Genomic DNA, 62236 nt, shown 5'->3' on the forward strand with positions numbered 1-62236 from the left:
TTTTTTAAAAGAGTATATGTCAAAAGACCCTTAAATATAATGTCTCCTTTATACACATTAACAGTATATTTAGAAGACTACCTGTTAACAACTTGATTCTGGTATATTTTAAGAAATAGAGTCACTTCTTCTCTTCCCTCTCTCTCCTTTACATTCTCAAAATCCATACTAAAGACTCAGCTTTATACAGTCAGCCCTTTGTTTCCCTCTGTGTGGGAAGCTCTTAGTTCTCGAAAGACATGCAGCTGCTTCCTGGAGAATAAAATCTTCAACATAAAATGAAGATTTCTACCAAGTGCTGTCTTCTTAACTCCAAGATTTACAGCACCATCTGACATTAATCAGAAATCTTACCATTTTGTGGTGCCTGGGTGGCTCAGTCAGTTAAGCATCTGTCTTCGGCTCAGGTCATGATCCCAGAGTGCTGGGATTGAGCCCCACCTCTGGCTTCCGGCTCCATGGGAAGCCTGCTTCTCCCTCTGCCTGCCATTCCCCCTGCTTGTGCTCTCTCTCTCTCTGTCAAATAAATAAATAAAATCTTTTTTAAAAGAAAGAAAGAAAGAAAAAGAAAGAAAGAAAGAAAGAAAGAAAGAAAGAAAGAAAGAAAGAAAGAAAGAAAGAAAGATCTGACCATTTTTCTATCATGCTCTTATCTTGGGAGGATGACATAAGAAAATGGCAAAGTCTGCATTTTTGTGTACAACATAGTGGTCTTCTCCATATTAGCAGCATGGTTCTGATTTTTACTGGAGGACTCCTCCTTAAGGGTCAACTATTAGGTAGGATTTTGCATTATGAATATATAGATATTGTAAAAATAATCGAAACACTTTTTCATACGTTTACCTTTCCAGTCATGACTTATAAAACAACTATTTCCAAGAAATTAATTGCTTTATTGCCCTCTTATCATATTTTCCCTCTTTCATGTCTATACTTTATGCCAGCAAAAGACTCAGATCTAAACAAAGAGCATTTGTCTTCATTCTCTATTTAACTTTTTATCATGAAAAATTTCAAACATAAACAAAGGCAGAGAGGAAGATACAATAAGTCCCATCACCTACTTTCAGCAGTTACCAATGTATGACCACTATACCCTTACCCATCCCACTCCCTGTGGATTATTTTGATATTATTTTGATATGATAGCTCCACATGCCTCAAGCTACACACTATGCTATTACAATAATTTCCAGCAGTAGTACCTGGCTGATATGAAAGGATTATAACAGCTTCAATGAATTCTAGACTACTTGATTTCTGCAGTTACATCAGTAGCAAAAATACTCTCAAATACAGTTTATTGCAAAAGATTATCAAAACATGAATTAAATGGCTAAATCTGTATTCCTCCAGAAACCAGGTGGTTATCTAGAGGAATTAAATAGTTTTAGGTAAAAGCACATTAATATGACATTAATATCCCTGAATGACAGTTTATATCACAGATCCATATTGGCCTCTGACATTTGTGAATGACTCAGTGTTAGTAATAGGGATTTTCAGTTTGTCTTGGAATATTTTTTTCTACTTAGCTTTTTCTCTCTGCCATATTTTATTATACCCACCTGTTCAATTTTGATTACCTGTGTTTAATTTTTAACATCTCTCTTCTCTAGGTCTGTGTGAGTGGAATGTGACTTACACAAACATACACAGATGTTCTAACAGCTCAGAGAGGTGACAGTTCCTCTTGATAGATGATGATAGATGATAGAGAGATGATAGATAGATAGATGATAGCTTGATAGATGATAGATAGATAGATAGATAGATAGATAGATAGATAGATAGATAGAAAGAAAGATAGATAGACAGATGATAGATTTTTTTTTTTTTTTTTGGGTCCAGTTACTAGCTTAGAGGTCTGTTCAGGTCTAGGAAGAATTTAAATGATACTCAGTGAGAGACTGCATATATGAAAGGAAGAATCCAATGAAACAAGGAAGATTACACAGACTTCTTGTTGAGTTCTCTGATAGGCCTATCGATATAGCTGAAAGTGCCTTTCCTTTCAAACCAGGCTTTAAGTGCCAAAGAATCCCCAAGATTTTCCTCATTTGGCTGTTTCCAAAAATCACAACATATGCATGACCTGAAGGGTGGGGAATTCTTATCATACAACCAAATATCCAAACCAAGTCAGCTTGTTCTGTAGCAAAAAATGTCCCCAAAATGTCATTAAAAAGGCAAATTGATACAGCACAAAGAAAACAAGAAAGAAAAAGTTAGTTTTTGCCACTGTGAAATGGGTTTTCACGCTGGGTCTCTGGAATCCCTGACGAGCTCAATGTGCTTCATGTGTTTCCACAAAAAAAATAAAAATAAAAAAAAATAAAGGAGCAACAGAAAAAAGAAAATCAAGGAAAGAGAGACAGGAGAGAGGAAACTGGAGGGGCCAAAGCCAGGCCACCCCCCAGTGTGCCACTTTGGCATAATGATTATTTTAAATAAAAGTTACTTAAGAAACAAGCAGTGCAGTAACACTCAGACCTTCCTCCATTTCCTTGAAAGCAGAAAATGAATCTCCCAAATAAAAAATATTCCCCCTGCGCTAAAGTAAAAACACATCCTTATCACCAGAGATAGGGACTTTAAAGCTGAGAAAGCTGTAGAAACAAACTTTTTTTTTACTCATTTACGACTTCAGCCCAAATCCTGTTTAGAATTACTTATTAATTAAAACTCCCAACACCTGTTCTTGTCCTGTGAAGTTCTTCACAAATTTATTGTTTCTTTGTCTAAATTGTATAAAAAACTGCCTGCTTTGGTCATTTCTTTAGGTCCCAATTTCATTATTGGGCTTCTATGAGCATGTAAACTTTATTGTTGTTGGGTTTTTTTTTTTTTTCTGTTAATCTGTCTCACATAAATCTAATTCTTAGTCCAGCTGGGAGAACTTGAGGGTAAAGGAAGAATTCTCCCTCCCAAGAGGCCCAATAGTAAAGATAATCCTATAATTTAAATTTTTGTTTTTATTCGCATTGAACATACCAGTTATATTTCTCTTCCTCCCTCCCTTTTTCTCTCACTTTCTCTTTGTTATTGTTTTTGGAGATGATATCAGAAGACATCAAAACTATATGGCAAGGGAAAGCTTATGAACAGGAAGGTCACAGATACCAACAGAAGGATGAAAACTACCTCAGTAATTCTCCATTTTAGCCAAAGGGAAAGTGAATAGGAGAAATTGGTGATCTTTAGGGGGAAAAAAGACAGTGAGGCAAGTAGCTAACCAAGTGCTCAAGTGGTTAGCCAGCATTCAGACACTAGTTAGGGTATGGTTTCTTTCCATAGTAACAAGGATCTTCTGATACAATAGCATTGAAAATAAATTGACAATTGTTAGCCGCAATTGACTAATTCTTTCAAAGGCCAAACTAAGAATAAAGCCAATCAAGCATAACTTTTTATTTCTAATCCAATCAATGCAATTTGGGAGTCCAATGAATCCATTCCTTAAAATATCTATTACAAATTTCCCCTGTGTTACAACCATGAGAATTTTCTCCAATGTATTTGACATGGCCATAAAGAGAAAAGTCTGATCTACAGTTTGTTGACTAATCTCCAGATGATTTACTAGCTTAGGATATAGGTTTTGTTTAATTATACAATAGTATTCTACTTTTCTTCTCTATTATGGCTCTTCTTAGCTATGAAGCCCATTAATCTGCAATATAACTGTGGAATCATTCTCTACAACAGCCATTGAACATTTCCCACCAGCTCTGCTAAGGATATCCAGTCTTGGTCCAGATGTCAGCTAGAAACGGTAACATCCTATGTAAAGAGATGGTTGAAAGACCAGATTCTCCTTTGCTAATATGTAAATAAAGGCATAGATTAATTTTCACTCTTTTGAATAAAAAATTCCTCTCTTCTCTCAAGGGACTGCTTCATTTGATTTACAAATCTAAATTGTGAAATAGGAACCTCTGTTAAATAACAAAAAGTCAACTGAGTAAATGTGAAGATCTGTTGGCTTTATGAATCAATTCATGAATCAAACAAATAGAGGGGAGCTCCAAAGGACTACAGAAAAGGAAAAGTTTTTAAAGGTAGAGAGGGAGCAGAAAAAAAGATATTATTAACAAAGAATCCATTGTTTTAGGCAAGGTCACCCTCCTAAGGGGAATGGAAATTTACTATTAGTAAATTTCCTAGTGCTGACCAGGAAATTCCCGTATCGATTGGTTCAAGGCTACATTTCTGGGGGGGTTGAAACTTCAGTTAGGTTGGGTATTAAGTCTTGGTTTATTGACTTGTGGCCTTAACCTAAGTGATACCGTTTTGGACTTGTGGTTTTCTTTTTCACATCTCAAACACGGATTTTCACCACATAAAATATTTCCACATGTAGGTAAAACTAGCAACCTCGGCATTACTGATTACTACCCACTCACAGTGCCGGTCACTGTGTTACAGAGTAAGGTACAGGGTTTGAAATCTTCGGAAAACTTGCAATCTAACCTCACTATCATAATTCCCAAAGAAATGTTTTTGTTTTTTTGCTTTTTGGTAAAGATGTAGGCCTTTCAGGTCATCTGTCAGTAGCATTACAAATACTTTTTTTAAATGCTAAGTCTTTGCATGAAACATTAGTACCCAAACTATACATGCTAAAACTGAACTTCTCTTGTTTCTTCAAAAGCTTTCTTGGGAGTAGAGAAGAATCTTCAATTTTTTTTTTATTCTTGAGAGAATAAGGGGACAAGGGAAAAAAGAGAAATGTTACCTAAAGTATGGAAATTTTTCCACAGAATATTAAGATTACTGTATGTTGGCAAACATGCTTAAAAACATGTAGCTAGGGGTACCTGGGTGGCACAGTCGGTTGATGGTCCATTTCTTGATTTTGGCTCAGGTCTTGATCTCAGGGTCGTAAGATCGAGCCACTAGTTGGGCTCCACACTCAATGTGGAGTCTGCTTAAGACTCTTTCTCCCTCTTACTCTGCTCCACCCCACCGTGCTCTCTCTCTCTCTCAAATAAATAAATAAAATCTTTTTTTAAAATGTGTAACTATATTTAGAATTTTCTATTGGGTATATTTCTGCTTAAAATACAAAATGCATGAGGGATATCTGTTCTGACCATTTGAAATTAACTAGAAAAATATTTTGATTTTTTGATGTCTTCAATGCAGTTGAACCAATAGCAATTACATGCCATTCCTATCCCTACCTTTCTGACTTAATTAGAAAATTAATAGTAAGAAGATTCAAATAATGACATAACTAACCCAAGGAGATCCTGTGAGATCCTGTTCTGGAGGCAGGAACATGTAAAGGTAGTCCTGCAAAGAAGCAGCTAGTTAGTTAGCTAGTTTGCTAGTTAGATGATCGTTGGGACTAATTGAACCTTGGCGCTTCGACCTCTAAGAACAAACAAATCTACTGTAAAGCAGAGCCCAGCAACAATCCATAGACATGATCCAAGGAGAGTTTTATCATCATGCCTGTTGCTAGCAAAACACATTCAGAGGAGAGATGCACAGACCTTAATCATTACATGCCTTAAGGACTAGAGATAAAATAAGAGAATAATAGGGTATGGATGACACCCCCTTTTTCCCTGCACTGTCCAGTGTACCCAAAATAAATCTTTTTCTTTTATATTGTCCAGTGTTAAATTAGTCATTCCATAGATTAGGGAGAATTCACAAAGGCTAGTTCTTAATTTCTCAAACAAATCCAGTATCAATTCTGCAATTATAGCCCTAAATCTTTTGTAGGTCATCTAATCACATGATTAGAAAGTTCTAAAAGTATATAAAAATAGAAAAAAATTTGGGGCTCCTGGGTGGCTCAGTCAGTTTAAGCATCTGCCTTTGGCTCAGGGCATGATCCCAGGGTCATGGGATTGAGTCCCACATCAGGCTCCCTGCTCAGCGCAGAACCCGCTTCTCAGCTCCCTCTGCCTGCTGCTCTGCCTCCTTGTGCTCTCTCTCTCTTTCTCTGTCAAATAAATAAATAAAATCTTTTTTAAAAAATTAATAAAAATTAAAATACCAATAATGTATTAATGTTTACACTGATTTTCTTCCAGTATTTTAATATTGAACTCATATAATCATACCATCTTTGCAATGCTGAGGTCTAATTTTTAATTACTAGTTTTAGAAGTTAGGCCTTTTGTAAATTTTGTAAACTCTTCAAAACAATGATTCTAAGAGCTTCATAACATTACATCAAAGGCAATGTAATATTTTTACTTCAAGTAATCCCTTATTATGGGGATACTTTTATCACTTTCTTTTTCTACTTTATTTTTTCTATTATATACAATACAGCAATAATTATCTAAGAACATGTAAATATTTCTCCACTTAGATGAAACTTCAACACGTGTGATTATGAGTTTAAATGTGTAAGCATTTTTAGGTTTTCTGATCCATATTTTTCAATCCAAATTGTTATCAGCCTATCCAAAGTATTACCATTAGTTAATAAAAAATATTTAATTTGAAAAGTGGAACATGGCATTTTCCATCATGATGTGTCTGTTCATATTCACAACTTGCTTATTGGAGGAGGCTTAGTGGTTTTCTCAGGTATTTTCATCAGTTTCTCCTATATTGGAGTTATAGGCACATTTCCTGTATTCTGTATCAATCAGGCAATCAATCTCAGTTGTTATTCGTTTTTTAACTCTAGAAGCTAAAAGAGAAGTCATTAGTTTATATTTTAAAATATGTCACCAAATGGAATATTGATCAACAACTATACTCTTCCCCTTCCAGACAAAAAGTCTTTAATGTATCTTTACTCACAAACTCTTTACCCCAGGATTTCTACTGTTGCAATAAATTGACACTTAGTTCCAGGTTATGACTATTTTAACTTTCTGTACAAGTTCATCAAACTGCACAGGCCTTTTAACAACTCCTCTCTAAACAAAACGTTTGTTTTTCTCATCTCAAATATAAGACAAAAAAATCATACTTAAAATTAGTGGGGAAACTAAAATGGATTTAGGAATAGAGTCAGTAGAAAAAAGCATAATACCTAAAAGGAAAGAAGAAGTATGAAATGTTATTGAATAACCCTGGAGAAGGCGTAAGTAAACGAATCTGTAAGTTATATGCTTTGGAGGAAATACATTATGTTTTAGAGAAATCTATAAGTTCACTACGAGTCCAGTCAAAATCCCAACAGTGTATTTTATGGGATTTGAGAAGTTGATTCTGAAAATCCCCTAGAAGAGTAAATGTGGCACAGTAACTAAGAAACTGAAAAAGAAAATAAGAGGCCACAAACTGGCGGGCTGATCTGACAGTGACTATTTAAAACATAAATTTGAACATAATTATGAGGAACAGATACACAAGCTCATCACAATTAGTTCTACTACCAATGCCTTCATGTATTTATAGACATTCCTGGTCCCTGTGGACACTGGAGTTTGCTACCATTACATAAAGGTACACTGCTTAAAGCAGTTGAATGGCCACCCATTCAAATTAGTCAGATTCCCTACCTCACAAAATATATGCAATTAAATATGAGTTTGATTAAATATATAATTATACAAAAACATGCATATAAGCCCCCCCAAAAAAACTAACAAAAAACAAAACCAAAAAAAAAATGGGGAAATCTTTCTTAAAAATGGAATATGAAAGTCTTCCTAAGAGTTCAGTTCAAAACTCCAGAAACGGGGAGATGGGTAAAGTTGATAAAGGGAATTAAGAGTATACTTACTATGATGAACACTGAGTAATGTACAGAAATACTGAATCATTATATTGTACACCTGAAACTAATATAACATTGTATATTAATTATACTTCAATTTAAAAAGAGAGGGAAAAAAAACAAAATCCCAGAACCATAAAAGAGGCAAAAAAATTTGCACATTTAATAGTAAAATAATTCTACGAAAAATAATCCCATATGTAAAACTTTTAAAAATAAATAATTTATTGGAATATATTTGCAACATTTGAAATACAAGGAGAGATAATATTCATAATTCACAAAGGGATCTGATGAGTTAATAAGAAAAAGTCAAATAAGTCCTGTAAAAAATGAGATAAAGTTCATGACAAGATAAAAAACTAAATTAAGAAAAAATAGTGCAGTACCTCAGGTTCTTTCAAGGTGTAAAGGATGCCATTTTGCCAAAAACAAGCAGTCCATTTACTTAAGGAAATTCTGCACTCATTTCTGCACTTCTTTGTCTAACATAATTTACCAGACCAAGGTTTTCCTAACCATGATGCTCTAGTTTTTAGGCAATTGGTGAATTTCACTTGGACCGAGAAAATTGACTTTAGTTCCCTCTACCTATTAAGGCGTATCCTTGACTAAGGTCATAAAATCAAATCCCTACAAGTGCTGGACGGAAACATGAAGGTGTATTGTTGCTGAGGGGTCCTGGGATCAAGTCCCACATCGGGCTCCCTGCTCCTTGAGAGTCTGCCTCTCCCTCTACCTTCCCCCTCCACTGCTTGTGCTCTCTCACTTTCTCTCAAATAAATAAATAAAATCTTTTAAAAATAAAATAAAATTATAAAACAGTATGTTGGTCAAAATAAAAAAAAGAAGAAAAAAAAGACACAACAACAATAAAAACCACATACATGAGCTAAATCTTGCCCACTGATTTCACCTGCACATTTAGATATTAAAAATTAAGATTGAGGAAAATCAAAACAATGAAAGAGAAATACTAGATTGAACAAACAAAAGAACTAACCTTCAAGAGAATGCAGGAAATGCAGAGGACACAGAATATTAAATCAATATTAAATAAAACACACTTCAGAGGGGAGGGGGGTGGGGGAATGGGATAGGCTGGTGATGGGTAGTAAGGAGGGCACATATTGCATGGTGCACTGGGTGTTATACACAACCAATGAATCATCGAGCCTTACATCGGAAACCGGGGATGTACTGTATGGTGACTAACATAATATAATAAAAAATCATTAAAATAAAAAAAAAAAAAAGAAAAGAAAAGGCTATCTAAAATAGATGGAATCTTGGAATGGGTGGTTAGGAAACTACAAATTTCTCACTCTCAGTTTCTCAATTGTTGGGGAAGAACAACAGAAACCCCAGTAAATGTTCTAGAACTCAAGCTGGCAACAAACTTCCATAAGGAAATTATGCAGCAATGATCCTTACTTGTAGGAATAAATAAATATATTACCTCCATTTCTGCTGATAAAAAAAATTAAAAATAAATAAATAAATAAAACACAGTTGGGGTATCCATAGGAATTTGATAGGCTTTCATAAGTATACATCAATAATATTATCCTCTAATAATATGGCAAACAGAATACTTGGGAATTAAAGTCACACCCGTTTTTTAATTATCAGCAGAGTTGTACTGAATTAGAGAATAGACTCTTCCAAATACCAAGTTAGTGAACTGGAATTTCCAGCCTAATAATTTATGTAAAATATTTCAGAAGAAATAAGAAATAAAAATTCTGACAGAATAATGAAGAGACTTATAAAATAATAATATAAGTGTCTACATATTGTTATTTAAAAATAGAAAAGATAAATGAGAAGAAATAATCAAATAATGGGAAAAAATTCCTAGCCAGTTAAAACTCTGGATTGAGAGGGTATTCCAAGTGCTAAACTGAGCACATGAGGTTTTAACAGAAAGAGAATACCCATCACTATAGTAATAACAAAAATGTAGAAAGCAAGTAAGCAAACTCCACACCTAGGTATATCTTGGAAAAAAATTATAAATGGCAACAATAAAGATCAATGCTTCCAACTTTCAGAAAGAAGGGCATCAGCCCACTAAAATGCTGCTTAATCCATGTAACACAGGAAAAATTTCAATTCTTGTGATCAAAATCCGAACTTAGGTTACTACAAAAGAGAGCCATAGTCTCTCACCCAGTTTGCTGCTGTTTCAGACATCGTATCTGTATTGGAGGAAATGAACACAGCACAAGCAATTGCTGATCTGTTAATGCTTTTTTTTTTCCTCTAGCACTGTAATAAAATATAACTGTGACTATAACAGCTTTTCTGAGTTCCTTGAATATTTCTCTGAGTCATCAAACATGAGGGTGGCCTTGGGGACCCCTGACATAGATGCCTACAGAAGAATGAGTCTGCATTAAAATCTCTGGTATGATTGACAGCTTTCCTTAACCAAAAGAGAGCTACAGGGGGACACTAGCTATCCAAGTCTTTCGTAATCATAGAGAAACCAAACAGCGTGAATACTGGGGAGAAGAGCAGGAATCAGCAATGAAACAACCTTTCCTATATCAGGTTTTGGAGCTTGAATAGGATCTGAAAAAGGTGAGTGAGAGAAGGTTGATATTGAAGGACAGATGTAAGCTTTGGTTTTTAGTCTGGATTGGACTTAATGTGTGAGTGACTATACGGGCTGTGGGCTCTGCCTCAGGCTTTATCCTGGAAAAAGATATCTCAACAAAATGGGGTCATAGAAGCCAGGGTGAGAAAGAATAAATTTGCTTTCTGCTTTCATGCTACCAAGTCCAGCTTCCTAAAAATAAGTTGCATTTATATCTCACCTAGACAAAGCCTTTTTTATGTGCTGCCCTCTTAAAATGTCGGTATCCCGTATGTAAATTAAACTGCCCGAGGAAGGAACCAAAAGCAAGTGACCACTCATTACGCTAAGTGATAAGTCAGACAGAGAAAGTCAAATACTGTATATCACTTATATGAAAAATCTAAAACAGCTGAGCTTGTAAAGGCAGTGTAGAATGGTGGTTGCCAGAGGCTGGGTTGAGGAGATTGGGGATATGCTGTTTAAGGGTATACACTGGCAACTAGTAGATAAATAAGTGCTTGAGGTCTCATGCACAACACAGTGATTACAGTCAACAACATAACTTCTAAACTTCAAAGCTGCTAAGAGACCAGATCTTATTTGCTCTCAACACAGAAAAAAAATGATATTTATGCAACATGGTAGAGGCATTAGCTAATGAATCACAGTGGTAATCATATTGCAATATATAAATGTATCCACCCAACACACTGTATACCTCAAACGTCAGTTACATCTCAACAACAACAACAAAATTAGTTCCACCCTATTTGTTTTTCTTTTCTTTTTTTTTTAAAGATTTTATTTATTTATTTAACACAGATAGAGACAGCCAGCGAGAGAGGGAGCACAAGCAGGGGGAGTGGGAGAGGAAGAAGCAGGCTCCTAGCAGAGGAGCCCAATGCGGGGCTCGATCCCCGGCTGGGATCACGCCCTGAGCCGAAGGCAGACGCTTAACCACTGTGCCACCCAGGCGCCCCCACCCTATTTGTTTTTCTACAACGTATTCTATAGGCCTTTAAAAACAACGTATTTCTGAAAAATAAATACACTTTTTTTCTCAGATCCCAATGGAAAGTTGAACAGTAAACTCAAATCCTCTTGCTTAAAAATGAAAACACCTATGAGAGAGAAAGGTGAAATAAATAAAACAAAGTTTTATTTACTGGGAGGAGGGGGAGCAAGTGATCTCTGTCAATACATGAGATTCCTGATGACCCAGTATTAATGAGTAATACTTACCACAAGACTGGCACCATGCCTGAGGAATGAGAACCATGTAAAACTACTCTGCATTGTATTGTCTGTATTTTTTTACCCACGAATAGGGTACCCTACTGTACCCTATACTTTGAGCCTTGTATTTTGGGGTGGGGTACCAAATTACTTTATTTGAAGGAATGTTACAAATGAAAAAAGTTAAAAACATATGGGATGCTTCACGAATTTGTGTGTCATCCTTGCACAGGGCCATGCTAATCCCTGTATCATCCCAATTTTTAGTAAATGCGCTGCGGAAGTGATCATGCCTTGTATTTTCTAAGTCAAGTGTTTTTCTCTCTTATTTACTTATTTGAGCCTACCTTTGGTACATGTTTAAGAAATAGTAGGGTTCTCATGGGCTCTGCAGCTGGACTTCTAGGCACATATTCTGGATAGTAGCTGAAAATTTGTCATACGTACCAGTTCATTCCATGCTCATTCTTTTCCAAATACAACCTTAAGTCATGAGTAGCCATCAGCCAGGTACAAGTAATAAGATGTCAGAATTTTCAAATATTCATTTCATGAATTCTGGGGTTTTTCTGTCTCTGACACTTGCTGCACTGAATTTTTTACATTTGTAATCTAGCCACAAGTAAATTTCTGTCTTCCCAAGTCTATTTTTGTTTCTCATCAAATTCCCATTGTCTTGGGGACATATTCTAATTTTACTATTAATTATATCATCATTCTTCTAATGGAAACACAGCAAAATCTTCTTCTTTTAACTTATTCTAGGCAGATATTTCCAGTAAGGTTCAGCGGCCTACCACAGGACAGAATAAAAGAATAAAAGAATAAAAGAAGTTGAGAGAAAGAAAGAAATGTACATGGAGTTCTATTCATGATCTTCATTCTTGAGAAAATCGCAGTCATTTCAGGCACGTTTTATGGGTTTGCGGGCTTCCTTAGGTTCCTGCACTGCCTCCACTTCCCCAGGACACAGAGAGAAGCCTGCTTCAATTTGCTGTTCCATAAAATCAGAAGAAATGGATGGCCAGATGGATAGGAAAATGCTAACATATTAGCAAATATTTTTGCCACCAAACTGTCTAGAATGACATAGGCCAAATATATGATAATGTTGCTCAAATAGTACATAAAGAAGAAGAGTAGGAATGAAATCATCGACTTTATGGCTCTCACATGGGCCTTTGTGACAAGATCCCCAGAACCTGCGCCCTTCATCTGTCTGGTGTGTTTCCATAAGGAATGGATCGAAAGGACAAAGGAAGCCAGAGACACTCCAAAGGGGATGACGAACATTATGTTCAGGAGTATATTAGAAGTTAATAAATCATATTTTCTCCCTGTGAAATTCGATGTCCGATTGCTTTCAATGTTTACCCTGGTTTTGGTCAGGTTCTTAAATACTATATCCTTAAAAAGCAGGGACAAGCAGAAAGAGAAGACCGCCCCCAGGACAATAACGAGAAGCAGTCCGTGAATTCTCTGTTTTATCCAGAAGAAAATGGGATTGGAAAAGTTGGCTATCTTAAGGAAGTAGAAGACACTGAGGCAGGCCGTACAGGTTGTGCAGAAATAATTGCATCCTGTCCAGACGATTTCAAAAGCCATCAGCTGATTATCATTGTACCGTATTTCCTCACAAATTATATCCACACCTATGCCTAGAATTATCATGCACAGCAGAAATATTCTGGAAATAGCTAAGCAGGTAAGAATAAAGTCAATCAGGAAGAACTTCCAGCTCCTGATCCAATCAATATAATTAACCAATACAATGAATCCATTTCCCAAAAGCCCCATTATGAATTCTCCAGCAAAAATCATCAGAAGTACATTCTTCAATGTGCTCGCCATGACTGCGGATGGGAAATCTCTGTCTTCAGTACTCCACTAATTTGTAAATTAAGTAATTTGTAAATTACAGATTTGTGGATCCATAACTTTAATGTTCAATACATTTCTTTTTCCTGTACTTTGATATCCACTGGCAAAGAAAAGAATGCCTCCAGTACTCTCCCAAAGTCTTAGTTATCTTTGGGAAAACCTCCCTCAAGATCCAGGCTAGTGATTTTCAAGGCCGGTATCGTATTACCTGCTGTCATGACACTGCTTATAATTTGCATGTAAAGCTATTCATTAGGATTTGAATCCTGGTTTGTTAAAACACAAACCAGAGATAGATTTTTACATATTTTTTTACAATGTTGTTTTTTCTTTAAGATTAGACATTTTTTGATTCATTCACCTTAGTTACAAGCCAGAAGTGGAAAGAAATCTTACCCTCTTATATAGTGCAGCAGATACAATCCATATGCTCTCAAGGTAAACAATAACTAGTCTTCAAGTAAGACGACTTGGCAGCACTGTTGAATACAGGCAGTTTATCCTCAGTTTACCTGGTAATTGGGTTTCTACAAAGGAAAAATAAATTTATATATTTATATAATATATATATAATATATATTATATATAATATTTACATAATATATATATATTATATATTTATGACAGGAGGTAGTTTTGACACTTTGGTGTCAGATACTTGCTGAAGTGAGGCTCCTGTCCTCCCATAGAAACTGGGAGATACGGGTGCTTATTTTTAACAGGGAGAATTATGTGGAGTAATTCTTAGAAAATACATTGTAAGCCCTAAGAAGTGATTGCGGAAACAGCCGAAAGGTCAGCAGCGTTCCTGTTCTCGGGCTGTTGAACGCAATGGCCCAGTAGGTGCAGGATCCCGTGATTCCCAGGCGCAGGGCATAAAGTTAGGAGCTATGAAAGAATGTGACCTCCAGTGCCCCCTCTCCGCACCTGGCAATTGCCAGCCCACACATCCCGCTCCCCCCTTATCCCATGACTGCCTCCCTGCGTGCCTCCACGGAGGGGAGAATGCAAGCCTGCCTCGAGATACTTGCCATCCCTTCGCACTGCTTTCCCATGCTTGGAGGCATCTGTCCTTGCTTTTCTGATAAAAAATATAAAATAAAAATAAAAATAAAATAAAATAAAATAAAATAAAATAAAATAAAATAAAATAAAAATAAAATAAAATAAAAGCTCTGTGCAGGATTCAGCTACTGCTGCTTTCCCTTGCAGAGGCTGCCTTGCTCGGTGGCTCGGACTGGTATCTGAGAATTTTATTTCAGTGCTTGATGACAGAATTAAACCTCTCATTTTAATTGGTATTTGCCCTTACATAGCCAATTAGTTTCCTTTAAGTCAGAGATTTTAGAGGCACGTTTTCCTAATCACCACATGCAGCAAGCACCTTATAGTCAGAGTTTATCTTTACAACTCACCTTACCAATACATATTATGTATAAAATACTCAAAGTTTATGTCAATACAGAAAATCTGCTGTCTAAAGCTACACCAGGATCTCTTGGAGTCTAGGGCAGTTTTGCAACATGGCTACAAACTCTTTAATCCTCTTCTCATTGAGAGCTGGGGTCTGCAACCCCTCCTCTGAAAGCTGACTGAGCTTGTGACTGCTTCAGCCAATGTATTATAGTGGAAAGATGTTACAGGACTTCTAAGGCTGTCCTAAAAAAGCCAGGCAGTTTTTACCTCAATCACTAGAGCATTTTCTCTTCGAGTCCTGAGTGTCCTATGAGAAGTGTGACAAATTTGAAATCAGTATGCTGTGAGGAAATCCAAGCCACATGACGAGGCCACAGGTAGGCAATCTGGTCAGCCATTCGAACTGAGCCCAGACTTTTCATCCCCCCACTCCAGTGACAGATCTGTGAGTAAAGAATCTGTTTGGTGGGGGCGCCTGGGTGGCTCAGTCAGTTAAGCATCTGGCTTCAGCTGCGGTGGTGATCCCAGGGTCCTGCTCAACAAGGAGTCTGCTTCTCCCCCTGCTTGTGCTCTCTCTCTCTCTCTCTCTCTCTCTCTCTTTCTCTCTCTCTGAAATAAATAAGTAAAATATTTTTTAAAAAAAAGAATCTGTTTGGTGATTCCAGGCCCTTCCATTTGAGTCATATTCAGCCGTCTGAGTACTCTGAGGTCGAAGCTCCAGACATTTTGGAGCAGAGACAAGCTGTCCTGCTATGCCTTGTCTGAATTCCTGACTCACAGAATCTGGGAACCTAATATAATAATTGTTGTTTTGTGCCACTGAATTTTGGATATTTTAAAGAGCAATAGATATCCAGAACGGAATTAATCAGCATATAGACAGAAAAAGTCTTTTAGGATTCCAATTGTCCATCTATCTCTCTCTCTTTTTTTTTTTCAGATTTTATTCATTTGTCAGAGAGAGAGAGAGAGAGAGAGAGAGAGCACAAGCAGGGGGAGCGGCAGGGAGAGGGAGAGATAGGCTCCCCACTGAGCAGGGAGCCTGATATGGGACTCAATCCCAGGACCCTGAGATCATGACCTGAGCTAAAGGCAGACGCTTAGCTGACTGAGCCACCCAGGCGTCCCTGTCCATCTCTCTCTTTCCCCCAATACAAATAGCATAATTTTTATGTTATGCAAAATTACATACAATTTTTTAAAAATAGGCAAAGGATGTGAATAGACATTTCTACAAGGAATATATACAAATGACCAATAAGCACATGAATAGATTCTCAATAGTATTTGTCATCAGGGAAAAGCAAGTTCAGACCATAATGAGCTACCCCTTCGCATCTACTAGGATGACTAGAATTCAAGAGTCAAATAATAACAAGTGTTGGCAGAATGTGGAGAAATGAGAATCTCATAAATTACTTTTAAGAATATACAATGGTGCTGCTGTTTTGGAAAACAGTGCAGCATTTCCTCAAGAAATGAAACATAGAGTCACCACGACCCAGCTATTGCATACCTAGGTATAAACCCAAGAGAAATACATGTTCACACAAAAACTGGCACGTGAATTTTTATAGCAGCATTATCTGTAATCGCCAAATGATGAAAACAACTCAAAACGTTCATCAAAGGATGATTGCATCAACAAAATGTGTTATATCCATACAACAGAATATTGTGCTCCATAAAAAGGAATGAATTACTGAGCCGTGCTACAACATGGATGGAAACCTCGAAAACACGATGCTACGTGACGGAAGCTGGTCATAACAGTATGATTCTAATATGAACATTTAGAATAGGGAAAATTATAGATACAAGTAATAGACTAGTGGTTGCTTAGAGCTGGGGTTGGGGTGGGTGTGGGATGATGAGGACATAGGAAGGTGATAGCTAAATGTATAGGTTTCTTTGCGAGGTGATAAAAATGGTCTAAAATTGGTGAGGGGTTGCAATATTTATGGGTGTACTAAAAACCACCAAATGTACACTTAAGAGGTCCCTGGGTGGCTCAGTTGGTTAAGCGTCTGACTTTGGCTCAGGTCATGATCTCAGGGTCCTAGGATTGAGCCCTGCATCAGGGTCCCCATTCAGCAAGGAGCCTGCTTCTCCCTCTGCCTGCTGCTCCCCCTGCTTGTGCTCCCTGTCTCTCTCTCAAAAAATAAAATCTTTTTAAAAAAATGTACACTTAAATGGATGAGTTGTATGGCATGTAAATTATATTTCAATAAAAGTGTTTAAGAAAAAAGCAGATATATAAAATGTTTTCTTCATAAACCATGAGTATAATATCTGTGTATATTTTTCATAACGTTCTTATACATTGGAGTGATCCTATTTGCTTAGTTATCTTTAATTCTGACAATATAAATAAAAATTCTTTATTTCTGAGTTATGAATAAAAATATCAACAACCATATTCATTTCGCTTCTGTTAACTATTATTAATCATGAGGAAGCTTTTAACTTCTCCTGTGCAACATGATAGGATAGGCTAGGCTGTAGCATCCAAAATGTCAGTTTCGTACAAGTTTCATTTCTGGGTTCACTTATATAACCAATATAGCTCAAAATTGCAGGGTGCAGTAGGGACAGTTCTCTGTGTAATCTCTCAGAGATGCAGGCTAATGGGATATGTAACACCCAAAATGTGGCCTTCAAAGTTCCTCACTGGGAAAGAAAGGAACCAGGAAGCTTGTGCTCAACTTTTTAAATAAATCAGTCCCAAAGTGGCACATCGTTTTGCTTCCAGCCCCTTGGCCAGAACAAATCACAAACCCCATTCTCACTGCAAGAGCCTGGGAAATCTGAGATAACACAAAAAGCTTCAGCAAGGAGCACATGTCTCTGCCACGGCCCACACTTGTAGCCATAAAATATAATCTTTCTCCCCCTTCATTGGTATAGAACACATTTGACTCATCTCCCCAAGGAATAGAACCCAAGGACCGAAGTTCGAATATGTACAGTTCAAATTCTAGGAACTCTGGTCTGGAGATTTGATCTAGAGATTTATAAAGTAAAGTGAGGGATTTCCTGTTTGCATCCACTCTCCCCCACACACATCCAGTGTGCAATGGTGAAGTTGGGACAGACCAACTGCAAATAAACACACATGTTCATTGACAGAGCCTTCATAGTTCTCAGATTATGTTCACTTCTTTGTTTTGTTTTCCTTACACATTCTTCTAATAGAGACTATCTTAATGGTGCCATGGGAATCTGATCTTTGCAATGAATCATTTTTACCCAATTTAGAGACTTCACTGGAAGACACACTTTTAGTTTTATTTTTACCCTGAAGCACCATAATTACTGAAGAAATTTAAACAGTAAGTATAGAGCCCACATACTTCAACTGATTTCTGCCAATTGAAAGATTTTACTTGGTGTCAGAACAATTAGTTTTATCTTTGTCCTGAACTACTTTAATAAACCGAGAGATCGAACAATATAAAGTCTACATGCTTTATTTGAGATTTTGTTAATGAGATATTTTAAAAAGCTTTATTGACTTATGATTCACATATAATAAGTTGCATACTTTAAATGCACAATTTGCCGGGTTTTGACGTGTGTATACTCCTATGAAAACATCACCGAAATCAAGGTAATAAACATATCCATCATTTCCCAAAGTTTTCTCCTGGCCTTTGTAATTGCTCCTTGCTGACTCTTGCTGTTTCCACCAACCCCAGGCAAAAACTGATATGGTCTCTGTCACTGTAGATTAGTTTGCTTTTCCTAGATTTACAATGTATACTCTTTTTTTTTTTTTTTTGTCTGGCTTCTTTCACTAAGCATAATTATTTTGATATCCATCCAGGTTCTTTCTTGCATCAGTAGTTCATTCTTTTTTATTGCTGAGTAGCATCTATTGCATATATACCAGAGTTGATCTATTCGTCTATTGATGGACATTTGGGGTTTTTCCAGTGTTTAATTACAAATAAAACTTCCATGAACACTCATTTCTAAGTCTGTGTATGGATGTACGCTTTTATTCTGGGGGCACTGTTCATGCCCCCAGGTATTCTGGATAAATACCTGGAAATAGAAAGACTAGGTTGTATGGTAGATGTATGCTGAACCTTTTAAAATCTGCCAAATTGTCTTTTTAAAGTGGTTGATCCATTTTATATCCCCCCTAGAAATGTATGAGAGTACCATTTGCTTCGTATCCATGCCAACACTTGGAATGGTATTTCTGAACGTCGTTTCACATGCTTATTTGCCATTCTGTTTTGATAAAGTGTCTATACAAATCTTTTACCCATTTTTAACTGGGATTTTACTTTTAAGAATTCTTTATATATTTTAGATACCAGTGAGTTGTGAATATGGATTCCTATTTTTGGCTTGCCTTTTTATTCTCTTAACAGTGTCATTTGTTTTTTATTTTTTAATTTTTGAATTTCAACTTTATTGAGGTATAAATGACAAATAATATTGTAGAATATTTTAGTTGTGCATCATGGTGATTTTACATACATATATATTGAAAGAGGATTTCTCCCATCTAATTAATTTAACATATCCATCATCTAACATACTTAACGTGCGTGTGTGTGTGTGTGTGTGTGTGTTTTCTTTTGGTGAGAATATTTAAGTTCCAGTAGCTTAGCACATTTCACTTATACAATGTAGGGTTTTCAACTATAGTCACCATGTTTTACATTAGATCCTTGAAACATATTAATCTTATAGCAGGAAGTTCTTACTCTTTTACCAACCTCTCCCTATTTCTCCAACCCTCTGGCTCCTAGCAACCACTTTCCTTTTTTTTTTTTTTTTCCTTTCTTTCTTTATTTTTGTGGGGAGGGATGGAGAGAGAAGGAGAGAGAGAATCTCAAGCAGACTCCCCGCTGAATGCAGAGCCCGACACGGGGCTTGATCCCTCAGATCATGACCTGATCCAAAATCAAGTGTCAGATGCTTAACTGACTGAGCTACCCAGGTGCCCCACAACCACTTTTCTACTCTCTATTTCTATGATTTTGACCTTTTTTTTCTTTCATTGTTTTTGTTTAGATTCCACATGTGAGTGATAACAGGCAGTATCTGTCTTTCTCTGCCTGGCTTATTTCACTTATTTCACAATGCCCTCAAGTTCCATCCAAGCTGTTGCAATTGACCAAATTGCCTTCTTTCTAATGGCTAAATAATATTCCATTGTATGCATATACTACATCTTTTTTATCCATTTATCTGTTGATAAACACTGAGATTGTTTCCATATCTTGGCCATTGTGAATAACGCTGCAATAAACAAAGGGGTACAAGTATATCTTTGATATTCTTAACAATGTCTTCTAAAGATAAGAAAGTTAAATTATCACTTATTTAATATATCTAGGGGCGCCTGGGTGGTTCAGTGAGTTAAGCAACTGCCTTCAGCTCAGGTCATGATCCTGGGGTCATAGGATCAAGCCCCACATCAGGTTCCCTACTTGGCAGGGAGTCGGCTTCTCCCTCTCCCTCTGCCTCTCCCCACCCTCCATGCCCCCACTGTTCATGCTCTCTCTGGCTCTCTCTATCGAATAAATATAATCCAATTACAGTACACTTTTGTATCTGGTGCAAAATACAATTTTTTTTCTTTTGCGTATGGGTGTTTAATTATTCTGACATCATTCATTGAAAAGATGATCTTTCTCCACTGAATTGTCTTTTCATGCTTGTTGAAATGAATTGTTAGTATATGTAACTCTTTCTTAATTCTCTATTCTGTTCTATTGTTCTGTTTGTGTATTTTTACACCAATACCACATTATCTCAATCTATGTAGCTTTGTAAGTCTTAATATCAGATAGAGTAAATCCTCTATATTTGTTTTTCTTCTTCAAAGGTTTTGTTTGTGTTTGTTTGTTATTCTGTTTCTTTGCATTCCCATATTTTTTTTTTAGAATTAGCATGTTAATTGCTACAAGAAAAGTCTGCTGGAACTTGATTGAGATTGCACTGAATCAATGTGAGAAATGACATCTTAAAAAATACTGAGTTTTCCAATGATAGTCAGACAATGTAGTTTGTATAATTTCAATTATTGTAATTGTTTTTTAAAGCTTGTCTTATAAGCCAGAATATGTCTATCACAGTGAAGTTCCATGTGCACTTGGAATGTGCATTCTGCTATATTTGGGTGGAAATATTCAATTAATGGCCCTAGGTCAAGTTAATAGTGTTGTTTCAGTCTCCTACGTCCTTACTGATTTTCTGTCTACCTGCTCTATTGCTTACTTAATGAAGACTTGCAGTTCCCAAGTGGGCTGTGGATTTGTTTTTGTCTCCTTTCAGTTCTATCAATTCATATTTCATATATCATGGAATTCTCTAGCTAGATGTATACATATTTAAGACTTTTATGTCTTCCTAGGAATTAACCTTTTTGTCATTTTTAAATGTTCCACTCCCAGTAATTTTTCTTCTTCTGATGTCTGCATTATGTGATATTAGTATAGCTTCTTCACTTTACCTTTATCAACGCTTTAATGATATAACTTTTTCCATGCTTTTATTTTCAACCTATTTATGTCATTATATTAAAGTGAGGTTTTGTAGACTGCATATAGTTGGGTCTTATTTTTTATCTAATCAGCCTGACAATCTCTGTTTTCTTCCTTGGTTTGTTTAGGCCATTTATGTTAAATGTGTTATTAATACATTGGGATTTTTTTTTTAAAGATTTTATTTATTTATTCGACAGAGATAGAGACAGCCAGCGAGAGAGGGAACACAAGCAGGGGGAGTGGGAAAGGAAGAAGCAGGCTCATAGCGGAAGAGCCTGATGTGGGGCTTGATCCCATAACGCCGGGACCACGCCCTGAGCCGAAGGCAGACGCCCAACCGCTGTGCCACCCAGGCGCCCCAATACATTGGGATTTAAATCTATCAATATATTATTTTTTTAGGTTCATTCCTTCTGGGTTTTGTTCCACTGTTCATCATTTCTCATCCTTAAAAAAAAATTTAATTGTTTTTAGCGGAAGGAACTGAGATGCCCTTCAACAGATGACTGGATTAAGAAGTTGTGGTCCACATATACAATGGAATATTACTCAGCTATCAAAAAGAACGAATTCTCAACATTTGCTGCAACATGGACGGCACTGGAGGAGATAATGCTAAGTGAAATAAGTCAAGCAGAGAAAGACAATTATCATATGATTTCTCTCATCTATGGAACATAAGAACTAGGATGATTGGTAGGGGAAGAAAAGGATAAAGAAAGGGGGGGTAATCAGAAGGGGGAATGAAGCATGAGATACTATGGATTATGAGAAACAAACTGAGGGCCTCAGAGGGAAGGGGCTGGGGGAATGGGATAGACCGGTGATGGGTAGTAAGGAAGGCACGTATTGCATGGTGCACTGGGTGTTATACGCAACTAATGAATCATCAAACTTTACATCGGAAACCAGGGATGTACTGTATGGTGACTAACATAATATAATAAAAAAACATTATAAAAAATCATCATAAAGGTTAAAAATATATATATTTAATTGTTTTTAACACTCAATTTTCTCTATTTACTTTTTGGTTTTAGTCTTCATACAATTACTTCAGTGGTTGACATAGAGATAGAATATTCTTAACCTGTCACAGCCTACTGAGAGTTAATGTTTTATCACTTCAGGTAAAATTTAGAACCCTTACCACTACATAGGACCCTGTGCTTTCCCATTTTACATTATAGTTGCCATATGTATTATATTTATATTAATTGAAAGCTCTGACAACAGAATTTTTTATTGCTTTCTATACATACATATTTAAAGAATTTAATAGAACTAAAATAGTCTATTCTCTATGACTATTATTTACCAGTCCTATTGCATTTTCCTTCATTGCTAAAGTTACAAGTTTCCTTCTGCTATCATTACTTTTCAGCCTTAAGATGTTCTTTTAGCATTTCTTTCAGAGCAGTCCTACTGGCTGCTAATTCTCTTAATATCCCTCCATTTGAAAATATGGCTACATCACCTTCATTCCTGAAGAATATTTTTCTGGGTAAGGAATCCTGGGTTGATAGTTCTTTACAAAATTATAGTTCTTTATTTTCAGCACTTTAAAGACATCACATTGTCTTTTGATGTCTATGGTTTCTGATAAGAAAATTGTCACTTGAATCATTGTCTTTTGTATATAATGTTTCATTTTCTCTGGATCCACTTGTTTTTTCTTAGAATTGGTTTTCAGCACTATAATTATGATTTGTCGAGGCATAGTGTTCTCTGAGTTTTTTCCATTTGGAATTTGCCGAGCCTCTTGGATCTGTAAACTTATGGCTATTACCACATTTTGGAAATTTCAGACCTTTTTTTTCCCCAAATATCTTTTCTACAGTACACCTTTTTCCTCCTTCTTTGAGACTTCTGTGATACCAACATTTGTCCATATCTAATCTGTGAGGTCCCAAGGCTAGTGCACAATATTTTTATCTCACTCTGGGCTTTCAGTCCCCCAAGGGATAAACTAGTGTCTTAGTCTCTGGAGATTGCTCCCTAAGTGTGTGTGTGTTGGAGAGAGGAGGGGAGTGGATCATTTGGGAGTTTGGAATGAAAGAATCACCTTGCCCTGGGTCAAATGCCTGGTTCCATGTTCCCAGGTACTTCAGAGCTCATGTTTGTTGGGGAGGGGAGTTAGAAAAGGACTGGGACACATCTGTAGGATATCACTACCAGCTCAAGTCACTTGCCAGAAACTGGTCTTATTCTGGAGGAGGTAGATGCAGAGGTTTTGGGGCGTCTTTAATGCTGTCAGGAAAGTTTCCATACTTTCTACCAAGCCTACTTTTTAGTGTTACTATATGAATCAATTAGTCACCAGGCAGCTGTACTTTAACTGCTTCTGATAGAAACTAGGCGAGTAAATATGGTGCCATGACGCATCCTGAAGGAGGTAGGTTACTCCTCCTGTTCAACACCATCATAACCCTTAATCAAGCTTTCTTCGGGGTGTGCAGATTCAATGTAACACATTGAGAAGTCGATTCTTACCTCCTCTGGGATAGGAAATAATCTCACATTATGGCTCATGCAGATAAAATAATCTCTTCTATGATTTATTGGATTATTGTCTCATTTGACTCCTATGTTTGCTGGTGTTATTTGGCTCCAAGCTCTTCATGAGCTTCTTGCTTCCTAAACTCCTGACTTCTACGCTTGGATTATACTTCATTGCACAGGAATTGTCAAGGAAATTTAATTTCCAAAAAAGAAAATGTTCTCCAGTGTGTGTGTGTTTTCTCCACCTTTAAAGTGGAGGCCTGTGCAGTGCTATACTTCACAGAACAAAACCGGCCATGAAGAGGTCAGGGCCGTAACTGGGTGGAGGCTGGGGGACGAACAGCGTGGTTGAGAGCATCGGCTCCAGCACCAGACTGCCCACAAGTTTGCTTCCTGATTCTAAAACACTACCTGTGACCTTTTGTAGGTTCCCTAACCTCTTTGAGCCCTGGTTTCTTTATCTAGAAAAGGAGAATAATAAGATTACCCTAGGTTTGGAAATTGGATAAAATATAATATATGCCTGTGGCACACAGTTAAGCACTTAATAAGTGTGAGCTGTTACTATTACTACTACTGAGAGTTTTCTCTCAATGGTATTGTCAACCCCCTGCTTTCTGAGGAACAGGACTCAACTGTGACCTTTTAAGTAAAGAAAAATGAGACCTAAAGGCCTCATGGGAGTTTGACCCCGGGATGGGAGTCTTGCATCTGCGATAAAGCCCCCCTCCAGGTAAGGGTTGTGATGAGTAACTAATCAGCCCAGGCTGATTCACGTGAGCCAACCCCACCGTCCTGTCTGCATCTCCTGGGAGGGGTCCTCCAGTCAGGGCTGCAGCCAAGAGCACATGGCGACTTACTACTGCCCCCTAGAGGACTGAGGACGTCACTAGCAGGAGCCAGGTCCGCCTGGCCAGGAAATACTTGATGTTAATGACTCCCCGACAGAGCCCTGATTTTTTCCCGTGCCTCTCTGAAAGGCAGATAAATGGTGCTCGTGGTAATGAATCAATGAAACCTAATTTTGCAAAGGACCTTGGCAGTGTTTCCTTGCTCCTTCTTTTTCAGTTCCTTCTCCTGGCATTCTCTCCAGGGGCGTTCCAGGCCTTTCTTATTATTACCATTTGGGAATGCCACCTTCAGAGACATGGAACTGAGGGTCCTATAAAAGCCCAGGGAGGGGCACCTGGGTGGCTCAGTCTTTAGGCGTCTGCCTTCGGCTCAGGGCGTGATCCTGGCCTTCTGGAATCCAGCCCTGCACCAGGCTCCTCTAGTGGGAGCCTGCTTCTTCCTCTCCCACTCCCCCTGCTTGTGTTCCCTCTCTCGCTGGCTGTCTCTCTCTCTGTCAAATGAATAAAATCTTAAAAAAAAAAAAAAAAAGCCCAGGGAGCTCTTGGTCCAACACACCCAGGGCCTGCCACCTGCCTCTTTAACCATGGAGAGGCTCTTGTGCTCCCTGCCACCAGACCCATGCTCAGGAAGACCTTTGTCCTCTCTTGCTGGTTCAGCCTGGCTGTGACTTTCCCCTGACATACCAGCATAAGTGGATCATTTGGAAGTCTTTTGGAGAACAGGCCTAATATCCTTCCTTTCTTGGTGTGGGCATGTGTAATGATGAGTACAAAGAGAAAGAGACACAGAGAGAGATCTGCAGTGAGTCTTGCAAAGTGAAAAAAGTGAAATTATATCGACTTCATGTAAAGATGGGGATGGGTGGGTGGCTGAGCTCTGAAGCCTTGGACACATTGAGTGGCTAAGCTAGGATGTGAATTAGGTGCTTGAATTGACCTCATAATGGTAATAAGGCTGGGCCAGATGGGCTTAGGGTGGGTGACAGGAGAACTCCTGAGGGTTTACTGGGGTCCTGTTCACTCTTGGGCCCTAAGGAGGCTTTACTCTATTGAGTGCAGGTTGAAAAGTCCTAGGCTGTATTCTCATTTTACAGTAGAGTACAATTCAAAGTGCTTCAGCAGCTAATTCAGTCCCATGCAATGGAAATCAGTGGGTTTGGAAACCTGTGAATCACACTGAGAAAGGCAAGAGACTCGTGAAACATAGGTCGTCATTCCCAGCCCAGCAGAAACCTTCCACTACACAAGACAGCACTGAATAATCATAGAAACCAGTGAAACATAGGTTGGTGTTCCCAGCCCAGGAGAAACAGCAAGGCGGTGATCCAGGGCTGGGTGGAGGGAATTTGACACTGTTGGGGGAAGGAGCATTTTTAACCATTTCTTACTTTATGAGAGTTCAGTAGATATTCATTTGAGTTCAATTTTGAGAGTGCATTTTATTTCAAAAGGGAACAGTTTACTTAGTTGTCTTGGATTAACACCAATAATAATTTTATTTCCTTCAGGTAGACATTTTATACCCAGGCTCCAAATTTTGACAGGGCCACAGGAAAGCATCAAGAGAACTAGTAGGCAATATATTTCTATATTACTGCTATAGTTAGTCAGTACAAATTTATTAGCTTAAAACAAAATAAATGTGTCATCTTGCAGTTCTGTAGTTCAGAAGTTGAAAATAGGTCTCACTGGGCTAAAATTAAGGAATCAGCAAGACTCTCTATTCCTCCAAAATGGAGGTTTGTCTTGTTCTGTTTTACCTCTTCCAGTGTCTAGAGGTTGCCCACACTTTTGGGCTCATGGTCCCCTTCCATCCTCACAGCAATGGCTGGTGGAATTTTCTCACATCATTTCAGTCTGACACTCACTCTTTTGCCTCCCTTTTCCACATTTAAGTTTCCTGGTGATTACATTGGTCCCAGGATAGTCTCTCTATTTTAAATTTAGTTGATCAACAACCTTAATTTTCCTTTGTCTTGCAATTTAACATTTTTAAGTTCCAGGATTAGGATGTGGACATCTTTGGGAAGCCATTTTCTTCCCACCACAGACAAGGTAGGAGGAAATCTTACTCCTCTCAACTTTGTTTCATTGCGGGATAGAGATGGTTACCCATGCTTTGGTAATGTTTAAGCTAGATTTTTGTAAAAGGATATGGATGAATTTATGCAAAATGAGTTGGTACTGCATGTATTTGTTCCTTGCCGTATATATATGCAGTAGTATAAATGGCAAACTAAAATGATAGAAATTTACTTTGAAGTTGCCGTGCATTTAAAATCTGGAATGGTGAAATGGTGAGTCCCTTGCAGTGGTGTACAGACTTTGGAATGGGAAGATGTGAATTCTAGTTGCAGCTCTACTGCTTCTTATGGGTTAATCACTTGCAAACCTCAGCTTCCTCTTATGAAATGAGACAGTATACTAAGTCAATTTGTAAGATTCTTTTTGCTCCTTACTATATTTCAACAAATAATACCACAATGTTAGGAGTCATTAACTTGCAGAATTAACTAATCAGCTTATCTCAGAAGCAATATCCCATGTCCATCAGTGCTTTTAATACAAGGAAATAACCTCTCACTCTTATAATGAGCTTCTACCAAAGAACATCAGATTTTAGGATTCCTTCTCCTGGCTCCAGCAGGTGCCTTGTCTCAGTGCTCTTCTCCTAAATAGAAAGTTACTTTAAAGACCTCCACTTTAAACTACACAAAATGTAAATAAAAAATTTTTAAAAAATAATAAAGGCCTCCACTTTTTTTATGACTAAAAAACTACTTCTGTTCCACCAATCACTATTTTTCCAATTTCTCTTTCCAATTTCCTCTTAATCTCTAGCAGATTTTAACATGGAATATTATGATAGAGCATTAGGATGATTAACGAAAGTTAGTCAGAAGAAAGTGTTAATGGACTTAAAATAAGCACTATTTATCCAGGATAGTAAAAAAATTTACTTGAAGTATAATTGACATATAACATCATATACAAATGTACAACAATGATTGACATTTGTACACATTGCAAAATGGTCATCATAATCCATCTACTTACCATCTGTTACCATACAAACCTATAAAAAAATTTTTTTCTCATGATGATAACTTTTAAGATTTACTTTCTTAGCAACTTTCAAATTTGCAGTACAATACTCCTGGCTACAGTCACCACGCTGTGCATTACATCCCTATGACTTACTTATTTTATAACTGGAAGTTTGTACCTCTTGATCCCCTTCACCAATGTCACCCACCCACCCCATGCTCCTCTGGCAACCACCAATCTGTTCTCTATGAGGTTTGTTTTGTTTTGATTGTTCATTTGTTTTGTTTTGTAGATTCTAAGTGAAATCATAAAGTATCTGACTTTCTCTGTCTGACTTACTTCACTTAGCATAATATTCGTAAGGTACATTCATGTTGTTGCAAATGGCAAGATTTCATTCTTTGGTTTAGTGGTGAAGTAGTACTACATCTTGCAGTATAGATACATACATAGACATATATATCGTGGAATACTACGACATGCAATCACTGATGGACACTTAAATTGCTTCCATATGTCAGCTAGTATAAATAATGCTGCAAGGAACATATAGGCGCATATGTCTTTTCAAATTAGTGTTTTCATTTTCTTCAGATAAATCCCCAAAAGTGGAATTCCTGGATTGTATGGTAGTTCTTTTTATAATTTTTTGAAAGACCCCCTTCCTGTTTTCTATAGTGGTTGTGCCAATTCAGATTGGCACCAACAGTGTTATGAGGATTCCCTTTTCTCCACATCCTTGCCAACATTTGTTATTTCTTGTCCTTTTAAAAATAACCATTCTGACAGGTGTGAAGTGATATTTCATTGTGGTTTTCACTGGCATTTCCCTGATGATGAGTGATGTTGAGAAGCTTTTCATGTGCCTTTTGGCCATCTGGATGTCTTCCTTGGAGAAATGTCTATTCAGATCCTCTGTCCATTTTTTAATCAGAGTGTTGGGTTGGTTTTTGTTGTTATTCTTATTGAGCTGTATGAGTTCTTTATATATTTTGGATATGAACCCCTCACTGGATACATGATTTACAAATACGTTCTCTCATTCAGTAGGTTGCCTTTTTATTTTGTTGATGGTTTCCTTCATCATGCAGAAGCCTTTTTAGTTTGATGTAGTGCCATTTGTTTATTTTTGTTTTTGTTGTCATTGCTTTTGGAGTCAAATCCAAAAAAAATATATCACCAAGAGCAATGTCAAGGAGCTCACAACCTATGTTTTCTTTTAGGAGTTTTATGCTTTCTGGTCTTAGATTCAAGTCTTTAATCCATTTTGAATTAATTTTTGTGTACAGTGTAAGATAGTGGTCCAGCTTCATTCTTTTGCAAGTGACTGGTCCAGTTTGCTTAGCACCATTTATTAAAAGATATTCCTTTCCCTATTGTGTATTCTTGCCTCCTTTGTCATAAATTAATTGACCTTATGGGCCTGGGTTTATTTCTGCACTCTCTATTCTGTTCCACTGATCTATCTGTACATTTTTATGCCAATACTATACCATTTTGAATACTACACCCTTGTAATATAGTGTGAAAGCATGGAGTAAGAGGCTTTCAGCTTTGTTCTTTCTCAAGATTGTTTGACTCTTTGGGATCTTTTGTGGCTACATATAAATTTTGTATTTTTTATTTCTGTAAAAAATGCCATTGGATTTTGATAAGGATTACACTGAATCTATAGATTGCTTTGAATGATACGAACATTTTTGCAATATTAATTCTTCCAATCCATGAGCATGGGATATGTGTATTCTGCTGCTTTGGGATGGACTGTTTTATATATATCTGTAAGTCCCTCTGATCTTTTATGGTAAGTCTGTTGGCAGCAAGTTCCCTTAGTTTTCTTCCATATGAGGAACTGATTTCCTCTTCAGTACTGAAGGATATTTTCACTGGGTACTGCATCCTGGATTGATAGTTCTTTTCTTTTAATACTTTAAAAGTATTCTGCCATGAAGACTCCCTCCAGTCTTCATGGTTTCTAATGATACTTCCACTGATATCCAGATTGTTTTCCCCCTATAAGTAATATATTATTTCTCTCTCATTGCTTTCAAGACTTTTTCTTCATCTTTAATTTTCAGAAATTTGACGATGATGTCTCCTGGTGTAGATTTCCTTAGGTATATCCTGGTTGGTGTTTGCTCAGCTTTTTTAACCTGTAGGTTTATGTCTATTACCAAATTTGAAAAGTTTTCAGACATTATTTCTTCGAATACATTTTCAGCCCCACCCTCTTTCTACTCTCCTCCTGGGACTCAGATGACAAAAACATTAGATCATTTGTTATGGTCCTTCATGTCCTTGAAGCTCTATTCATTGTTCTTTCAATTATTTTATCTTGTGTTCTTTGGGTTATATGATTTTCATTGATTCATACTCAACAGCACTGACTCTTAACATCTATCACTTCCTTTCTGCTATCGATTAAACCTGTCATTTTTAAATTCCAGATTTATATTTTTCAGTTCTAAAATTTCTATTTCATTCTTTTGTATAGGTTTTATTTCTCTGCTGAGAAAGTATTTTCTTTCCATGTATTTGGAAAGTGTCTACTTTTACCTGTAACAACTGCTCCTTGCTCTTTGTCTGATCATTTCTATATTTAAATTATTTGAAAGTTGGCATTGGTTGATGGTTTTATCTCTTGAGAATTGCTCCATTTTTTTTTTTACATATACAGGGATTTGCTCTCTTTCTAACTGCCAAAAAGTTTTATAAGGAAAATTTTGGAAATCAGGGAATAAAGGCACTCACACTAAATCTTGATCTACCCACTGGTAGCAAATGGGAGGGGAGTTTGTCCCACTAACACATTTTCCTTCTTGCAATTTCCCCCTGGATGATTCTCTCTGGCACTTATGAGACAAAAGTATAAGTATTTAACATCATACTATACATACAGATGTAAAAATAACAACAACAACAAAAAAAATAAGTGCATTGAGCAGTCCCAAAAGGTCCTACTCAACAAAGTCCAACTTTCTTTTTTTAATGTAATGTTTGTTCAAACCTTATCAGTTGAACTCAGTTCTTTTTTTTTCTTTTCCCCTATAAGAACAGTAGAGTTAAAATATCTGCTTGTTTGGGGCTGATAGGAGATCCTGATATCTTCTGGCTGCAGATTTGTGGAATGCAGGAGAATGGGACTAGATTGAGAAGAATGGCTAGAGCATCTAGGGAGGCTCTTTTTCCTCTTGTCCCAATGTCTGCCTCATTTTCAGTGCATCTCGCAGTGTCTGTGGAGTCTGTGGGTTCAGGTTTCTTTTTTTCTGTCCCCTCACATGCCACTGTGACTCCATCATATACCCCTCAGTACCAGTGTTTATTCCTGTGCGTAGCACTTTTCCTCCCACTCCTCCAGAACCGAGTAGAATGGTGACTTGAGCACCTGTATTCAACAGCACCATGAAAGTTTGCATTCTTACCCTCCTTGGTATTTTGAAATATATTTTGATGGGTTCATAGGGCCTTGGGGCAGAGAAATCTCAACCTCAACCCAAATTCTTAAAGAAGCTGAGGTCAGAGTAGACGGGAAGAAGGGATTGAAGAGATACAGATAAAATATCTCTGTGTCAGTAGCAAAACATATTTACTTTCAAATTCAAACACTGCAGTGGCTGCTTGCGGCTCAACTGAATAAATATCCAATGTTTTAGGCCTACCCAAAGGTCTGTACCAGATTTGGGAAATCCTTAATCCTTCTATCTGTAGCAGAGAGCAAAAACTAAAAGTGCCATTTGGGTGGGATGCTTGTTTCAATCCCACCAGCTCGCTTAACCACTTCTCAATCCTACACATTAATAAACAACAAAATGGAAAACCCTTTATTGGCTAAATGACTATGTAGTTTGATCAACGTGCCAGCTACCAATTCCTGTGGACTTCCTCAAATACAATTAATCATTCCACAGAGCCCTCGATCTTCTCTCTGGAAGGCTATGTCTTTGCCACTGCTACAACCTTATTGACAAAATTATTGTAAGCTAATAAATTAGCCTGCCACTTGTAGTACAGAAGACATTAGACTATTTGTTATTCAGAGAAGCCAGAGGAACATCATAGTACTGGTTCCCCAAGCTTCAATCCCCTCAGGGAGGTAAGATGACAGCCAAATGTCACACGTACATGCAGTAAAGTGCACCACCAGAGGAATCCTGAAATCAGGAAATTCTGATCTTGTAAACTCTGATCACCATGGGTGACCTATGTATCTTCCCTTCTGGGGAAAGAAAGAGACCTTATCTTGACACTGGAATGTAAGCAAATTTCTCTGGGGAGAGAAGGAAGCTCTATCTCTAAATAATCTGCCATCTGACCAAGAGGGACCTGCCATTTTAAAATTCCAAGCCTTTGTGCCAGCAGCAGGTCTAGAGTGAGGCAAGAGAGGCATCTAGGGGATAAAACATAAGGAAGTATTTAATCAAGGACTAAGCATACACTTGAAGGACCCTGAGACCAAGCAGCTTGTTAAGACTTACACCCTACTTGCCTTGCACATCTCCCTCTAGCCCTGGTCTTGCTGTTAGCTAATCAAGCATACTCTTTATTCAGAAAGGAAGACCAAGGCCATGCAGAAATACAATAAATTCAGGGAGATTTTCTCCCAATACCTGTCACCAAGAACAGGTTTACATGAGGTGGTCAAGACTGTGGAGTCTACTGAATCACAGCATCTATCATGGTCTGTGACAACAACATTAAATTACCTATCCTCTAGTCATCATACAGTCAACCTAAGGTTGCCTGTACCCATATTTCTAGCACTAAGGAAGAAATATTTGTTACTTGGAGAGGGGGTGAGGAAGTTACCCCTTTTAGGATAATTCTGCTTAATTTCTGCCTCTTACATTGCATTGTTAGTCATTATTCAGTTTGGAAGAGACTGCTCACAAAATGTGCAACTATTGGAGGCATTGGGCATCAGCTGTCAACTGAGTCTTTCCACCTAGTATCTATTTAGAGATTATTTATTCTGAGCATCCTTGCTAGCAAGAATTTGTCAAGTTTCTACTGGTTTCTCCATGAAGTGCCACAGGTTTTTCCTCTAGATTTCAAGGTCACTTCACCATTTCTAGGAACTATCTATATAATCCTTTGGGAAATTACTGGTTTGAGTGAGTTACCTTGAAGGTCAACATAAAATACTCCCAGGTATTCTATAAAATACTCCAAGGAAGCATGGGAAGACTTCTAGTAACTGGAATAAGTTCTTTCTCTTCCAGTACTCTAGTTTCTTCCTTTAAATGTCTAGTTTTCAACAGGACTGCTAACTACAGATAGGGAATAGTATTTCCAGCTAGCTTTCCTTCTTCTTGGTATCATCTGTCCATCCAATTGTCCAAGACCCCAAGTCTAAATCTATTTCTTCCCAAACTTGCTAAGAGTGCTGTAAATCTTCAGCTACTTTATAGCACAGATGTTGAAGTTTTCATCCCAACATCAAATTCTTGTGTTTTTTCATCTCTCTCTCTCTCTCTCTCTCTCTCACTCTCTCTTTTGCCAAAAAAAGTACCTTGTGACTATGATTTGTGGGTCTTCAAGGCAATCTGGCCTCTGCCATCAATCTATGTTAACATATAGTCTGTCAAAGCCAACTCAGGCAAATCAAATAAATATCTCACCCCATGCCAACATTTACTAGTGACTAAAAGAAGACAGGCAAGGGGTGCCTGGGTGGCTCAGCTGGTTAAGCATCTGACTCTTGATTTCACCTCAGGTCATGATCTCAGAGTCCTGGGATTGAGCCCTGTGTCAGGCCCCGTGTCAGGGTCCACTGTGCTGAGCATGGAGCCTACTTCAGATTCTCCCTCTCCCTCTGCCATTCCCCCTTCTTGCTCTTTCTCCCTCTCAAAGAGAAGAAGAAGAAGAAGAAGAAGAAGAAGAAGAAGAAGAAGAAGAAGAAGAAGAAGAAGAAGAAAGAAGAAAGAAGAAAGAAGAAGGGAAAGAAAGAAGAAAGAAGAAAGAAGAAAGAAGAAAGAAGAAAGAAGAAAGAAGAAGGAGAAGGGAAGAAGGAGGAAGGAGAAGGAGGAGGAAGAGGAGGGAAGGAGGGGGAGGAGGAGGAGCAGGTGGAGGGGGAAGAGGAGGAGACAGGCAAACACAGATATAACATTTTTTGCGGGAGGACCCTAAATCTATCGAAAGTAGCTTTTAAAAAAGTGTCTTTTTCTCTCACATTAAGATGTGTTTTAGTTTTCAACTGAGAGAAGAATTCAAAGAGGTAAGTGGGACAGGAGGAGAAGCTCTGTAATGGAGTAACACCCACAGTCTGAGACCACAGAAGCATGTGTGAAGGACTGGCAGGGAAGTGAGTACTCTTGTTTTATAACAGTTATGTCATTTTATGGTTTAAGTTCATGCTTATTACTTGACAGAAATGCCAGAGTGGCATTGGAGTATCCTGTATCATGGTAAAAGAAAGGAAGAAAAGTAAAAATTAATGAATTAAAGAAAATATTTGGAAAATCATACTGAGAGCTTCGGAGAGATAGTTGTACATCCCTGAGATTTCAAACAAGATTTCATTTCCCAGGAAAAGACTGCCAAGAGCAAGCTACTTACGAAACTATGGGGGCTAAGAAATAAAGAGACCCCTATAAAGAGGCACATGGCTTTACAGATTTCTATTCCCTACCTCAAGGAGAGAAACTCTATTTTGTAGACTTGCCACCAGCCGGTTCTTTTAACTGGAGGCCATCACAGGAGTTCATGGATCAACAATCAATGAAGAATAGTGCAAATCCTTCCTATCGCAACGTAAGGCCTGGTTAGGAGCGAATGGGAGCTGGGGCTAGGTGTGCAGAAACGAGGGGGCCCCGTGATGGTAAGTCAGGCAGTGCAGAGATGAAGATGTCAGGTTATAGTATGTGGAAAGTACAGTATCGAGTATTTATTTCATCTTTTCAGTTGTAACCACTGTTATTGAGTCTGTGCTTTTCACTGGTATGTCTTTCTAAATGAAACAGGGTTTCCCAGGCTTGGCATTATTGACATTTTCTGCCAGATAATTCTTTGCTGTGGGGGCTATCGTGCTCATGCTAGTATCTTTACCAGCATCCCTGGCCCTGTATAGTTACCAGATAAAATATCAGATGTTCAGTTAAATTTGGATTTCAGATAAGCAACCAAGAATTGGCATTGTCTATCTAACTATCAAGTTTTCATAGGTCCCAAACTGGTCCTGTATAGTATTTATACTAGCCCTATCCCAAGAGATACTAATAGAAAAGGGATTTTTTTAAAAATCTGATTTGAATTTAACTGAGCCTCCTATATTTTTATTTGCTAAATCTGAGAAACTTACACTAAATGCCAGTAGCATACTCCCAATTGTGGTGACTAAAAATGTCCCCAGATATTGCCAAATGTCTCCTAAGGGGCAAAATTACCCTGTTTTGAGAACCACTGTCCTAAAAGGATTATGTACTTTGCAGATGAGGGCCTCATGGACTAGTCTCCAGATACTTAATTTTTACTCACCCATTTAAAAACCGCTTTATTTTCAGCCTACAATATCCAGGTCACCTTTCCAGGCTTTATCTTTCATTCTACTAATGATGCTATAATTGGCTCTTGAAATTACTTTCTGCAATGTTGATGATTTGTCTATTAATTTTATTGCTGAGAAGTATACCTCTTCCTTGCAATATCTTCTTTGCTTTTTTAAAGAAAACATTGTAATTATTCTTCAAATTCTACTTCCAATTATTTTATTTTAAAAATGATTGTTTTTCTTAAATATGCTATTCTATGCTTTTTCTGTCTTGCTACTTTTTACTTGCTTCCTAATTGTATTTAAGAGGAGTGTTTCTTATGAAATTTAATTCTGTAATCTGAGTAGTTGTCCCTGATTTGTTTTTCCTTTGAAACATTTATATTTCTTTGCTTGCTTAGTGGCTGTTATCAAATGAACTTCTGATTTCCACTATCTTTTAAAATTCTGTTCATTTTCTAATGTTTTTCCTTGCCTTCTTTAAACAGTCAACCAACGGAATAAAATTCAAATTCTGTTTCGAGGATTCAGAGTCCAGAGTCAATAACAGCGGTAACAACTGAAAAGATGAAATAATTTTTTTTTTTAATATTTGAGAGAGGGGAGGGAGGGGCAGAAGGAAGAGCAGAAAGAGAGGGAGAGAGAAACCCAAACAGACTCGTCTCAGAGCACAGAGCCCATGTGGCGCTGGATCTCATGAATATGAGATCATGATCTGAGCCAAAACCAAGAGTTGGCCGCTCAACTGACTGAGCCACCCAGGGGCCCCTGTAACACTTCTTAATAGTCAGGGTGCCTTAATGCTCTTTACTGAAAACATTTAAAGAACAAAGCTTGTATTTGGAAATAACTATTAATGAGATGTTACTTTCAATTAACTTTATTTTTATAGTCTCAAATAAAGTTTTTGTTTAACTGTAGGCCCTATTATCTATTTGTATTTGGGTTTTCCTTCCTAGTTTTAAATTGATCATCATTTTTAGGAAATAAATCTGTAGGTGTTTGTGCATGTAAATCTGTTTATACATACACATCGATACACACAGAAGGATATATTGCAATCCTTCATGTATTTCTATTTTATCGGATTATATACTCATCCAACATATTAATAAAATTTAAAAATGGAATGGTCTATCTTCTATAGTGCCTAATATAAAATGCATTATCAATATATTATAATTTTACTATTAAATATATAATTCCCATATCTAATGCAAATAAGGTTACAGTTTTTTTCTTTCAACTTAAAACAAGCAGTACTTTCAGTAATGCTCAATAACAAATCATAGAACACAGAGATAAGTAGTGGGCGAAAGGGACATATATGAAGTTCCCCTTTTCTTCTTTTTGTTTTCCCCTCAAAACATCATCACTCATATCAGATCTACTTATGAGAATGAGGTATTGTCTTCTCTCAGGCATACTTCACCTTCCCCAGGACACAGTGGGGGAGGCCTGTTTCACTTTGTTTTTCCATAAAATCAGTACAAATGAATGGCCAGGAGGACAGGAAGATGCTAACACATTGGCAAACATCTTTGCCATCTCATTATCTAAAATAGAATGGGTCAGGGGCGCCTGGGTGGCTCAATAAGTTAAGCATCTGCCTTCAGCTCAGGTCATGGTCCCAGGGTCCCAGGATCAAGCCCTGCTTGGGCTCCCTGCTCAGTGGGGAGTCTGCTTCTCCTCTTCTTCTGCCCCTCCCCCTGCTTATGTTCTCTCTCTCTCTTTCTCTCTCTCAAATAAATAAGTAAAATCTTTAAAAAATAAAATAAAATAGGTCAAATGGCGAGATCTCATCCTTTTTATGTCCAAGTAATATTCCATTGCATATATATATACAACATCTTCTTTATCCATTCAACTGTTTATGGTGAGCATGGCATAATGTGGAAACTTGTCGTACACCTGAAACTAATGTAACATATATGTCAACTCTACTCAAATAAAAATAAAACAAAATAAAATAGGTCAAAATTATCATGGTATTGCTCAAATAGTACATAATTAGAGTAAGAATGAAATCCTAGCTTTTGTGGTTCTTACATGGCTTCTGAGCTAAAATCCCTAGAATACGTACCCTGTAGCTTCACCGGCCTCGTGTGGCTCCATAAGAAGGGGATTAGAAGAAGTAAGGAGATCAGTGACACTATAAAGAAGATTATGAACACTGTATGAGCACTTTAAAAAATCACATGTATTCTCTAGAAAACTGCATGTCAAGGTTTTTTCCATTTTTTACCCATGCTTGGATCAGTCTATTAATTAATATTTCCTTCAAAAGTAGATACATGTAGAAAGAGAACATCACCTCCAGTACAATAGTGGGGTGTACTTTGTGAATTTTCTATTTCATCCAGGGGAAAATGGGATTAGAAAAGTTGGCTATCTTCAGGGAAAAAAAGACACTAAAACAGGTAGTACAGATTATGCAGAAAAAGTAGGATCCTGTCGAAGGAATGTCAAAACTTAATATCAGATTCTTAAAGTAAGATATTTTTTCATTGCCCGTATTCAAAGAGATAGCTAAAATCAATACCCACAGAAACACATCCTGGAGTTGACCAAGCAGGTGAAAATAAAATCAATCAGGAGACCTTCTGCTTCCTTATCCTGTCAACGCTGTTTACCAGTACAGTTAATCCATTTCCCAAAATCCCTCTTATAAATTCTGACAGAAATGATTATAAACAGCGTTTCCACCATGACTGACATGTCTGTTGATAGGAAGTCTCTGCTTTCAATCAACTATTGACTGATCGATTTTTAACTGCACTATTACAGATTTATGGGTCCAGAGCTGTGATATCCAATGAGTGTTTTCTTTCTGTTTTATTGATAGCCACTGCCAGAGTCTGGAAAGTCCCAAGGCATACTCCAAAATAATGTTCTCAGTGAAATTGTAAAATCTACACCCATTTTTCTCAGATTTTCAAGACAGATATTATATTCCCTGCTTCTACTGGCACTGGTGATACTTTACATGTAGAGCTTTGCCTTGGAATTTGTATAATTTGAATCCCCATTTGTTAACATGCAAAGTGGAGATAGGTTCTCTGTTACAGTTTTGCAATGTCATCCTTAAAAATTCATTCATTTTGATACCTTTATTCACTTGACTCATTCATCACCCTGGGGCTAGAAATCCCAAGCTATATCTAAAGTTTATAATCAGCATATATATCTTCATTAGCAACCTCATCCATATTTATAAAATACTCAGGTTTTAAGAAAATGCAAAAAACTTGCTCTCTCATGTTACACCAAAATCTTTTCAGAGTCTGTGGTAGTTTTAAAATTTGCCACAAATTCTTTGACACTCCTTCTATTGACATTTGGAGTATATGTCCTCTCTTCCCGGTTTCTGACTACTTCAACTAATAAAAAGAAATAACAGAAATGACACTATAGTAATTCAGAAGCTCAGCCATAAAAAGCCATCCGACTTTGTTCCCCATCCCTGGGACGTTTACTCTTGGAGCCATAAGTCACACGCAGGTAGTCCAACTACGCTGAAGCCACAATGCCCAAACCGCATGGAGAGGCTGCCTATGTAGCCAACAGTCTGATCTGAGCCCAGATTTTTAGTCTGAATTGAATTTTTGTTGGGGTTAATGTAGAGCATGAAATCAGCCATAATACCTGGCTTGCTAAAATATAACACGGAAGCCACTGAGGGCAGGGAAGGTTTTGGAGAAGGGTGTAGGCCTCTGTAATGCCAAGGCCGACGTGACCACTCTGCCTATGGAATGCTGCGGAAGTTTCCTTCCCGAAACTTTCTAGCCCAAACAGCCGCCCTGTGAGCTAAGAGATGTAGGTACTGTCCCTTAGGCTAAGTTTAGCAGAACTCATGGAACATGCAGATTAGCATGTCGTATCTTTCCCAAAATCAGATCCTCCCAGTTTCAGTAAGACCCCTTGTCACACATCACGTGCTTGAGGAACAGTGATAAGGATTGGTGATTATTCTGAAGGACAAATAAAAGCAGGAGCAAAGAAGAGCAAAGGGTCTTCGCCTCTGAGCCTTGACCCCCTTGCCTTCTCCTCTCTTTTCACAGCAAAGTTTAGAGTAATCTTTCGTCCATCGGTACAAGGATTGCTGGCCATTCCCGGCAAATTTTAGCTGAAAAAGTATTCTTAACACATCTACTTTTTGTTTTACTACATACAGTTGTTTCTAATATGATGTGTATTCACTTTTTGTCTGTTTATCGATTTTTCACAAAGAATTCTTCGGTTTACCCTCACCTATATTTTGCTTATTTTTCTATGTCATTTATCTATTTTTTCGTTATTATGTACAAATTATAAAGTAGTTGAGAATGCTACCTTGGGAATCAAATTGCTTGTGCTAACATTTTTCCCCCTTTTCTTAGGCAAGGTACTTAACCCTTTTTATTCCTCGTTTCTTTATGCACCAAATGTGGTATAATTGTTTTCAAGATCAAAAATGATAATATATGTAGAGCACTGAGGATAGTTTTTTCTATACACTGAAACTAAGTAAATGTTATTCTATTCCTAGCTTCTATTTTTTTAAAAATAATTTTGTCATTCACTTCTTTTTTTTCCACTGTTTATTTCCATTAAATGCAAATTCACTGAGCATAAGAAATAAAAGATCATCTTACATTTTACATCAATATTTTGCTTAGTATTTTAAAAATTACATATTGACAAAGTCTTGAAGTGAGATTCACATATTTTCTCCCATGTTCTTAATGTACTTCAGGCCAAGTGCATGGAGGGGCCTTTAGGGCTAGCATTATATATATAGCCCAGAGTTTGAGACTTTTCAGCAGTGCATTTTAGACTATGTTTCTTTAAAATCATTTTCCCCTGGCAACACCTAGATGGCTCAGTTGGGTAAGTGTCTATCTTCAGCTCAGGTCATGATCCCAGAGTCCTGGGATCAAGCCCCACTGTCACTCTCCCCGCTCAGCGGAAAGCCTGCTTCTCCCTTTCCCTCTCTTCCTCCACCCCACTCATGCTCTCTCTCTTGTTCACTATGTCTCAAATCAATAAATAAAATCTTCAAAAAATAAAATGAGATCATTCTCCTTTAGCGTTTCATACCCATTTGAATCTGCATTTCCTTTTCACTATACTATGGCATTTGGCTTGCCTCCACATACACGCATTAACCTCTTGGCATTTCTATCTTCTTGAGTTAAATAGTTGGCCCATTCATCTTTTTAAACTTTTTTAAAAATACATGCATTCATAAATATGAATTTTCTAATTTAGCTGACATTTTGAGGCTTTGATTTAGATAGTGCTTTTGCTCTTGTTCAGTTCTAAATTTTGGATTGAGCCCAACATGTTTGTTTGTTTCGTTTTGTCTTGTTTTGCCTATGATTGAATTAGTGAGTAATTTACTTTCCAGATTACGGAATATCATTACTATTAATATTATTATTACAATTATTTTACTAAAATATTGAGCTGTGGTGATGATAATATATTTTGTGTGACAGCCATTTTTTCATTTATTGAGAAATTTTTGGCCTATTACATTATCATGCTTGCAAAAATTAATTGTTTCTTTGAAATGATTGTGTATTCTCTGCCGGCACAAGACTCTATCAGATTACACTTAATTGTGTTACTTAATTCTTCTTGATCTATCAGCTTTTGAAATACTTAGTATTTCACTATATACTGACTCAGCATTTTGTTCATTTTTAAAAACTGGATTCATTTAATTTGGTACTATATTTTTAAAAGCACTCATGCCCCTAACCATTATCTTTTGTGTACTGTTGTTTCCTTTTATTAAATATTTCTCTTTCAATAGTGATGACTTTCACCTTAAAAAATTATTTCATTGTTAGAAATGCCAACTTTTGTTTGGTTGGTACATTGGTTCAGAATTCAGCTTCATATTATAAAGCTAAATAAACGAGAAAAATCATCTAGAAGTTTATCATCTAACAAATCCCAAACGTTTTTGCTTTTAACATTTTGGTAAAAAGTCAAATAGTTTCCACATCAAGATGTACAAGATAATATTAGGGTTTTGTGATTAACCAAGAAGGAAAGAATAAACATTGGAAAGCATCTAGCAGTCCTTTGGCCATTTGCATTCTTACATCTTTATCCATGCATTTTCAACCATTTTTCATTTATTCCTTTTAGGTTTGACTCTTGCATGGGATAAAATACATAAAATTTATAAATATATGAAACATTTAAGATCTTATTTTATAAAATATCATATATATGTACATCTAACATGTTTGCTAATCTAAAACTTGAGTGTTTCTGCCATGCAATGACTAACTTGATTCATTTAGTCATGCCTGATAACTGTAGACTCATTTCTAATGTCTTTCTTATGGTCTTCAGCCATGCTTTTTCTTTTTTTCTCTAATTCTCTTTGTCTGCTTTGTCTTGGATTGATGGAACTGACATTATTCCTTTTTCCCAGCTATTTCTTTAGGCGTTTACTTACTTTTACTATCTTTTATTAAGTAAAACACACTTAACACATGTAATGTGTCTCTTTTTCTAATCATACCTGAGTGAAACTGCTGTCTCTTTTCAGTATGGGCAAAAGCCTTGGCATGTGTTAAAATATCTTTGCACGTGCTGCTTCTTCCTGTATGTGTTAGGTAGATGCTTTTTGCTTTATTAACCAGCTTTACTGAGGTAAAATATAACTTGTATGGAATAAAATTTAGCCATTTTGAGCATGCAGGACATGTTACAGAGAATTTTAATACTAGCTTGTTTTAAACTATGGAATATCGATTGCATTACAACTAACACACAACCAGTGCTTGCTTACGATTTCTCAGCCTATTTTAACATTTTGTTTGTTCAGCATTGCTCTTTCTATCCCAGTTCTTCCTTTTTAACTTATTTCTTGTCTTTGCATTAGTCTGCTCAGGCTGCTGTAACAAACTGCCAGATTGGATGGCTTACACAACAGATATTTGTTTTGTCACAGCTCTGCAGGCTGGAAGTCCAAGATCAAGAAAGCATCAGGGTTGGTTTCTGGAGAGAGCTCTTCCTGGCTTACAGACAGCCCCCTCCTCACTGTGTCTTCACACTGCCTTTCCTCTAAGAGGCCTGTGTCTCTTCCTCTTCTTATAAGAACACCAACCCTATTGGATTAGGGCCCCACCCTTATTCACATAACCTTAATTACCTCCATGAAGGCTGTATCTCCAAATACAGCCATAATTTGGGGGACTTAATTCAGTCCATAGCAGTCTTATTGAAGTAGATCCATTAGTAGCATTTAGTAGTACAGGTGTGTGTTGTGAGTAGCACCAGCCTTTTTTTTTCACAGTCTTTTTGATTTGGAAATGATATTATTTAATCCAATCCCCAGGACAAAGTTTCAGCTAAGAATTAGGGATTATAGTTACATTGTTCAACACTTTGAAACTATGAATCAATTATCTTCTGACATATTGTTTTTTGATAAGATTTTTCATGCTCTTCAAATTGATTATTCCCCCTTTGGAAATTACCTCTTATTACTTTGTAATTTCTGAATTTCAATTTGCCTTTGATGGTTGCAGTTTCTTTCAATATATTTCAATGTGAATGTGTATATGATGTTCCACTGAATTTAGAAAGGACTAGAAGATGTATCATTGTTTTGTGTACTACTATTAACATGTATTATTAGTTTAATTGGGCTGAGAAATCATCTTAAACAAAAAAACATGTTTGATACTTTTCACACAGGTTTTATTTGAGTACCACACACAGAAAGATAGGAAGCAAAAGATTGTCTTTAAAGAGATTTTTTAAATTTTTTACCCCATAGCTGAAGTCAGCATTATGCTTTGGTGAAACACCAAAAGACTCTCCATTTACATACAACACGCCAGTTATCACCACAATTATTTAACATTTTGAATGTTGGAGGCATTTCGTAACACAAGCCGACACCAAAAATAATAATTACTATTATAAATAGTTAAAAAGAAGTAAAATAATCATTATATGCAAACGATATCATTTTCTGTCTGCAAAAGTCAAGAGAATGAGCCTTAAAAGAACACATGTGACAATTTAGTAAGGCCGCTGGCTTCTAACTCCACAAACACGCAAATAAAAACAACGACCTTTTTGTAGACACATTAACCAGGTACTAAATATCACAGGTGAAATTAAGAACAATTACTATAAGCACCAAATTTACATATTATTATACGCTTTTTCCACTAGATTCCAGATGTGCCCTGTTCCTGTTGATACTTTGTCTGAGTTTGGGGAGGAGCCCCACTCAACTGTGGCTTCCCCTAGCTCTGTGCTTGCATCCTCATGCACTACTGGGTAAGTCATGTAATGTCTCAGGAATTCAGTTTCTTCCCATGAACAACAGTATTATGCACATGCGAAATATTAACAAGTAATGAAGTTTACAGATTAAGAGACATGTAAATACCATAGCTTCCTCTTTTTAGAGGCTACCTGTTACATATGCTCACTTTTCATTTTATTTTGTAGCTAATTTTTTTTATTAAAATGTCTCCAAAATGCACATAGAAAAGATGTCTGACATATATTTATTCAGTGAATAGATGAATGAATGAATGACCCTCTTCAGGAGGACAAGAAAATCTACTTCAAACACAAAGCCTGTACTTTGAAGAGACTCCTTTGTGAATGTAAGCCTTGAGTCAAGAATTCTTCATTTGTAAAAATATACAGGTTCTAGCATACTCAAGATTTAACAATATTGAACAGAGGACATGTGACCATGATTCCCTCTCTTTACTCTGCCCCTTAAACTTAATTTATTCTAAATTTTTCACCTATGTAGCTTCCATTGCTGTCATACAACCAATATTAATAACATATACACGTATTTAAAGTTCATACTAATTACATGTTACTTACTCAGGAATTACTCTAAATTTCTGTACTATAATCTAGTTGTTTTCCATTCACCAGCAAAACAGAGGTACTTGATAAAATATAACAAAAATACCAATCTCCCAGAAAGTTATATACAATTAAAAGGCTATCATCAGCCAATCAGCCAAGATTTGATAATCTTACACATTAAAACTAAAATGCATTGTGTTACATATTTAAAAGCTATGTTGGCCAATACAATTTATTTGCAAATATAAATTATGTATTCTTAATAATGGTAAATGCAATCCAAGAATTCTTGATTGTGAAACTAATAATATGAAAAGGATAATTGGAATTAAGCAGCTTCCTGATTCTGAGAAATTTCTAAAAAATTTTTATTAATTCATCTGTTTGAAAAACAAAATGGCAAGAGCACTGCGTTAAATCAAGCATGAGGCCCCTCTAATAAGTCCTGTGTAACTGCACAAGCTGTACATTCAAAAAGCCACCATGACTGAAGGGCATGAGTACATGTGAGTAACACAAGGGCAGACTGAATTGGACACAAATTTGTGTGCTTTCTCAGATTCCATTCACTGTCTCCTATTCTTTTGGTCAGCACCATGCCTGAGCCAGATTATCCTCCATTTTGGATTTGAAAGCAGCACTACACTATGGAGTATGAAATATGACTTTCAAAATGACCACCAAGGGGCAAGATGAACAGAGGTGTTAATCTCACTTTGGTAAACCCTGGCCAATGGGAAATAGAAGACAGGAGTGAGCTGATCAGATACACCCCTCTCTCCTCTCTCTCTCTTCCATGGACTAATGCTACATGTGGTTCCTCCTTAGAACCCTTGTGGAGGGTCACCTGAGTGACTCAGTCCATTAAGCATCTGCCTTTGGCTTAGGTCATGATTCCAGGGTCCTGGGATGGAGTCCTGCATCAGGCTCCCTTCTCAGTGGGGGTCCTGCTTCTCCCTCTGCCTGCCTCTCTGCCTGCATATGCACTCTCGCTCTCTTGCTCTCTCTAATAAATAAATAAAATCTTTAAAAAAAATAGAACCCTCCTAGAAAAGTTGTGTGCCATGTGCACACATAGGCTGACTACTATATTGTCTCTCAACACATTGTAAGAGGCTAGCTGCCAGAGTAACACCACACAGCACATCCTTCTACATCTTCTCTTGTCTCATTTCCATATGTTCTCGCTATTGCTGTCCCAGACTCAACCTTCGCAAATAAATGTCATAATTTTGAGCCCTGACTTTGATTCCAATTTTAGAGGCTCCAGACTAAGACAGCCATTGAGTTATACAATTATTATTTGTTTACTTTATGTGAGTTTATAATATAACAATAAAAATTGTACTTTGAAAGGATACAGAAAATATTATATCAAAAACAACATTTTAGTAAGGCAGCTGAGTTAGTAAAGCAGTTACTAACTCAGTTTTAATAAATCAAATATGATTTTTGTGTATACAATACCCAGCTACAAAAAAAATCATGTAAAAAGATAACATTTACAATAGAGAAAATACAAATGTACAAAATCTTTCATATCCTTTTTATTCTTTTTTTTTATTTTTTTTAAGATTTTATTTATTTATTCGACAGAGAGAGAGACACAGCCAGCGAGAGAGGGAACACAAGCAGGGGGAGTGGGAGAGGAAGAAGCAGGCTCATAGCGGAGGAGCCTGATGTGGGGCTTGATCCCATAACGCCGGGATCACGCCCTGAGCCGAAGGCAGACGCTTAACTGCTGTGCCACCCAGGCGCCCCTCATATCCTTTTTAAAAATTATTGTGGTAGATACTGTCTAACTGTGGCATTCCACCATGTTTCTACTTCACACATACGAAATGGCCATGCCAAGGCTATATTCTGGTGATATTTTCCCTAGAAAATATGGGATAGCCAGTCTTCTGCTCTGAGAAATGCTTCTTCTTGGATAAGCCCGCCACCTCGGTATGAAACTTGAGCTGAGAATTCATGGCATCTGCAGGTTTTGGGATAGATTTTATTTTTGTTGGTTCCCCAGCTTTCATAAAGCTCATGCATTCATTCATTTACTTATTTGTTTAAAAATCATGTTTTTAAAGATTTTATTTATTTTTGAGAGAGACAGAGAGGGGGAGAGCACGAGCCAGGGGGAGGGCCAGAAGGAGAGGGAGACAAGCAGACTCCCCGCTGAGCAGGGAGCCCAACTCCAGGCTCCATCCCAGGACCCTGAGATCATGACCTGAGCCAAAGGCAGATGCTTAACCGACTGAACCACTCAGCCGCCCCTAAAAATCATTTTTGATCAACTCTTCTATGGCTGGTTTGTAGGTTTTGGGAATCAGCAGTAAATAAGATCCTTACTTTTTGAAAGTGTATGTTATATGAGGAGAGACAGATGATAAACAAACAAATACAGCAGATGTGGAAATTATTTATCTTAAGATGTAGAAAATTGTAAAACTGCTTAACACCAAGAATTAAGAGTCATGTAGAATTCGGTTCTGGAGCAATATTACACATTTCTTTCCTATAAGTAGAGCTTGCTATCAATGAGTATGCCAACACATATTCTCCCATTTCATCGTTTTCAAAAGATTACAGTAAAACATCTTTTTAAGAAATCCCCTATAATTATTACATAGACTTAACAGGTCCATTTAATGTATGCAGAAAGGTGTATTGAATTATGTACCATAATTTCTTTACTATTCTTATAGTGTGTATTTTTTTCAATGAAGAAGATTTGAGTCATCTTTACTGAAGTTTTAAAAGAATCTTAAAAACAGGTGTTTGAGATGTTTGGCAATTCAAGGCCCAGAGGTGGTTTAAGAGAAAACTGAAATATTTGAAATCAGACCTCACCTTCAAAAACAGTTTGTTTTCATTCAAAAACTAGAAGAAATGACTTTCCTCACTGCCTATGGAAACTCATAACAGCATTAAAAAGCGGTCATGAGCATGTTTCTTTCATCTTTATCTTTGTTGTAGAACTCAGTGTTTTCTAAGCTTTTCGCCTACTTCTTTAAATATTCTTCAGTAGAGTTTATTGTACACATATATAAAATTTACTTGCAATATGTCACTTATGAATTGCACCATGTACACCTTTCTTAATCACAGCCCTAACTGCTCTTCATTAACCATGAAGTAAGAATTTATGATGGAATAACATCTACCCCAAACATTCTTCCTCACTGTGTGATTGAGAACTGAATATCCTTCCCATGCAAAAGACTGGAGACCCAAACAATGAAATCTAAGCACATTGTGATACAAATTACAATAAAAAATAGCAATGACATCCTGAGATAACTTGTCAGTTCTGAAATGAATAAATGTAGATCATAAATTTTTTAATTGGAAGATGATACATAGAATATGTAGGTGAAATACACATAGCTTCATAATTCTCTGGAATTTCTGACAATATTATGCATGATTAGATTGTTTACCTGAAAAAAAATGGTGAGGGTATATTATTTCCGATCTGTCTTACATTTTTCATATATACATGTATATAGTTTTATGTGATAAGCTTAGGTAAGACTTTTCTAAGTAAAACTCTGAAAATCACTCAATTACATACCCTACGGAAAAACCAGTAGGAGGTATAAAGTCTACTAACCTACTTTAGTTAACTTTCTACTGGAACATACGCAATGCCACCTCTTACTGATCTATGGAGTTGAGAGTTTCTGTTCTTTCAGCCAGTACTTCCCCTGGTATAAAACAGACAGAAAGGCCTGTTTTAGCTTCTTGTTTCCCCAGATCAGGATAAATGAGTGGCTTGAAGGATACACGAATCCAAAAGCTTGGAAAAGCATGAAGAATAGTTCATTCTGCAGCCCACTACTACTCCAGACTGTGACAATGAGAGTCGTGAAGTGTCCAGCTAATAAAAAGAGAAAGGAGATCACAGTCTGCATGGCTCTTATGTGGACCTTGGTGCTGGGATCTTGGGATCTTTTACCACTGGATTGCATCCTCTTGAGATGCTTCCTCAGGGAAAAGATTAACAGCAGAAAAGATGTCAGGGATATAGCAAAGGGTACAAAGTTTGCTAGTGTGAATATAGTCAAACTCGAAAGGTGTAAAATGCCCCCCAAATTGGTCTGCCTGGTGACGTTTCCTTCGTAATTCTTCGTCTGTATTTTCTCATACATGCTTACCCCTGCAATCTGAAAAACCAAAAAGAACAAAGACCCCAACAGGATCACAACAACTGCACTTTTAACTCTCCACTTCAGGCGAAGAAAAATAAGGCTAGAGAAATTGGCTATTTTGAACAAATAAAATAAACTGAGGCTAGTAGCAAGCCAGATGCTAAAATGATTGCTTGCCGTCCACGCAACATAAACAAGAAGTCTTACTTCGAAGATGTATAAAGCTGGATTCAACACGGCTGCATACCAGTTCACTAACATTACCCAGAGGAAACTGATTCTGGAGATCGCCAGAGCAGTCAGAATTCGATCAGCTGAGGACATCTTTTGTCTCTTGACCCAGTCAGTGCAGTTCACCACTGCTATGAAGCCATTGGCAAAAGTTCCTAGAACAAATTCTGTTACTATGAGGATGGAAAAAAGGCCAGATAGTAACGTTAGCATGTCTAGAAAGAAAAACGAACCAAAAAGCCAAGTCTAATGTCCCTAGCTGTGATTTCTTGAATATTCTGACCTTATGTTCTATAGGCTGCTGATCTCTGAGTGTGCAGTAAAGTTCTTGTTTCTTTTAAATTCTGCGACCAATGTCAAGCAGGAAAGCACCAGGGTATGCTAATAGATGAGCTCAATACTATCTTGAAGAAAGCCATAGTTATTCCTCAAACAGCTCAAATTAACTTGTCTTCATACACCTTATGTCCTTGCTATGGGCTGGATTACCCATAATGGATGCCGAAATGAAAGCCGAATTCTCATTTGCTAGCATGCAAATAAAGCCATATTGTCTTTCAATGTTTTGCCATTTTTTCCTGTTTAACCTCTTCATAATTTGTGTTCATTGACTCTATCTGTCGTATAGTAAAATTGAAAAACCCAAAACAGAAAATATACAGTGAGTATCCAAATTGTTAGATAAAGTTTAGCCATAAGTAAGATTGTCATCATTATGGACTTATCTTTTTGAAGGTTTATGGATTTTTTTTAATGTCACAATTATGTAGAAAGAATTCAAGCTTTTCCTATCAAATCATCAAGGGTTTGGGGGGCAATGCCAATACTCCCCAAAAGCTGGTTGCTGATAACTAACATTTATGCCTACTTCTATTGTTCACAAGTGCATAAGCACACATGCGTGCGTGCGCACGCGCACACACACACACACACTTCATGAATAGAGGAATTATTGTCCTATAATTTTCTTTTTTTAAAGTAAGCTCTATGCCTAACATGGGGCTCGAACTCACAGCCCTGAGATCAAGAGTCACATGCTCTACTGAGTTAGCCAGCTAGGCACCCCCATCCTATAATTTTCAAAATGGAAAATGTTTTTCAGGGAGATCATCCAGGTTTAAATCCATCTTTTCTCTCATTCAGGCTTTTCAGCCCATTATTTGTAGTTACTAAGCATATCGCTCATGCTTAAGCCTTTGATAAAGTTTCTCTCGTAAGCCTATTTAATATTTAACTATTATTTAATAAAAACATTCAGAAATTTTCTAAATATCCCTTGGAAACTTCAAAAGAACACGAGCTTCCACTATAGAGTCTGGACTTCTCTATAAATATTCTGTTTTATTTTCTGTTTAATTCATTTTTGACTACTTTGTATTTTAAGATTACTAGATGTTAAAATTAGCCTCTACCCTCTGATTTTATTCGGTTTCAGTTTTTATACTATAATATAATTATTTTTAGCAGAGGATCTTAGAGTCAGACCGCCAGAAAGGAAAACCCAGATTCTTTGCATCATATGTTTCTAATCTATTTTAAAATTACTCTCTAAGCGTCTGCTTTCAGAGCAGGTTGTGATCTCGGGGTTCTGGGATTGAGCCCCCACAATGGGCTCCCTGTTCAGCGGAGAGTCTGTGTCTCCCTCTGCCCCTCCCCCTGCGCTTGTACTCTGTCTCTCACTTTCTCTCTCTCAAATAAATAAATAAAATCTTTAAAAAGAATTACTCTCTGCCTCAGTCAAATCCTCAGATAAAATGCAGATGATTGTATCCTCTTCAGGCGGTCTTTGTGAGGAGTTAGATTATTTGTGCAGAGGGCTTTGCCTTTTACCTGCCACAGAGCAGGCATGGAGGACGGTTACTCATCTGATCCCGTGTTATTCCACGCTTCACAGTTACCCTGCAAGAACTTCCGTTAACAAATACGATGTAGCAGGTTGAAAAAGAAAGACTTCCTCCTGTTAGCAACTGAGATTAGGGTAAAAAATTGTCAGAATTATGTTTTAAATACATCACAGAGCTGTGCAAGGAAGGAGAAGCAGTTGAACTAAAATCCAGCAAGAGGAGAATCTTTTTAGGTGAAGAGATGATGTGTATAGTCAATGCAATCAAATCCTAAAGCTTTCCTGCAGGAAGTGAAAACCATTCCTAAATGTGTATAGAAATGCAAAGCACCCAGAATAAAGAAAGAAATTTTTAAAAAAAGGACAAATATAGAAAATTACAGTTCCTGATTTCAAAGCTTGCTAGAAAGCTGCATTCATCAAAGCAGTGTGATACTCCCAGAATGACAGACATATATGAATCAGTGAAACACAACTGAAGTTCAGAAATCAGCACTAATATTCATGGTTAACTGATTTCAAAAAAGGTATCATGTCAATTCAATGGGGGAAATGATCTCATTTTTCTAACAAATGATGCTGGGAAAATTGGATATACACATGAATGAAATTGACTTTGGACCCTTATTTCATACCATATGCAAAATTTAACTAAAAATTAATGTAAGAGCTAGGCCTATACAACTTTTAGAGTAAAACATAAGAGGGATGCCTGAGTGGCTCAGTTGGTTAAGCGTCTGCCTTCGGCTCAGGTCATGATCACAGTGTCCTGGGATCCAGTCCGCATCAGGCTCCCTGTCCCTAGGGGAGCCTGCCTCTGCCTCTCTCTATATATATACATGTCTCTCTCTCTCTCTCTCTCTATTTCTCATGAATAAAAAAGTAAAATCTTAAAAAAAAAATAAAACATAGAAGAAAACTTTTATAAACTTAGGTTGGACAGACCTTTGAGATAAGCACCAAAAGCATGATACATAAAACTTAGATATTAACAAATTGAAGTACATCAAAACAATACATTTGCTCTACAAATGCAAGTCTGATGTCATGATTGCAGAGCTACAGTAATTAAGTTAACATGGTACCGTGGTTTGTTTATACAAGTAGGTCAGTGGATTAAGAAACAGTATCTAGTGATAGACCCACACATGTCTGGTCAGTTCATTTTGACAAAGGAACCAAACAATTCCATGGGAAATAAAATTCTCTTTAATTATTGATGCTTGGAAACTGAATAATGGTATGGGAAAAATTAATTTCAATTTTTACCTCATGCCATATAAAAATTAATTTGAGGTGACCTGAGATTTAAATATAAAACAGTAATGCTCTAGAAAATAATCGGATTATAATTCTGTGACCTTGGGATAAGCCAAGATTTCTTAGCTGGAACATATACATGCACACATGCGTGCACACACATACAAAAAATACAAAAAACTAAACAAAAAAGAAAACAGTGATGAATTATATTTCATGAAAAGACACTATCAAGAAAATTAAAGGGGCACCTGGGTGACTCAGTCAGTTAAGCGTCTGCCTTCTGCTCAGGTCATGATCTCAGGGTCCTGGGATTGAGCCCCACATCAGGCTCCCTGCACAGGGAGGAGCCTGCTTCTCCCTCTGCCCCTGCTTGTACTCTCTCTCTCTGTCAAAAAATTAAATAAAATCTTTTTAAAAAATTACAATGTTTGCCACATATATATATTTATACAACTCAATACAAAGAAAACAAACATCTCAATTTAAGGAAAATTAGCAAAAGATTTCAAAAGACCTTTAACAAAAGAAGATGCAATAAACCAATAAAAAGGTGCTTGACATCATTACACATAAAAGAAATGCAAATGTAAACTACTTCAAACTCACTAGAATGCTAAAACTAAAGAAACTGACCATGCTAGATTGTGGCTATGATGTGAAGCAACTAGAATTCTCATATATTTCTGCTGAGTATAAAATAAGCCACTTCGGAAAACTGATTGACAGTTTCTAATAAACTTATAGACACATCTAGAAAGAAACCTGTATTTATATGGAAGTTTAATATACAATAAAGGAGACATTTCAAACTAAAAAAAAAAACTTATAGACACATAATTGCCAACAATTCACTTATTCCACTCATGTTATTTATTTACCCAAAATAAATAAAAATATATGTCCACAAAAAGACTTTAACAAGAATGTTAATACCAGTTTTACTCATTAGAGTCCATTACCGCTGGAAACAGCTTAAATAGACATCAACAGGGAGATGAATTAACAAATTGTAGAATATCCATAGACTAAAATACCACTTAGCAGTGAAAGAAATAAACTTAGCAATATGAGTTAGTTTTAAAAACACTATGATGATTAAAAAAGAGCTGGGCAAAAAAGAGTATATACGGTATGATTTGTAAAACAAGCAAAACTAAGATAGAAAGCACAAAAGTAGTTGTCTGGAATCTGATCAAAAAAGGACATAAAATAATTTTTGAGGGTGGTAAAATTGTTCTATACTTTATCATGGTCATTGTTTCAAGGAGGTATATAATAGTTAGAGCTCATCAAATTACATACTTAAAATGGGCATATTATACTATATGTAAATTATACTTCACAAAAGTTAATATTAAAATAAATAAATTTGGGACACCTGGGTGGCTCAGTCGTTAAGCGTCTGCCTTCAGCTCAGGTCATGATCCCAGGGTCCTGGCATGGAGCCCCGCATCAGGCTCCCTGCTCAGCGGGAAGCCTGCTTCTCCCTCTCCCACTCCCCCTGTTGGTGTTCCCTCTCTCGCTGTGTCTCTCTCTGTCCAACAAATAAATAAAATCTTTAAATAAATAAATAAATTTTTTAAAATGAGAGCAAAATAGATATTTTCAGAGAAACAAACTCCTAGCAATACTTCACCAGTGGAAATGCTGAAGGGTGTTTTTCAAGTAGAAGGAATCTGACTCCAGATAAAAAGTCAGAGATATGGAATCAGTCTTACTGTCTCCTGTTTTCCCCATCCATGAATTAAATAAATCATTGACACATTCCAACTTTACACTTTTAGGAGACTCATGTTCTCAACTTTTAAAAGTTATACTTTGACTCTTTTCATGGCCAGAGCATGCCCAAGTGGGCTCCCATGCTGGAACCAGCGACCTACACCATGTGGCCCAAGAAAAGTCTGTTACGGGCTCTGCAGGCCCAGGCGTGGGCATGTCTTGTCCATGCTCTAAGTAAGTCCTAAGTGGCCATAGAATTGGATTTTTACCAACTCTATGTTTCTTTTCTCCTCAATCTGTGTTTCTATTTACGATTCTGAAAGTTGACCGAGTTTGGTTCTGGTTCTAATTTGTGCACTGCCAATACATTATTTCTTATTTGTGGCAGCTGTGGCATACAGACCCTACCATGGTCCCCGTGATTACTGCTCCCTGATGTTCACATCCTGCATAGTTCCCTCCTTTTAAGTGTGGCTTTAAGTGTGTGACTTATTCTTAGCCTGCAGAACATGGCCACCATGAAGGGATGTTGCAGGTACTCAAGATTCCAAATCAACTGATTTTGAGTTCATTGAAAAGGACACTATCTTTCATGGGCCTGATGTAGTCAGATCAAGCTTCAACAGAGTGGCTGGTTCTCCAATGAGTGAGAGACTCTTGCTGGCCTTAAAGAAGTAAGCAGCCATGCAATGAAGTACCTATCAAAAGGGCCACGAGAAAATGAATTCCGCCAACAATCAGTATGCACTTGGAGGTGGATTCTTCTCTAGTCAAGCCTGCGTAAGGATGCAGTACCATCAAAATGTTGATCTTTAGTTGGTGAGATCCTGAAGCTGAGAACACAGCTTGCCCAGACTCCTGACCCAAAAAACTTTGACACAATGAATGTTGTGGTGTTTTTTTTTTTTAAGTTAAGTCACTAAATCTCTGGGAATCTGTTGCACAGCAATAACAAATGGATATAGTGACAGTGATTCAGAATTTAGCGTTTTGGTCTATTTGATAGAGAAGATCTCTCTTCTATCAGGTGAGAAATGCTCCACAATTGCTTTGCTAGTTTTTTGTTTATCTGTTTGTGCAAGAATATAGCTTCCTTCTTCTGGAAAGGAGAAAGTCTGTATTAGTGAATTTTACATCTGTACCAGTGAAAATAAAATTCTATGTGTATTCTGTCCTGAGGCTGATGTTATACAAAGAAGCAAGCCCTCTGCGTTTCTGTTTGCAATTGACAAAAGCCTTTGCCTGTTTTTATTAGTATGAAATTTTTGTCTGTAGAATAGATTATAAAGTCTCTTCTATGAAGTGGCAGTGGCAGAGAGGAATGCTGTTTGGAGGTTTTGGCAGACCCTTATAAGAGGATCATAGTGTAGTCCCTTAGGATTTTGAAGCAAAGCCCTACCATCCTCCAGAGCTCACTACTGTCCTTTTGAGAAACAGTTTTTGGCCTCCTACTGGGCCTTAGTAGAGACTGAATGCTTAACCATGGGCAACCAAGTTACCATGTGACTGAGCTTTCCATCATGTGTAGGTATTATCTGACCCTCTAAGCCATAAATTTGGACATGGACAGTGACATTCACCACAAATGGAAATGATATGTATGTGATTGGGCCTGAGCAGCCCCTAAAGGCACAAGAAAGTTACACAAGAAGTGGCAAATGTCCATGCCCCCCACTCTGCTACATTGTGTCTCTCTCACAATCTGTACTATGGCCTCATAGAGAGTTGTCTCTGATCAGTTGCCAGAGGAAGAAAGGACTTGAGCCTGGCTTACAGATGATTCTATCCAATATGCAGGTAACACCCAAAAGTGGACAACTGTAGCACTACAACCTCTTTCTTGGATATCCCTGAAGGACTGCAGTGAAAAGAAATCCTTCCAGCAGGCAGAATTCCAAGTAGTGTACCTGATTGTGTATACCTTTGCTTAGGAGGAGAAATGGACAGATATTCAATTCTATACTTATTCATGGGCTATGGCCAATGGTTTGACTGGGTGGTCAAGGGCTTGGATGGAACATGATTAGAAAACTAGAGGCTGACCTATCAGGCAGCAGCTGGGAAAGTATGCAATTAAGCCTCTTAGGGAATCACTAGGAGATGAGCTTTTTGCCTACCCCCTCTGTGCAAGGCTCAGGGAGGATAGCCACAAGCGGTGGTTGTGCACCCAGTTGACAAGTACTCCTTTGTTTGCTATGGTCCTGTGGGATTCATGAGCAAGCCCTGTTTGCTTTCAGAGTTATGTGATTTGGAGCCTTCCACCATTCTGTCAAGTCAGCTACTTCAGGAAGATGAGAACATGGTCAGATCAGTGAATTCCATGAACAGGAGACCATTGCCACACTACACTCATTGTGAAGTTAGTTCCTTGATCAGAAGAAATGTAATGTGGAATAACTTGATGGTAGAAAAGGCTTTCTGTAAGTGCATGGATCATAGTTTTGGCAGCAGCGTTGTATACAGTGAAGGCAAATCCATATCCAGAGTAAGCGTCTATTCCAGTAAGAACAAGACATTGTCCCTTCCTTTGATTTTATCTTAAATTTTGTATGGAACCACAAAAGACTCCGAAAAGCCAAAACGCTCTTGAGAAAGAAAAACAAAGCTGGAGTCATCATACTTTTTCATTTCAAACTACATTACAGAGGTATGGTAATCAAAACAGAATGATACTGGCATGAAAACAGACACAGAGCTCAATAGAACAAGAATAGTGAGTGCAGAAATAAACCCACGTATATATGGAAAGTTAATTTTGGACAATGGCACCAAGAATATACAATGGGGCAAGGAAAGTCTCTTCAGTAACTGGTGCTGGAGAAACAGGATATTTACATGCAAAAGAATAAAATTAGACTCCAATCTAACACCATACACAAAAATTAATTCAAAATGGACTAAAGATTGACCATAACTCTGAAGCCATAAAACTCCTAGGATAAGCTCCTTGATATTGGTCTTGGCAAAATGATTTTTTGGATTTGACACCAAACAATGGCAACAGAGATGAAAATAAACAAGTGAGACTATCTCGAACTAAAAATCTTCAGCACAGCAAAGGAATCCATCAACAAATGAAATGAGAGAAAATCACAGAACTGATGACAGGTTAATATCCAAAAGGTACAAGGCACTCATACAGATTAATTATATATATATAGGCAAAGTTCTTAAATAAACATCTTTCCAAAGAAGACATACAAATGGCCAACAGGTACATGAAAAGGTGCTCAACATCACTCATCGATAGGGAAATACAAATCAAAACCACGATGAGATATCACCTCACACCTGTTAAAATTTCTATTGTCAAAATGACAAAAGAGATAAGTTCTGGAAATAATGTAGAGAAAAGGGAACCCTTGTACACTTAGTGGAAATGTAAACTGATACAGCCACTATGGAAAACAGAATGGAGGTTCCTCAAGAAATTAAAAAGAGAACTACCAAGTAATTCAACATTCCTTTTTCTGGATATATATCCAAAGGAAACAAAATCATTATCTCAAAGAGATACGTGTACTTCCATGTTCACTGCAACATTATTCACAATAGCCGAGGTATGGAAATAACCTCAGTGTCTGTTAACGTATCAGTGAATAAAGAAAATGTGATAAGTCTATATACAATGGAATATTATTTTGCCATTAGAAAGAAAGAAATCCTACCAATGTGACAACCTAGATGGACTTTGAGGGCATTATGCTAAGTGAAATAAACCAGAGAAGATAAGAAATGCATGCTTCACTTATATGTGGAATCTAAAAGAAAAAGTAAGCCCTTTGAAACAGGAAGTAGAAAAGTGGTTGCGGGGGCTGGAGGTGGAGGAAATGAGAAGAGGTTGCTAAAATGGTACAAACTTTCAGTTAAGAGATGAGTAAGTTCTGAGGATGCAGTATATAGCATGGTGACAATAGTTGATAATAGTGAATTGTATAATTGATTTTGCTAAGAGAGTGGATCCTAAGCTTTTTCATCAAAGAAAAGGTAACCATTTGAAGTGATGAATGTATTAATTTACTTGATTGTGGGAATTCTTTCATATATAAAAAGATCATGTTATATACTTTAAATGTTACAATTTTATTTCTCAATTTTATGTTAATAAAGCTGGGAAAATTTTAAATAAATAATTTTTAAAAATCAAACTAAAGGGTCATGAAAATATTTTCCACACATGATTTCAGAATTTCTATGAGCCATAATTGCATTATGTTTTCTATTATTCCTCTATTTGAGTGGCACCATTTGTTACAGTTATATCTCAACCCTACATACCACATCTTTGCCAGGAAAACAACTTGTCTTTTAAATTTTCTGATGATCAGATTAAGAAGAGACGTAACCAAATAGGATATAGATTATAAGATCCTGGAATCCAAGAATAATGCTTTAACAATAAGACTTTGGGTGATGCTCAGATAGGAATGAGCATATTTTGTATGTGGAAGGAGCCTGAATCATTTAACCAAGAAGGTAAACTAGGATGGATTGCCCATTTTCCTGAAATTATTTAATCCTCACTGTAGCTATACCCTTTGAATAGTAATCTTCCAATATCTGCTACCATGGGCAGAGTGACTGTCTTGCCCCTTGGCTTTGAGCTCAATCATGTAAAATTGCTTTGATGAATTGAGAATTTATAGATGGGACACAGTAAAGATTTGAAATGGCTCCTCCACTGAAATGGCCAGCCCCCTCTTGCTCTTCTTCAATCACCATGAGAACATGCCCAGGCTAGTGAACTTGCCCCAAGAGGAAAATGACACTAATGGAATCTAATTTTCCTGGCAATATCCAGCCTAAACTGACAAACACCCAAACTGTACCTGGCTCCCAGATATATACAAAGCTCATTTAAAAATCATTGAACCAGAGCACCTGGGTGGCTCATTCCATTAAGTGTCTGCCTTTGGTTCAGGTCATGATCCTGGGGTGCTGGGTTCAAGCCCCACATTGAGCTCTTGCCCAGCAGGGGGGTCTGCTTCTCCCTCTCCCTCAGCCTGCCATTCCCTCTGCTCGTGCACACTCCCTCCTTCTCTCTCTCTTTCTCTCTCTGTCTCTCAAAATAAATAAATAAAATCTTTTTAAAAAATCATTGAAACAGCTATTTCTTTTAATATAACCTACTGTTTTTCTTGGGCTATTTATAAGATTTTCTCTTGATCTTTGGATTCTTATAGTGTTTATAAGTTAAATTGTTTTTGTTATCTTGTCTGAGGTTCAGTGGTTTCTTAATCAAAAGATTGAAACATTTTATTAGTTTTGGGAAAATCTCACCAATGTAATTTTCCACCCATTTTCTCTCTTCTACATTCTAGAAGTCCAGACTGTGTTAGACTTTCTGACTATAACCTTCATGTCTCTTACCTGCTAGCCTGTATTTTCCATTTATTTGGTTCTTTATGCTTCATATTGGATAGTTATCTTCCATTCCACTAATTCTCTGTTCCACTGTGTCTACTTGGTTGTTAAATATCTATATTGAATTTGTTATCTCGATTGCTCATTTTCTCAGTCTTACTGTTTCTGTGATAAAAACGATCTCTTGCTCTGCTTCTAAAAGCATCTGCTATTGGGAAACTGAATAACTCATAATACTATGATCTTAAAGAAAGCTTTTTTCTTTTTGGTAGTGTTGAGAAGAAAAATGATAATTCCCTTCTTATCCCAAACGTTGACCACAAAATAGAAAATTGTGGCCTAGTCATTCTCCAAGTTGAAAGGAATTGGTAATGAATATGATGTGAGTAGCTTTTCTTGGATGGCAGCTTATCGACATGTTGCTGGATCATCACCAGAGGTTCTCGTTATGGGGAAATTCAAGGAGCAGAACTTGGATCTCCAAATTCCACCCAAATAGCAAAATATAATGCATCATCACAGGGACACCATCCTACTCCAAGACGTAATTTTTCAATAGTCCCTTTACTTCTAATGTTAGAAATGGGTCTCTGTGCATTTACTTTGCAGTTTTAAAATCAACTGTAAATAATTTGCTCAAGTAATACACTTGAATTAAAGAACACTCAATTCATACAGGTGTTCAGCTGGACTTCAGTTTTGTTATTTACTAAAGTAAGTTACCCACAATGATCTTTAGGAAATTGCTTAGACATCATCCAACTTACATGTGTAAATATTTCAAATATAAGTCATTAAATGAGATATATAATGATGTTGGTGTTAGTGTTGGTGGCAGCGGTGGTGGTGGTGGTGGTGGTGGTGGTGATGGTGGCTGAATGGGAGAACTCTAACTGATAGGTGTTTCTTCATCCAGTTTTCTAAGTGGCAGAGTTCACTATGATAGCATAATGCTACCATTCTTCTCCATGGCCTTATAATACTTACATCATTCTCAGAATCAAGGCTTGTTTGAAAAAAAAACCTTACCTATTACTTAATCAAGAGTAACTTAAAACCAACATATTTATGGTAATTTACTTGCTAGGTTTTCCTTTACTTTTCTAAAAATCACTGCAAAATGACTTCAAGCAAAACAAATTGCACTTTCCTATGGACATGTATATAGCTTCTATATAATTATACAGAGTCTTTCCTTCATATTTTTCTAAAGATTTTAATTTATTTATTTGAAAGAGAGAAAGCATGAGCTGGTGGGGGAAGGCAGAGGGAGAAGGAGAAGCAGACTCCCCACTGAGCCTGATCCCAGGAATCCGAAATTATGACCTGAGCCGAAGGGAGATGACGCTTAACCAACTGAGCCACCCTGGCACCCCCCCTTCATACTTTTATAGCATCATTAGCAAACAAAATTCTTCCACCTGCTTATTTGCATTACGAGCTACTGCGATTAAATCTGGGTTATTTTATTACAGTAGTCAAAGTAGCCTTCATATCCAAACACTACACGGAATATGTATTATGCTTTACAAATTTACCTTTCTACATCTGTGCCTTTTTTTCTCTAAAAAAGAACCAAAAAACATTATAGATCCAATTTGTCCATTTTCGTCATTTCATAGTATTCTATTATACCAGTATGACATAATTTATTGACTCATTTATCATAATGGACATTTGTATAACTTCTCAATTTCAGCTATTAAGAAACGTAGTAATATGCACATTTTTGCATATATATCCTGGTTCCCAAATACCAAACATTCTCCAGTGATTTAAATAGAAGTGCAGTTAATATGTTTCTGGATACACATCTTCACCTTCATTACAAAATTCCATACTGTTTGCATAAAGTTGTTTCTCCCGGTTTTTAATCCTATGAATACTGTATGAAAAATCCCATTGCTTCAGATCCTTTCCAAAATTAGTAACATCAGACTAATGTTTATACCTTTATATTTATTAAACTATTATTACACTTATATTACACTTAATATAATTCTTTTTCTATTCTGATTTTGCACTTATCTTAAATTCAAAAGAATTTTGTTATTCTTTACCCTTCCTATGCCTTGATTACATATATTTCTTCATATTGCATTGGATAGCATATACATTTATTAATATTCCATATATAGTTTTATAACCTTTCTTCTTCCTGTCTCAAATAATCTTCTGCCGCCAGAAAGTGTTATTATAGCAGAAAGATTTCCCTTAATCAAACATTGTATCAGATCATTTTGAGTAAATTGATTAGGTAACAGCGTGGCGTAAGGGAAATTTCAGTGCTGTTCAACACCAAAAAGGACCTGATGAAAGGAATGTTGAAATTGAAAATGAACTTACAAGGTCTTAAGGTATTTTCCCTTAGAATACAGAAACTTCTTTCAAATTCTATCTATGAAGCTAAATGTATTCATTTTCTCAGACAGAATTTCAGATGCCACCATAGTCTCAGGTATCCCTCCTAGCATGCTGTTTCCCAAAACTACAGAGTGGTCTGAGTGAAAGGAAGCTGAAGTCACCATGACAAGCATCTTGGCCTGATTGTTATCTCTGTACCTTAAGTAAGATCCAATTCGCTACTGGAGTGGAAATAAGCAAATGGTGGTGAGGAGGAGGAAGGTCGTCACCACTTTCACGGCCCTTGTGTGGGCCTCTGCTGGAGTCCCCCAAGCCCATCCGGTTGAGCTGTAGGTTCTTGCTGTCTCACCAAGAACAGAAATAAAAGGAGCAAACAGGTCAGGGGCAAGAGAAAGGGGAGAAAGCTTAACATAGGTCAAGCTAGGAAGTAGAAGCCTTTTAAGACCAAACACTTATTTCTAAATGCAAAGTCTCTCATGTACCCCATAGGTACTCATTCACAACTCACCAGGGGCATTCTACATTCAGAAGTTAACAGACTATGAGAACAAAGGCCCCAGGAAAAGCAGGAGACCCATTCTGTTCTCTCTCCACCTCCACCGGATGAAAAAGAAGTGGGAGAACTTGGCTACCTTCAAGAAGTAGAAAATGTTAGGCAGGTGGCAAACCAGGGAGTTCAGTGATTAGTGTCCAAAGAATAGTAACCGCTTTTGCTATTTGTTTACCAATAGCATAGGGATGTGGAGACAGCCCCACCAGAAATGAATCAAATAGTGTCACCCACTGTTGAGTGATTCTGACCATAGCCAAGCTGGTAAGGATGAAATCAGTTGATGAGACTTTCCCATTCTTGACCCATTCACTGCAGTTTGCCAGTCCAATGAACCCATTTCCCTGCATTCCTACCAGAATGCCACTACCAGAAAGAGATCTTCATTCCAACTCATATTTCCATGAAAATATTTCTGATGTGGTGCCTCACTGACGGGATCATAGTAAACACTTGCAGGTTGACATCCACTTAGAGATGTTTGCATCCTATTTCCAGAAAGGACAACCACAATTCTGCTATAGTCCCAGAGACCTTCACAAAAGAATAGTTCACTCTATTGAAACTGTACTTCCAGTGCTAAACCAAACAGTTCTGGGAAGAGATACAAAGCTTCATGAATACCCCTCTTATGACTTGTCAGGTACTATCAAATTTCCAGAGTAAACGCTAATCAACATTCACTTATC

General features: G+C 37.1%; 2 protein-coding genes and 1 pseudogene across 2 annotated transcripts; all 3 read right to left on the reverse strand.

Annotated features, from left to right (window-relative positions):
• Positions 1-11709: 11709 nt before the first annotated feature.
• LOC123781795 (U6 spliceosomal RNA) lies at positions 11710-11809 on the reverse strand (annotated as a pseudogene).
• A 53-nt stretch (positions 11810-11862) lies between these two features.
• On the reverse strand, positions 11863-13679 carry LOC123781728 (taste receptor type 2 member 8-like). Its single transcript, XM_045781405.1, has one exon. The coding sequence runs from the start codon at positions 13371-13373 to the stop codon at positions 12438-12440; it is 936 nt and encodes a 311-aa protein (XP_045637361.1). The 5' UTR covers positions 13374-13679; the 3' UTR covers positions 11863-12437.
• A 34048-nt stretch (positions 13680-47727) lies between these two features.
• LOC123781707 (taste receptor type 2 member 66-like) lies at positions 47728-48657 on the reverse strand. The gene has a single exon (XM_045781379.2). It carries the CDS (start codon positions 48655-48657, stop codon positions 47728-47730), a length of 930 nt encoding a protein of 309 aa, XP_045637335.2.
• Between the last annotated feature and the right edge of the window lie 13579 nt (positions 48658-62236).

This window comes from Ursus americanus, chromosome 25 (assembly GCF_024610735.1).
Source record: "Ursus americanus isolate L20-20 chromosome 25, mUrsAme1.1.p, whole genome shotgun sequence".
In the NCBI taxonomy this organism is placed as follows: Eukaryota; Metazoa; Chordata; class Mammalia; order Carnivora; family Ursidae; genus Ursus; species Ursus americanus.

Bases quoted from the DNA above. Each gene is read 5' to 3' on its own strand.
- LOC123781728 (XM_045781405.1), bottom strand. From the start codon at position 13,373: ATGGCGAGCACATTGAAGAATGTACTTCTGATGATTTTTGCTGGAGAA.
- LOC123781707 (XM_045781379.2), bottom strand. From the start codon at position 48,657: ATGCTAACGTTACTATCTGGCCTTTTTTCCATCCTCATAGTAACAGAA.